Source organism: Typha latifolia, chromosome 1, assembly GCF_019914945.1.
Source record: "Typha latifolia isolate L0001 chromosome 1, TyphaL0001v2, whole genome shotgun sequence".
NCBI lineage: Eukaryota > Viridiplantae > Streptophyta > Magnoliopsida > Poales > Typhaceae > Typha > Typha latifolia.
Window position 1 is genome coordinate 14566844 of NC_133086.1, and position 72089 is coordinate 14638932.

Here is a 72089-nt window from a genome sequence, read left to right on the forward strand (position 1 = left end):
TTACTGTTGCTGCAGCCAACTAGCTATAGTCGGCTAGCTAGGGCAAGCCCCACCGCCAGCGTAGCTGCTGCCATCCTCTATCTCCTACCACTCTCCCTCTCTATGTCTCTCTCTCAAACTCTCTCTCTCTCTCTCTCTCTCTCTCTCTCTCTCTCTCTTTTCTTTTCTCTCTTGAACTCTCTCTCTCTCTTGCTAATACCATTCTTAGAGTCATCATCGCCACCTCCGCCACCGAGCAACACCGGTGATCCTGCTCCCTCCTCTCCCTTCTTCTATTCTCTTCTCTCACTCTATCTCCTTCTCTCTCTCTTCTTAGGCTTGGGATCATCATAGCCGAGCTACTAGTGAGAGGCCAACTGTTGGCTGGCTAGCAACTGCCAGTACCCTCCGTATCGGCCTAGATCCGCCCTCCCCCTTCCCCCTCTTTTCCTTATCTTTCTTCTCCTTCCCTTCTCCTTCTTCTTCTTCCTTTCCTTCTCTCTACATTCTCCTCTCTCTTTGCTGCTAACTATAGTGCTGGGCCGAGCCCAACACTGTCTCTGCCTAGCACTGGGCAGAGACAAGCATACTATTTAATTACTTTAAATAATATATAAGCACAAACACAATTATTAGTAAAGTATGATAAGCATAATAGTTAATTACTTGTAATTTTTATATTTATAACTTATAATAGGTAAAAACCTTATTAATAATAAACAAACTAATACATATTTATATTCATGTCCATATATACCTATATATATACATAATGTATTTCTAGCACCTTATTGTTAAATATGATTTTGTATAAAAATGAATATTAAGCTTTGATAACTATTTCTTATATGATCGGATAATGATTATTATTATTATTATTTTTTTGATAAAGATCCAAAGATCTATTCATTCAGATAAGGGAAGGTTACAATAGAAATCACAAGGTGGGTTCAACCAGACCTTGCTAACCCGATTTGCTAGTGCAAACCTAGCTAAACTATGGGCCACAAAGTTGTTTTTTCTACTTGTGTAGCATATTCGTATTGATGGGAGCTCCTTCATACGTTCCAAGCATTCATTAACTATCGAAGCCAATTCCCAGGATATCGACTGATCTCTGTGTTCGTTTAGTATGTTAACTAGCACCTGGCAATCACTGAACAGCCAGACTTTGCTTGCCGGCGTCTTAAGGTAGACTTCCTCAATTAATAGACGCATAGCTAACATCTCACCATGTAAGCTGTTATGGCAGTTAGTAAGGAGAGTAGCTTTGCCCAAGTAGATATCTGCCGGGAACTCTAAAATAATTAGTCCTGCACCACCTTCATTTGAGCCCTTCCATGCTGCGTCTGTCCATCCCACCAGGTCACCATAGTGAATGTCAATCTCGGTTTTGTCGAGAGGAGTTAGCGAGACTGAAGAGACTGTTGGAGGTGAGGTGAGGGGAGGAGAATCCTTTCGAGAGAGTAAAAGCTTAGAGTAGGATAGTATTCTGTGTGGGCAAGGTTTTTCCCCTCCAAAAATTAGATTGTTTCTGGCTCTCCAGATACTCTAGAAAACATTGAAGCAAAGTGCAAGAGCTTTGTGATCCTTCAAATGATCAAAAGTTTTGAATATCCAGTCCTCCAAGTTGGTGCCATCTGCGTCAGATCTTATAGCAAGTTTGCACGAGAACCATACTACTCTGGCAAAGTTACATGTTAAAAGTAAATGCTCAATGGATTCCGGCTCAGAGGAACAAAACGGGCAGGTTGGGTCTATTTCCCTTCTTTTAAGGTGTAGAACTGATCTCACTAGTAAGGCACCCACCATCATTTTCCAAACAAAAAGCTTGACTCTAGGAATGCAGTATTTGTTCTGCCAAATCAGTTTCCAGGTGACTTTGGCTTGGGTCAAAGATGAGGAGCTTTGCCAGCTACCGTTGGAGAGAGAGCTGTAGGCTGATTTAGCAGTGAAGTTTCCTTTCGTCGTTGGTTTCCAAATGAGTGTGTCCTCTTTATCCCTGGAGCTACCATTAGGGTTTATTCTGCCGATAAGAATAGCTTCCTCATGGGTGAAAAGGTCATTGATTAGAGGCAGATTCCATTGTCTACCGACAAGAAGATCTTTGACAGTTAGCTCCCAGGGAATGGCGGGATGAAGCTGACAGTCAGGAAGAGGGAGCCAAGGGTCTGTCTTGGGGTGGATGGAGTCACCTCTACTGATCCTCCATATGACATTTTTCCTGAACTCAGCTCGCAGATTGATGATGGCGGACCAGGACCAAGAACAGCGCGACATTTTCTTTGCTTCCCAGAATGAGCAGTGAGGGAAATATTTGGCTTTGAGCGTTTGTGCCCATAGAGTGTTAGGATCAGATAGGAGTCTCCATGTAAGTTTAAGTATGAGGCTTTTGTTGATTAGGTCTAGTCTTCTGAAGCCTAAGCCACCTAGCAAAGTAGGGCGGCATAACAGGTCTCATCTTCTTAGGTGGAAAGTCTTTGATTCTTTGCCATGCGACCACCAGAAGATTTTTATTTCAGATGTGATTTTGTTTAAAAGACCTTTTGGGAATAAGGTGGTTGCCATGAAGTAGGTTGGGATGGCCGATAATACAGATTTAACTAGAACAGTTCTTCCCGCTTGCGAAAGGAACTTGGATTTCCAGCCAGCTAGCTTTGATTGAACCTTTTGAAGCACAAAGTTTAGAGCTAGATTCTTAGATCTTTGGGTCTAGAGCCGATTCCCTAGGTGTTTGTCGCCCATGAGGAGGGACCGAGCACTTAACTTATGAAGAACTAGGGCACGGTTTGAACTTGAAGTCTTTTGGCTAAACATGATTGCAGATTTGTCAATATTTAACTCTTGGCCAGAAACAGCTCCATATCTCTTAATGATATTACTAAGCACTTCAGCCTCCCCCGAGGTCGCTCTACTGAACAATAGTAGATCATCGGCAAACAGCAAATGGGTAAGAGTAGGTGCACCACGAGCTGGTTTGATACCCTTATAAAAGTTCTTGCTGAGGGCTTCGGAGAGGAGAGAGGATAGTACGTTAGATCCAATAACAAATAGGAAAGGAGAGAGGGGGCATCCTTGTCTAAGCCCACGCTCAGGAAAGAATTTTGCACTGGAGTTTCCATTGAGAATAACTTCATATGATACCGAAGAGATGCAGACCATAATAAGGTGAATGAAGTGAGAAGGAAATCCATGTAATGTAAGGCATTTCTCGATGAAGCACCATTCCATCTTGTCGAAAGCTTTGGATAGATCTGCTTTGAGGAGGAAAGACCCTACTTTGCTTTTTGAAGTTTTTAGAAAAATGATGACTTCTTGAGCTAGAATATGGTTGTCCACAATTTGTCTTCCGGGCACAAATGCTGTTTGAGTATGAGCTATAATATCAGGAAGCAGAATTTTGATCCTACCTGCAAGAATCTTAGCAATAGTCTTATAAATAAAGTTGCAGAGACTAATAGGCCGGTAGTCTCCAATTGCTGATGCATCCGGTTTCTTAGCAATGAGAACTATGGAAGTATGATTAATGCCATGCTCCATGATACCTGAGGTGAAAAAGTTTTAACCAGAATTGCAGAATGAAGGCTTAAGGACTTCCCAGAAAGCCTGAAAAAACCTTGCATTAAATCCATCCGGGCCCGGGGCTTTATCCGGTCCAAAGCTTTTGACAACAGATTCAATTTCCTCCTCAGAGGGGCATGAAGATAGAAATTTAGCACTGGATGTAGGGATTTTTTTTGTAAGAGCTAGAAGAGAGTCAATGGCAATAGTTAGGTCCAAAGGGTTAGAAGAAGAGAAGATAGTTTTAAAATGCTCAACAAATGCCAAAGATATACTGTCAGGGTTGTGAATCCTATGCCCAGAGGCCAGTTTGAGACCAAAGATAGAGTTCCTGCGATGTTTGGAGGAGGCAGAAGCATGGAAGAATTTTGTGTTACGGTCACCGCTTGTGAGCCAGTCATTCCTGGCTCTTTGCTTCCAATATATTTCCTCCTTAAGGTAGAGGTCCTCAAGACTAGATCTGAGACAGTTTTCCTCGATGAGAGATTCTTCAGTGGGAGCACCAGCCTGAAGAGCTAGGAGCTTCTTCTCTAGTCTTTTGATGTTAAGGGATAGACCAGTTGCTTCTTCTTTTTTCCAGCAGCTTATACTGCTGGCAAGATTGCTGAGATTTGCTGAGAAGGAGCAATTAGGGTTATAAGAGTTATCCCAGGAAGTACGACAGAAACCACGAAAGGAATTTACCAAGAACCACCAATTCTCCGTTCTGAATTTCCTGCTGTGTTTTTTTGTAAGAGGAGATGTATCCAGTAATAACGGGTTGTGGTCAGAGGAAATTGCCGGTAGATGAAGGACCCAAGAGGAAGGAAAAAGATTAGACCACGCCGGGGAGGCCAGTGCCCTGTCCAAACGTTCTCGGATAAGTTCATTTCTAGTTCTTCTATTGGACCATGTAAAGGCAGGACTGGAGAAACCTAAGTCGAGGAGACCTGCATTGGCTATATGGTCAACGAAGCTTCTTTGCTTGGCACTGAAGTTGACTGCACCTCCTTCTTTTTCTAATGGATTGCAAATACAATTATAGTCGCCAATACAACAAAGAGGAAGATTGCTAATTGAAAAGAGGCCTATTTTGTGCCATAGTAAGGCGTTGTCTTTGCTGTAAGGGTTGCCATAGACGCAGCCCAGGATCCAGTTTGAGGCAGGATAGTGACCTTTGATAAGTGCAAAGATGAAGGAACTGAACTCCTCGATGATTTCCAAAGAGATATTTTCGTCCCATAAGAGCCATAAGCCTCCTGCTCTATTCTGGGAGCTAATGATGACATGATTTTTGAGGGGGAGGGAGGAGATGATATTTTTTTTTTGCTTTAGCCTCTCTACATTTAGTCTCCGAGAGGAAAGCAATGGAAGCATGGGTGGCATGGAGGATGGCAGTGAGATTTCGGACTGTTGAGGAGCCTCCACACCCTCGACAGTTCCAGGCAAGAAGCTTCATGATTGTTGCCGCGGCGAGTCATGCTCAGCCACGGCAGACGAAGAAGAGGAGGGAGTGGTAGGGTTGATGGGGCCATCGAAAATCCGAGGGCTAGGCAGGAGAGGGGAGGAGTGAATTCTTTTGGTGGCTGGGAGTTTTAGTTGGGCATCTGTGATTTTCCTTTTCCCTTGGGGTAGGGGGTAGGGTTTTGGCGATATACTGGAGTCTATTTTGAAGGGAGGTGAGGAAGGGAAAGGTGAATATGAGATGGTGTCAGATTGGGTGGAGGTGGAGATATCCGGCGGGTTGATGTGAAGGTTGACTGGTAGTGATGGGTTAATGTGAAGCTCGATCGGGACAGATACCATACCTTCATACTCTCTGCACAACTCAGCAGTGTTGGCGTGAACTTTTGGAGAAGCTATAGTGGTTGCAGAGGGGGTAGCCAATCCTTGGGCGACACCAGAGTCCAGCTGAATTGATGAATAGACGCTTTTCAAATGGATACTCGACACGTTTTGTCTGGCTGACGAGGCTTTCTCAGGGAAGGAGAGAGACGGACTAGGGACGGCAGGATGAGAGCTTTCCCTCCCCGTCGAGATTGCCGCCTCGTGCCAATTTTGCACCGGCACCCTCCGGGGAGCCAGCTTGGGGATTGTTTCACCACTAATGGAGAGAGGATCGAGAGTTCTTTGCACGACATTGAGCTCAGTGAACTTTGGCTGGAGAAGGTCGATGAGTTTGTGCTTGAGGTGAGGGGGGTAGTCCTTCTTTATTTTTCCTTCTAGCGAGCTACGATGGATGCAGGCTGGACTCTCGTGATCGATCGTGCCACAGGAAAAACAATGACGAGGCAGTCTTTCATACCTTACTTTTATCTCAAAACAACCTCCATATGGTATCGAGATAGAAAGAGAGCTGGTCAGAGGTTTCAGGATGCTGATCAAGACTCTCGTTCGGATGAATTTTGTCCATTTCGTTGGGTCCGTTGCGCTTGATTCAACTGGTTCACCTATCTTTTCCGCCAAGAGAGCAGTAGTTTTCCTTGACATAAATTGAAATGGGATGCCATGGAACTGAACCCATATCTCAGACTTGGAGAAGTCCCAAGCTGCAACCGGGAGGTTTGGCTGGTAGGGTGTAATGATGAATAGATCCCTATTGAACGACCATGGAGTGCCAAACCAGACCTTCCACTTGTCAATCTCGAGCTCAAAGGAGAGAAAGAAAGGTGTTCTTTCCCACCTCAATAAATTCCAAAGAACCTTCCATATACCAAGCTTTGATGAGAGTATTCTTCAGTCCTATCAAACTGAATGACCTTTCAGTTAGGAGTTTGCCAATCAAGCACAGCGATGGCTTCCTATGGATGGTGCAGTCTTCAGGGAGAGGGATAGTGTCCTCCATCCTATTGTCTGAGAGGAGGGAAGCAAACTGCTTCAAGAGATCCTCATCTTCAGAGGCCATGGAGGGTACAATAGATGGAGTAGAGAGTAAAGAGTATAGAGGAGGAGGAGATCCTGCAGGGAGACCTAAAGAGGTAACCTTAGCAGAGAGAGAACTAGAGATGACTCCAGGAGAAAAATCTTGGGTAGATGGTAGTTGGAACTTCTTTCTCCCAAACCTGGGGGTATAAAATGAGAGGGATAATTACATCTAAGACATTTCTGAACTGTTGATCGGATATACGTATGATATTGAATAGTTAAGTAAGAGTAGAATCACAAAAGTTAACTATAATTAGATTTTCTCTACACTTATATTTTTATTTATAACTATATATATTTAGGTTTTATCTTTCTAATATAAAAAGAGAACAAATATATTTATCCTTATTTTCTAACTCACATTTTATAATAATAATAATATATTTATAATATCAGGATTATATATATATTGAGCTATTTAATAAAAATAAAAAAGAAGTAATTCTAAATCTAATGAACCATCATATTTTACACAAATAGATTTTAATTGGATAAACCACTAACTTCATACTGTGTAAATATTTTCAGATCCCGAAATCCTTATTTGAGACCTCGTTGACCCTACTAGAGATGAGTTGACGCTTAGTAGATGGACACGAGGGATACATGCTTTATGCATTCTAATCAGACTATGAGTAGTCTTCTTCCTAAAGAGCTTTCTCACATTAGGAGATACTACATATTATTTATACGCATTATGTTTTGGTTTCTAGCATGATTATATGATCTTATATAGAGATGATTACAATCGAGCATATTTTATTATTCATTTGATTAGACTGACCTTGGATATGAATACATTGTTGATATCTAGGCGAAGATGACTATACTGTTATGGCTTTATGTCGAGATAATATCTAGCATGAGTATGTATGTGATACATGTATGATTGGAGATTATATCGCATCATACTTCTTTTGACTTTCTTATCACCTAAATTTCTGAGATTACATAATTTATTATAATACTGAATAAATGCATATGATTTGTCATTTGCAAGGAAAGAATAAAAATAGGATAGTTGATAGAAAGCGTAAGAATACCTAAATGGGCACAAGGGTTAGGATACGCTTGGTGGATGATTGATCGCTCGATATATGCGTGATCATATGACCTTACATCTGAGGTCGTTAGTCCGTGTGCACAGCAAATATTCAAATGCATGCTGTTCGCTAGGACATATGTGGCGAGTTATCATCATATAATTTCTATTAGCTAGAAGGGATGCTCGATCTGGATGGGTGTTGATATACCCTTTGCGGATGGCAGGGTATGATTGTGACTGAGATACATTTAATGGATAACTGGGTATGCTTTGAGCCTTTAGGCATGATGATAAGACTGAGTACCAGATGTTGATTGTGCACAATGGTCTAGTATGATGATGATATTACTCAGAGCTAATATTGATGGCTAATATATTGAGAAATGCATATGATTTCATTATCATCTGATATACCTGATTATCAAGTAGTCATCATGCATCATATGTGGTTGAATTTGATATCATAGCATGGTCATAGTTGTTATGAACCAGATCTAGATCGGTTTGAAAGTAAGAAATTATGGAAAGTTAAGTGGTGGTAGCCTCATGAATTAGGGTTCTAATGGCTCTAGTTTTACATAAATCAGAGATTAAGATGAAAAGATATAAATAAAAGAGTGGAGCAAGGTCAAAATAGTAAATATTCGACGTTGTGGTGATCGTCGGAGGTGGCGGACGTCTAAGGGTGGTGGTGAACGACCGTAAGATAAGGCGGCTACTATAGAAAGATGGTGGCTAAGGTTTGAGTGCTTGAAGATGAATCTAGGGTTACAATCTACTCCTTCATGTGTACTACCAGAATCAACAATAAAGTTAGTATAAAAGAGAGAGGAGATGAAAGCTACATAATTCTCTTGCTCTTTCTCAGAATCATTATCCGACTCATTTAAGTCATCCCAAGTGAACTTCATACCTTTATCCTTCCTCTTGTGCCGATTCGGACATTTCTGTACAATGTGTCCAAAACCAGAGCATACAAAACAATGAATTTTACTATCATGATTTTTGGTTTTCTATTTAAAATTGTTGTTACCCACCCTAATATTTACACTAGCAGGATTCTTTTTTTTTTCAAGCTTCTCAACATTGAACTTGTTTGACTTCTTAAATAATTTAGTAAACTTTTTGACAAACGAAGCCAACATCTCAGCATCTAATTCGCTGTCATCATCTGACTCCTCTAAATTTTCTTCAATAGTTGTTAAGGTTGATCTTTGGAATTCATAGGTTCAGAAAGAGTGGACTCAAACGACTATAGATTACCTACCAATTGTTCAACCTTCATTGTATCGATATCCTTACTTTCCTTAATAGCAGTGACTTTAGCTTGAAACCTTTTTGGCAGAGACCTAAGGATCTTACGAACAATTCTGTTCTTAGGAATTTTTTCTCCTATGTTGAAAATGGAATTAACTATGTTACTTAGTTTTACATAGAATTCATCAAAGGTCTCATTCTCCTCCATATGGAGAGTTTCAAAACTAGTAGTCAATCTTTGAACTTTCGAAAGCTTAATAGCTACGGTTCCTTTATAAGTAGTTTCTAAGATCGTCTAAGCATCTTTAACTATCTCATATGTAGATATTCTTCTAAATTCATTCGAGGAAACATAACTGAAAATAACATTAATTGCTTTGCTATTCCAGCCAACTTTTTCATAATCCAACCTATCCCAAGACTGAGGAGGTTTCTCAACTAATTTATCATTCACCAAGTGCATCGGTGCACTCGAACCGTTCACAACGGCAAGCCAAACACACTCATCTATAGATTTCATAAAAGCTCTCATCCTAGCTTTCCAATATCCATAGTTTGATCCATCAAGAATAGGAGGTCTAATAGAAGATTATCCATCTCTATGAAAATCCGTGGCTAGTCAATCTCTCACTAAGGTAAGAGAGTCTGCTCTGCTACCAATTAAAAAAACCTAGACACGCGTATGTATCTAAACCCTATGCAATAATTTCAACCCTTTGCTTATGTAAATATGCAGAATAAAAATCAAAGAGTAAAGCAAAAATGAACGTCAAGATTTTTACGTGGAAAAACGGGAAAAATCCACGGATTTGAACTCAAATCAAAATCAATCACTAAATTTATAGCAATTACAAGACTGACTTACAAAACAACCTGCCAATCCCCACGACTTTATTTTCTTCAATCTTGATCGCTAGAGCTCACGATTCACTGCTTCCTATGATTGATCTTCAATCTCAGAAACCCTCGAGATTGATCCTTCGTCTAGATGGCCCTTAAGACGAAAGCTTGGTGCATTATAGAAGAGACGGACCTTATTGGTAGAAGAATGTTGTAGCTCCAAGAAATCCTTTTTAAAAGCAATCACCCACCTCCTTAGTGTTAGAGTATCCCAACTCTTATATAGATTAAGAAGATAAGGCCAAATCTAAGTCAAAATAGAATTCTTGGAAGTCCAAAAATTTGCATGTTACGTGGGTGCGTTCGAACGCGGCCCGAGTGCGTTCGAACACCCAAAACGCATTCTCTGTATGTGCGAACGCCTAATTTCGCGTTCGAACACGCTGTAGGTGCGTTCAAACGTGGCCTGAGTGCGTTCGAATGCCCTGTTCAAATAGCATACTAGATAGTTAAACGCAGAGTGCTTGTTTCTGTGCCTTTACGTAAAATTTTATTTTCTTCAACTATCATGACACCGTTTAATCATTTCAATCATGATTCTAAAATTATTTCGAATACTTTGTCTTCAAAATTAATTTTCCACTTTAATATTCTTCATCAAATATTTTATTACTTGTCATAACTTATGCATATGCTTATATATAAAATCTAGACACATTACATAAATAAAATTATATTTTAAAATATAATTTGTCAATTATATTAGTACAAATAAAACCTAACACATAACTTAGGTGCTTTTTAAAAAATGTCTTCTATTTCACAAGAATGGTTAATATCATGGATTGCATTCGAGAGGTTATCTAAACATTTAGGATTGAAACTTGATCATCACAAACCAAAAGATTTAAATCAAATTGTCTACATCAAAATCTACCACCAACAATGCAAGGATTGAGAGTTGATCCATAACTCGAGCACTTACCAAAAAGAAACTTTCTATTTTACAAGAATAGTTTATCATGCATATCACATTCAAAATGAAACTTAAATACTCAATTGTTTTGTTGAATATATTAATTTTGGATGGGTGTGATTTTTCTCTCTAGATGAGAGATTTTTCACATTAAAGAATTGTATCATTGTGTTCCTTGTATTTTTACTTTTCCTATTCTTACTAGACATTTTTTCCCTACTCAGTTTCGATTTTCCAAAAGCAAATCGATTTTGGTTTTTGGCTTTGACTTTGAATTTCTATATCTTATGAACCTAATCAAACTAGGAAACATCTCTCTCATCTTTGCCTAAAATTATAAAACTCTACCTATTTAAATTTAATCTACTTCCTGGGCTCATCAAAATATTCTAGCCTAGAAGTACCATTATCTAATAGTTTAAGTTTTTAAAATAATTGGTGAGTTAAATGATTAATATCGTCAATAGTTACTTCCCTTTGTTCCTTCTCCCAATAATGGAGTCTTCTCTGTTTTTCAGTTGTAGCCTTGCTACATGCAGCTCTGTCTTTCTCCAAAATATCTCAAAGAAGGTCTACATGATAAATTTCGAATGACTTTCAAATTTTAAGCTTGATCTTTTCATGAGTATATTTATTACATTTCATAAATTTTGAATATAAGCAAATAAAAGGTAATAAAACCTTAACCAGATCATCTCACACTTTTGGAGAAGCTTCAACAATCCTCTACATTTCTCCTTGGAATTGATCATCATCCACTGAACATATTATCAAATTGATTAGGATCTGATTCATATTCGAATATATTATTAAACATGTTTGATTTATATTTGTATTCGTTTAAAATCTGATTTATATCCGATCTGTATTCGAAACTTATTCACATCAATTTAGTTTAGTTATGGTTATAAATTTTGCTATCCATTCAATATGCATATCTGAACGAAAAATATGAATCCCGGTAAGAGTTAATCACTATATAATCCATATTTTATCCATAGTCAGCCCTAGTAACACCCCCCATTTTTTAGGTATTTATATTTTTTAATCGGACCCGAAAAAATTGGGGCTATAATTTTCATATCACAACCTAGGTTAACTTCTATTAGGTTATATGGTTTAAAATTTAAATTTCCTAAAATACTTTTGTCGGGTAATTTGCTAATAAAAAGACTTTTAGTTTTCTAGTTGGCAGAAATATGCCCCTCATTTGTCGAATTGTAAATTCAGGCTTTTAATCTCGATGTGCATATTGTTAAAAATTATAGCGTACCTTTTATATAAGCGATAAGTATAAATTAGATAAGTGATGCGTGACATTTTTTTTGAAATCTCGATGCATAAATCATTGAAAATTATAGCGTACATTTTACATAGACCATGCATATATATTACATAGGTGATGTATAACGTTTTTTTTTTAAATTAGAGCATACCTTTTGTATAGGCGATGCATATAAATTATATAAGTGATGTGTAATTTTTTTTTAATCTCGATACACATTTTTAAAAAAATTAGAGCGTATATTTTGCATAGTCAATGCGTATAAATTACATAGGTGATACGTGATGCTTTTAGGATACGACAGTCTTTTTGAGATTTGTTAGAGCTAAATCAATAAAAAAAGATCAAAATTGCAATTTGATGGGGTGCCTATTTCTACCAATTAAAAAATTGAAGAGTTTCTTTTGCTGTAAATTGCCCTACTTTTGTCTTTCCTTCGTTATTTTTCCTTTTAACTTCCAAAGTACTCTTGCCTAAAGTATTATCCTAAGCCTTTCCAACCACCTTTTCTTTTTCTTCTCAATGGCATTTTGATGAAGTTGATTAATATGGAGTTTGATTAGAAACTCTCTCGGGGTGTTTTTTGTAATTTTAATTGTGCAGTTAGTCAAGTAAGTCAATATAAAGAAATTACAGGGACCCATTACATTAGTCTATCAAAGAATAGTCAACTTAGATAATCCTTTCTAGTTTGAGTCAACGGATTCCTTAGATAGTCAATATAAAAACTCCTATATATATCGAGACCAACAACTATCCTACTAATTTCTCTACGTTGACTTTGAGTCAATAAATGAAAAGACTATTTAACTATCCTACTAATTTCTCTACATTGACTTTGAGTCAATAAATGAAAAGACTATCTAACTATCCTACTAATTTCTCAACATTGACTTTGAGTCAATAAATGAAAAGACTATTTAACTATCCTACTAATTTCTCTACATTGACTTTGAGTCAATAAATGATAAGACTATTTAACTATCCTAGTAGTCATGGTTGTCTTGAATATTGAAGTCTTTTTTTTTGGCTCTTGTTCTCTATCATTTAATATTAATTCTTTAATTTTTCTCTTCTATTAGTGACAATTTGAAGCCTTTTTAGTGAGGTTAGGTTTAGTGGGCTTTTTGCTGAGGGTGGTTTAGTTTAATTATTATACTCTAATAAAAAAGAGACTCTCTCTCAACTCTCTCAAGTTAAAAAGCCATTCACTTCTATCTCTCACCAACAACCACCTAGTGTGACTCAACCATCATTGACATGGCAATGACTCGGACCTAACAACGTCGCTGCCCAACCGTCATCAAACCATTAACTAATGTGGCTGCTTGACTGACGACAATGCCTTCAATACTCTACGACCTAACCACTATCTATCATCAGATCGACATTGACTCATCTAAATCAATCAATGCTCAATGTTGAACCACCGCCTATCATCTATCCGATGCCATCAGCCTAACCCCATCACCTCTCATAAAGCCCAACCGCCATTCTCGCATAATTCAGCCTAACACTGATGTTTGTTAAGATCAGAAGAAGATCAGAAGAAAATCAAAAGAAGATCAGAAGGAGAAGGAGACAGACTTTTCCCCTTTATCTAGCCGGCATAGCTATGAGAGTTGAGAGTGAGGAGGCTAGCATGGCAGAGAAAACCTATAGAAAAAACCCTAGCTGACATAAAGAGGAAAAAGAAAACGAAGAGGTGGCCACACACTATCAGAGTTACTCGTTTGCATACTTTAATCATGCATATTACTTTGTACATATATAGAAGCAAATTTGTTCATATCTAATTATTCCTTATCCATAAGTCTCCTGAATCGATCAAGCTCAATATGTAAGAGAAACTATCTAGTACCAAGAAAGTAATCCAACATGGAGAAGATTACTTAATTGGAATCGATTGATACAGGGATACCGAGTCAAAGCCAAACGTTTGGCTTTTAAATTTCTTAGTTACAAGCAAAGGAATTAAATATTTCCATCCACCTACTATCATTTTTTAATTATATAAAATAAAAAACCTAATAGCAGTTATCTGGTCATCCTTAGATGTGGAACAACTATCACCAGAAATTTTTTCTCAAAAAAATAAACAAATATCACCACAAATTCCACCCCAATACATGTATAAATAGCGGTTCAAGCTACTCAATTTTGGTCATGACCCTGAAGAAGCAGAGCTAGGAAAGGATATTTTCATTCATCTACAAGTTATCTGATCATTACTGTGCCAATTATAATAAGAGGTATCCTACCATCTTTCTTTTTTTTAATTTTTTTTTTAATTTTCCTAGATCCTATTTTCCTTCAAATTCAAATGTATATTCCACGTACGTTTGGCTGATTCAATTTCTTGCAAGCTCATTTATCTCTCGCTATCTATTATTACTTGGTTTTGGAAGGACAAATTGAAAAATTAATTTGGGGTAATTTGGTGGTGTGGTCTTTTTATGATCCCGCATCAACATATGTTTGAATACAATATTTTGATTATGGATCATCTTTAATAGAGCTTTTATATACTAATCTAAGCTAATAAGTTTTATATTGGCATTCACTCAATTAAAGTGAAAATTAAAACACAGCTTTTCCACCTTTAATAAGAGATACCCTCAATCCTGAGAAATTTCTTAAGTGTCCATTTAATTATTATTATTACATTTTATTTTAAGAGTCGATTTAGATATTTCTTTTAGTTCAGAGATTCTATGTTAATAATAAAAAAATTAAAAGTATATATATATATATATATGAAGAACTATGATACTTCAGGAAGGCTAATTATAATTATCTTATATTATACTTGTCACTGTGTTAACTCAACTACCATGGTTGCCACTGGAATATACTCTTTTAGAATTGTCGTTATGGGTAATTTTAATATAACATTTATAAAATATTCTAAAGAGATGGTTCTTAAAGTTAATAAATATATGTAAATGACTAAAATATGATTCTTTCTAAAAAATTAGAGTGTCAATTATTTATCATTGATTTTGTCTTGTATATAGAAAATTTTTTTTCTTTTGCACTGATGATATCAAACAATATCTGATAGCTTTTGAACTATTTTAGGCAATTTATATAAGGGTAAAATTGTCTTTGTAAATCTAAGTTCAGTTTTAATCATCATTGATTAGATTTAACTGATAGAATAATATTTTTGAAGGAGTTTGTTGGTGACAAAAATATTTTGAAGTGGAGAGGCAATTAGAATAGTATCTTATATGAAGCACTCTATCTTAAGATATTACTAAATGATTATAAATAATAGGTCTTATTATTCCTATTCCTACATATTTTCGTCAAACTGTTTACGTAATTATCTGGGTTTAGTTTAGGTTTTCACATTTAATTCATAAGATTTCATATTAGCTAGTCGTTCTAATACTGTTTTTTAACATACACGTTGTATTATCCACGTACACCTCCAAAACCAAGAGAAATATTCGTATATATTTTTTTAATTAAAAATAAATAAGTAAATATACAGACTTCTAAATTAAAAAGAAAAATAATTCAGAAAGTGTATATGTGGTTAAAAATATTGTAAAAATGTATATAAAAAACAGTGATAATTTCTCAATGACCATCATAATTTTCAAGTGGGTGTGTGACAATTTCAATGGACTTCAGGTAGGTTATATTAACTAATGACAAATAAAGAGAATCTCGCTTTTAAAAGGTTTACTCACACCTAGACGTGATGATCGGGCAGACTGCGCTAAGTTCAAGTCGAGCATTTTTGGCCAACCGAGCTTAAATATTTGTTCACAGTCCGACCTACCAATTACTTGGGTTAAACCAGGTTCGAGCCGAGCTAGAATATTCTAGCCTATTACTGCCCACTAGCCTATTAGATATTGGGCTTGAGTTGAATATAATAGATATAACATAATGGGTTAAATATAAAAAATATTATATTTTATTAGGCCGAGTTTAATGGGTTTATATGAAGACAGTTTCATTATCTTTCATAAGAACATACTTATATATTAATATATAATTTACTAAATATTCAATGTGGGACTAAAAAAATTATAGAAATATGTATGCATTATGGTTAGGCCATAGATGGCCGAGTGGGTAAAGGCTTAGTTCATGCCACTCGCTACCATCTCGAGTTAGGGTTGGGCCGGGCCTAAATTGGGCTTGGGCCGGACTTAGCCTGATTAAAACTAAAGGGGTTTGGGCTGGATTTTGGGCGGGTCGAACCTAATGATCATGTATACTCACACCTTAGTCTATGAGCAAACCCCTAAACTACTCGTTATTATCCTCACCTTTATTCTCTTCTTATTTTTTTGGAAAATGCAGTATCCATTACTAAACTTAAGTAGGTATAATCAATGACATCCATATAAGGGTAGCAAAAGTTTACCCAACCCGATAACCAACACGGTACTCGACTTTTAAAATGGGTTTAGGTTTAGTCTAATCGAATTTGAGTCATAATTGGGTCAATCTGTTTAATCTAATTATTAAGCAGATTGTATTCGTGTTTATTACATCAACTCGATTAACCTGATTAACCCGATTAACCCATTTATGACTCGACCTATCATCCCATTTATGGCCCACCAATCGATTTATGACACGATAACTCGTTTATGGCCCGATTAACCCTTTATGGCCCACTAGCATGTTTATGACCTGATTAACCCATTTATAACATGAAAAAAATTCATTTAATTCGAATAAACTTGTTTAGAACCCAAATAAATTTGTTTATACCTCAAATAATTTGTCAAAATTTGAATATTTTGTGCCACCTAATAACTCATGTAACCTGTTTAATAAACGAGCCATGTTTGTGCTTAAAAATTTTGAACCATTTAATAAGTGGATCATATTCATGTTTGCATTATTATGACCCGACCTAAACTCGGCTAATACCACCTACATCCTTATGCACCTTAATAGTCTTTATAAAATAACACCCATAGCTGTCGAGAAAAAAACCTACTAATAAGAGGAAAAATAGGATGTCTCGACCATGAAGAGCCAACTATTGAGCAGACTTTTTAGCGTCTATCGGGGGGCATGTATAAAAGAGATAAAGGAGAAGAAGGGGATCTCTAAGGTAATGTCCTATAAAATATGATGAGATTGCTCTGGGAGGGTCTGCGGAGCCGGAGTTTAAATTAAAATAATGGAGTTGATCTTGATGATGACCTAGCATAGGTTTTCCTACTGGGCAAAATAGATAGCTCATAGGGTCCCTCAGCTTTAATCATAAGCCATGGGCAAAGGGAGGTGTAGGGCTCGGCCGAAGAGTTTTGTACCATAGTCACCATGGAGAATGAATCCGTCACCTATCGTCGGAGGATCAGAGGCAGATGAGCCATCTACATAGTTGTAACAAAAAGGGGCGTAGCGAAGGATCCACTTAGCATCGGATGATTTGGGCAACAATTCGAGGAAGAGAAAGTGAGGCAAGGTGAGCAGGAAGTAGGCTTTTTTTTTTCTTTCAAGTGTTATTGCTTCATATTGGATATAGTTTAGTTGAAATTTGGTCTAGGTAAAGATGATTTTGAAATATCAAATAAAATTTGAAAAAAAAATGAGTAGAAAATGATGTTCAAATAAAAATAGTCAAGTAAAAGCAAAATATAATATACAAACTAACACACAAACAAGTAATATCTTACGTTAAAAAACTTTTAATGCGAGGGTGAAAACTACAAATACTATCCGGGATCAAATTGCTACACTATAATCTCTTATAGGTATAAGATATACTTCTAACCTATTCCACCTCTCAACACCATAGCTAATAAATGTAGTTCTGTTTGCTCCGTAACACTATGATTAGCTACATCTTGTGCAACAACCCGCCTAACTCTGCTAGAACCCAAAGAGTTGAAACTCCCATGTCTTAGTACTCTCAAGTTGCTAATGCAGATGGATAGATACAAAACCTCAAAAATCTTCAAGTTATAGCTCCAGTGATAAAGTATATCTTGGACAAAAATTCTCTCACATTTTTTATAAAGCTCTTAAGGTTTTGATGTCCTGCTAAATGAAATAATTAAGCCTTTACTTTCATTATATTGGTGATAAAAGCCACTTTCAAACGGAGTAGAAAACTCTTGAATCTCTTTAAATCTTTTTTCAGATATGGCTTAAAAGTTTTCAGAATTGTTTGAGCATTTGAATGGATTCGTCAAGTGAATATTTAGAACAAGCACTCTTCATAAATTTGAACATTACTATTCATAGGATATTCATCATATTGTTCATCCATCACTATTCATTATACTGTTCATCTAGTATTATTCATCTGTTTGAATTCATTAATAAATTTAGCTTCATTTTACATCCACTTTTTATCCAATATTGTGCCATAACTCATCTATGATTAACTAGAAACAACTTTGTTTGATAATAAAATTCGTTAATTGCAAAACCTAACATCAAATCATATCTAGTGATATAATAAATATGTACCTCTTTATTAGATGTACCTTTGCAAAATCTATAGATATGAAAATAAAGCTGATTAATTTGATTTAGCAGAAGAAAGAGAGCAAGAGCAAGAATCCCAGAATCAGAAAGTTCATATCAGTATTAATTAACAAGAATAGATCAAAAGAAGCAAACATGGCAGAGGCTGCAATTTTTCTAACTCTTAAAAAGATTAGTGTTGCTTTGGGACGAGAAGTGCTAAACTCGACTACATCTTTACTAGCATCAGAGGTTTCATTACAGGTAGAACTTCCAAGTAGCATGAGTCGCATACAGTGTGAACTTCTTATCATGCAGAGCTTCCTAAGCCATGAAAGGGACCGCAACCATCAAGTCCTACAAGTTTGGCTTGGGCAGGTGCGAAAGCTGGCATCCTATATTGAGGACATCCTAGATGAGTATCTCTATTTTGTAGCTCGGCAGCAAGGGAGTGAATCAAATGGTTATGTGGAAAAGATGCATAAGAGGCCGCGAACTTTGGCTGCATTTCATGGCATTGCTGATAAGCTGAAGGATGTGGAAACCAATCTTGTGCACCTCTCACAAATGAAAGATCGATGGATCCATATGGCACCAAATGAGGAGCTTGGTAACACTTGTAATTGTACTAGTAGTGAGAATCACTCGGCAATATCCGCTCATTTCATTGATGAAGAAGAGCTTGTGGGAATCGATAAAGACAAAAGAGTATTGACACAATTATTAGAATCGAAGGAATCTGCACTCGTTGTACTATCATTATGGGGTATGGGGGGGCTAGGCAAAACTACTCTGATCACCAATATATACAAAAGGGAGAGACAACACTTTGATTGTCATGCATGGATTTCTGTCTCGCAATCGTATAATATTGACGATATATTAAGAAAATTGATAATAAGATTATATGGGAAAAGGAGAGTTCCCGTTGGCACCCAAAGCATGGACACTAGAAACTTAAAGGAGAAATTGAGGGGATTTCTTGGAGAGAAGAGATACCTAATTGTATTGGACGATGTATGGAGCCCAACAGTATTTTACAACCTAACTGATACCTTTGTAGATAATGACAAAAGAAGCCGAATAGTCATCACGACTCGAATTCAAGATGTGGCATCGCTAGCGCATAACGGATGTAAGCTGGAACTTAAACCTTTAGCTGAAGATGACGCCTGGGATCTGTTCCGCAGAAGAGCCTTTAGGAAGAATAGGAAGGGGCAGAATATATGTCCTCCAGAGCTTGAAAAGTGTGGTAAAAATATTATCAACAAATGTCAAGGGTTGCCATTAGCGATTGTGTCGATTGGAAGCTTGCTCTCGTTGAGACAACAAAGAGAGTCAGAATGGAGACGACTCTATGACCAACTTAACTGGGAGTTGGAACACAATCCTAATCTCGATCATGTGAAAAACATTTTAAACCTAAGCTACAATGATTTGCCAATCTATCTCAAGAATTGCTTCTTATATTGTAGCATGTTTCCGGAAGACTATGTGCTAAAAAGGAAGAGGCTTATCAGGCTATGGATAGCGGAGGGGTTTGTAGAAGAAAGGGGAGCCAAGACAACATTGGAGGAAGTTGCGAAGGACTATCTCAACGAGCTAATCCATAGGAGCCTGCTGCAATTCGAAGAAAGCAACTCTTTTGGCAGGATAAAGGGTTATTCTATGCATGACCTTGTCCGTGAGTTGGCTCTCTCTCTATCAAGAAAGGAAAATTTCCTTGTGGTGTACAACAATCATGAATCTCCAATGACAGGTAATGCTCGTCGTCTATCAATACTCAATTGCAGCACCACTAATGAATTATCCAACATAGATCTGCCAAGACTCCGAACCTTAATTGCATTCGACACCACTATGCCCTCATCCTGGATACTCCCTTCCGTGTCATCCAAATCTAGATATATTACAGTGCTAGATTTATATGGATTATCAATTACGATTATACCTGATGCAATTGGGGACTTGTTTAATTTACGATGCTTGCATCTTAGAGACTCAAAAGTAAAATCGCTTCCAGAATCTATTTGTAAGCTGTCTAACCTTCAGACACTAGACCTTCATAGAACTGAGATGACAAAATTGCCACTTGGGATAGTAAAATTGAACAAGTTGCGGCACTTACATGCTTCCAAGGTGATTGATGGCACAGCCAGAATCTTCAAATGCTTTACTGCCGTGCAAGCACCAGAAGGTTTTTGGAGTCTGAAGGAGTTGCAAACGGTCAAGTCAGTGGAAGCCAATGAGGATTTGGTGAGACGATTAAAGGACATGACTCAACTAAGAACCTTCTCTATCTACAGCTTGAAAGGCGTCCATTGTGAACAACTATGTTCCTCTGTATCAAAGATGCACTTCATCTCGCGCTTAACTTTTCACGCATACAATGAAAACGAGGTTCTCCAACTAGAGGGATTGAATCCCCAATCTCTACATCTCTATAGAATTACTCTAAGAGGGCGTCTGTCAAAAGGGACGTTGGATTCCCCCTTATTTCGTGGTGATCAGCGAAACGACAACAACCACCACCTTAGGGAGTTAAGCCTAGTATGGTGTCAGCTAGAGGAAGATCCAATCCCATCACTCTCTCGGTTATCAAACCTAACAAGACTTTTCCTTCGAAATGTGTACAAAGGGAAGCAGTTGTTGTTTCGTGCTGGATGGTTTCCCAACCTTGGGTATCTTGCCATTAAAGACTTGCCGCATGTTAATCATGTGGAGATAGAGAATGGAGCCATGGTAAAGCTGAGAACCTTGGAACTCGACAACTTCAAAGAGCTAAGAGATGTCCCACTTGGCATTCAGTTCCTCACATCCCTCCACCATTTGTCCTTCCGTGAGCCACACCCTGAGTTGAGAGTGAAGTTGCTAGAAATTGATGAGAAGTGCAAGTTTCAACACTTCGACAAGATTCATATCCAGTAAATATAGCATACTATACGAAAATGAAAGTGTCAAGAGTTTCCAACTTCGAATCATGCCAAAAGCATTTGCATATGATCATATTAGTTTTTCTTGATTATGGACCTCATTGTATTAATTTTAATTTCCTCACTTCCTTTAATCACGTTAGAAGATGATGAAAAGGATTAATTAATTAATTTATTTTTTGATAAGAAAGGGGTATTTTAGCATGTCTAACAAATTTAAAACATATTTTGATCATTTAGATGGAGTTATATTAATTGAGATGAAAACTCTAATAGGTACATTTTAGTCATAAGTAGAAAGAGTGAAGTAAGTTATATGAGAGATAAAGTGATTTTATGTATGGTTCCCAAAATCAATTGATCTTGAATCAGATTGGCTGATCCGGATTGGAATTAGCCATAGTCGGTTTTAATCCTGACATAAAACTAGCCTTCGATCTAGGATCAGCTAATTTCAACCGTATCAACCAAAATTCAGCCAAAATGAACTTTTTTGAAAATAGTCAGGTCGAATTTAAAATAGATCCGACATAAAATAAATTAATAATTGATATCCTTAACTGTCTACTTTTCAAGTTTTTAATTTTCACTCTCTATCTCTCACACACACTCTCCTCCCAACCCTCGCACTTCACTAAACTCACTTGGCGATCGATCCGGTGATCTCTTCTAACCACTTTGCACTATGGTGAACTAGATAGAGCGTCTTCATCACACTTCTGCAACTATAATTTATAAGCATGAAAATTTATCAAATTTAGCTCAGAATTCCATCATAGTTTTGAGTGAGTTTTTTTTAAAAGAATTTAGGCTTCATATGGGAGTAGTTTTTTATTTATTTTTCTAAATTTTAGTAATTTTTTTATTTTAAATTATATTTAAAATAATCTATTATTAAAAAATAGTTCAATCCGATACAAGCGATATAACTAATACAATTAATAGTGTAGGCTAATCATAATCCCAGAGTTTCAAAATTTTAATTTTATGCATAGGTACAAAGAGACGAGGGATCCACCACAAAATATAACTATCCTAGCAGTCATGTTCCTCTTAAATATTAAATTCTAGGGGTCCACCAAGTTTTCTTCTCTTTCTCTTGAATATTAAACTTAATTTTATATCAACAAAAACTAATATTAGTTTAGTTTAGTTTGGATTCTTAACTTGTCTATTATGCCAAAGGGCAAATCAACAATGATTATTATGACAACCAAATTTCTCCACGATCTACTGGTCAATATATTATTCGGGCTGCAATTCTGGAACGAATTATAGAAAAGAAAGATATTTAAATAAGGCATTATATATTATCATCCTATGATCCAAAATCTAAACCTCCTCAACCACCCTTTCTCCAATTTGATTAATGTGGACTTTGATTAGAAATTCTACCGAGTTATTTAAGTAATTTTAATCACGGAATTAAATAAACCATAATCTAGAGATAAGGAATGACCAGTCAAGTCAGCCAATATAAAAATATTAGTAAAATCACAATATTGGTAAGGGAGAGATTGTAAGTGCCATACTTTTGCAACGACAAATTCATGGATAAAATTACTTATCATTGAGTTATACAATGATTCAAATGGTATGATCAAGTCACAAAGCTTATGGAATAACATAACAAGAAAAAAATAACATGCAGGTTTTAGGGCCTCGTCGTGAGACCGGAGAGAGTTCAGACGACACAAAGTAGCAAAAGACAAGTTTAGATTCTGAATCGGATTTGAAGTTTCCTTTGGAGATTTTTCATAGCATGAATCATAGATATTCTCCACCTTGATTTAAGAGACTAAGAGCCAAAGATTGAGTAACTGATCAAAGGGAGAGTATTATAAATTTTTATTCTCATCTTAAAAGAATTCTCTAAATTTTATCATAGAGTCACATGCCTATCTAGTATAAGGAGAGCTACATTACATATCTAATTGCTTATAGTGCAGTTGAGGATGTTCCATATGCATCGGAGGAGCTAAAATGTTCATCCACATCTACCACTATTGGTACAATTGTGTTAGAGAATTGATCTATCATGTAATATTATAACCAAGTTGTTCATTTAGTTTGGTCTTCTTCCATTTCTTGGATCATTGTTTTTATATGGAAGTAGATTCCACAACTTGAAGGTCAACATCATTATCCTCATCATCAGTGCTTTTAATTTGTTTATCTGAAAATAACATCTCATAAGAATAGTCATTAAATAACATGAAAATAATAAAGGCAATATATTTATCCTTTTCAGAATAAGATCTAATTTTGACTAAATCACCCCAATTATCATCATTATCAACTAACACAATATGATCCCTAATAAAACTCACAAACAAGGTAAACATATGATGGAAAAATGAAGGTAATAATGCTCCCAAATTCTATATCAAATAAATCAATTGCTCTTAAAAAAAGAAACCCGCCCTAATACCAATTTAAAGTATTCGAGGGAGATATAGGAATCTTAGACTAATTAGGCATGGAAGATATGAAAAACCAAACCCAGAATCGAAGAGAAAGTTAAACAATCAAATCAAAATTAAACTAGAGAGGCCTAATCCTTTTATGTTTACAAAACTGATTTTGAATCGAACTTTGAAAACCAAAGCTATGTAAGAAAAGTATACTCAGAAACCCAGTCAGATTAAAAATCTAAATGACTATGAAAATATGAATATTAAATATTGCTCAAACTAAGAAAATAAATTGAATTCAAGTAGGAAAGTGAAAACCAAGTAATAGTAGGAATTAAAAAAAATCGATAAGGAATAGGAAAAGTAAAAGAACGGCAAACACACACCAAAATATTTTTAACATGAAAAACCTTTCTCATATGGAGAGGAAAAAATTATAAATACCTCTCATATCATTTATTTTCTTATACTTCTCGCTTTCATAAACTACTTGGTGAATATAAACTAGTATTGTCCTTGACTTGAAGTGGATCAAATTCTCAAATTCCTCGTGTCAGTGTAGGTATCAATATTGATGACATTCATTCAACTCCTCAAATTTCTCACATTTTGGTAGAAAATATATTCTGTAAAGGAATTTAACTCATAAATGATGAATTTGAAGCTCCTTAAGTTCTCTTTGTACGGATATCCTCCTTCTAAACTCTGGTTAAGCTCCTCCAAAGTGCTATTAGTTATAAATGATATATGACTAGCACTCAACTTTAAATAAGTGTGAATGAACCCTCTGGAATTCATAATAGGAAAATCACTGAAGGTAACACCAAAGTTGAATAGGTTTCAAAACTTCTCTTTGCTATTTTGCGCAAATGGTACAATTCGACCTCAAATCAGTTTGAAATTTTCTTTCCATTGTTCGAACCAATCAGGATTCGAGTTTTCTTTTACTAAATGATTTCAATTTTCAATATATGATTCCAAATCAGTTTTCCAAACCCAGTAATTAAGATTAGGCTTTTTTTATTTTGATTTGAATTTGACCGTTTGATTTTTTTTACTTTAATTCGGGATTTGATTTTGCCATATTTTATCTGTCTAGTTAGTATAGGTTTCCTATATTTCCCTAGAAACTTTAATTCATTTATATAGTAAAATTATCCATAATACAACCCTTGGCTGCTAGCCAGTCAGCTGCTCTTATTAACTTTAAAAAAAAAACACAACTATTGAAGAGTAAAAACAAAGAATATCAAACAAGGTGATATTTCATACTGATTCTATCTTTGACTTTGTCCTAGTAGAGAAATCTTAATCACAATGGATGATAAAATAACTCAACATTACTTACACAGTATACCTACATTCCTTTGCACCAAATTTATTGTTAAGGTAAAAAATCAGATAGAAAGAAAAAGAGGGAAACAAAAGGTGAATATAAACATAGAATCAGACTGCATCAAAATAATCAATCAACAATGTGACGCAGAGTGTTAAACGCAAATTGTCGTAAATTCCGGGATGCATCAGCTGAATCCTACAATTTGATAATCAAACAGAGAGCAATATATAACTCCAATGAATCCACTGATTGATTGATTGATTGAGCACATAAAACTTCATTCTGAAACCCTAATCTGATGCATGATTCAATGAATGTATTAAGTTTCCTATTTAGGGATTTGTCTGAGGGAATATATCTTATCCCACATTTGAATTGGTACCTATGAAGCACAATTAAATATCTTGTTCTGATGTTTGTCTATCACCACCATTCATTCTTAAAATGCCAGAGCTACTAGTATAAACAATTTTGTTATTAAATCTACCAACACCAATATTCAAATTACACTATAAATATATTCAATCTTCATTGAACACTTATGTCCTACACAACTTTGGATATTCAACAGGAAAGAGTGATGAAAATCAAAGTCATCACTCTATCTCATTAAATGCATATAAATGATTTATCAAACTAGTATGCAATATTGATACACATAAACACAAAGACAAATGATAAAATTTAGTCTCTGTTAATAGATTTTCCTGTATAATAAGACATACAAAAGTAATCTTGACAAACAATTCATTTGATTCCAACCAAGCACAATTTTATGACCAGCAAGCAATAAACTGTAACTGCCCCTTTTGCAGAGTTGACTGTACTTGACTATTCTTTACAACAATCAATCATTTGTTCCTTTCTTAGCTTCTAAGCAAGAAGACTAACTCAAAAGAATTTGCAAAAGAAATATTAAGATGTGAGAATGAATTGGGCTCCGAACCGTACCTCCAAAAAAAAATTTTCCCACTAAAAATTAAATTTTCAATTACTAAACTGTGGTGAAATTTACAATGAAATCTTGAGGTAAATATGAAGTAAAATTCTTGAGGTAAAAATACGGCAACAATGGCCGTGGTTCATAAATACAATTACCAAAGAAAGAATGATCCGTAAAAGATCGTACGACAAAATCTGTCATGGCTCCCTTATACTGTATATATTTAATTAAAAATGATAAAAAGGAGAATTCCCCTGCAGTTTCTATGCTCTCTTTGACGAGTAATATTTGCACCAGTTGACCTATTTCGCTATAAAATATCAAGCCAGCAGCAGACTTACTCGATCGGAGACAAAGTGAAAGATAACAGAAAGTACAGGTTACAGCAACACTTCATTGTCTTTGTTTCTTGCTAACAGATTCATCTCCAAGAACAATCCCAGCTTCTAGAGCTCTCTGAATCCAGGCATCTTCGCTGGAGTCATCCACCGGAGACATGTGCTTGCTAACTTCTCTGTGCTTTTTCCTCTTCCTTATCAACTCCTTGATTCTGACCATATCTACTTTAGCAGGCTTATCACCCACTTGATCAGGCTTTGTGCTTGTCTCTTTCACATGTTGCTTAGATCTCCTATCTGCAGCAGTACTTGTGGAATTTTCACTGTCTCTTGGTTGGCACTCAAGTCCTGAAGTGTCATCTTCACAGAGGTGCTTGCCATCATCCTTCCAGCTGCTAGCAAAGTTCATTTCGGAGTCCACAGGCCCACGAATCCTAGCGTCTACATCAAGATCCTGGCTTGAGCTGCTTTGCAGAGAGTCAGGCCTACTCAGAACAGAGTCCGGACTGCCAGATGTCTGTTGTTTTGCTTCCGAAGGAGCTTGGATTGGCTTACCAAGAGGATGAGCAAACACGGTTTTTCTTTTAAAACCAAGTAGCTCTGTCATTTGCTGGATTGCAGCTGCAGTAGTAAATGAATCATGAATCTCAATGAGAGATGATGATTGTATTCATTAAGCTTTATTCAAATTGCAGAAAAACAACTTCAAGAATTTACAAAAAGAAAGAAAAGGAAAAAGTGCTTACCTTGTAACTGTTGAGGACTAACATCAAATTCATGCCACCAAACATATCCCCTCTCAGAAGGAAGTCTGATATTATGGAGCTTGGCAGCAAGGAAAAGGGACCCAGCAGCAATGTAATGGGGTTTATATTGCAGGCACAATGAAGTCCGAAGCCTTAATATACAAGCACAACAGTACTACTTAAAAGTACAACAGAACAGAAAACTGTATCACAAGGGAGAAAAAGAAGTGAAGGCAAGGCACATATGGCATACCAATCATTCACAAAATTCCATGCTACTTGTCTCACATCCTTTTGAGTAATCCCAAGTTTCTTTAAAGCACCAAAAAGTGGCTTGTAAGGGTGCTGAACTTTGACATCAAATCGAATGGTGGTTAGAAGTAATCTCTCCCCAATCAAAATTAGGGCTTTCTGCTTCTGAAAAACATCCTGTTCATTGAACCAATGTAATCAGTAACAAGAAAATGATGACTACAATAAAAAAGCTGAACAATGACAAGTTTGTACCTTCTGATAAATTCTCCGAGTGGCAACAGGATCCTTTTTGTAAATGGTTTCATAGGCCACTCTAACAACATAATCTAAACCACAGGGGGTGTCTTCAACCTTGGAAGCTAGAAATACGCATACTGTTGCAATAGTCTGGGGAAAAAAGAGACTGTTAAATAAAACTACCAAATATAAAGAAACAAGAACTTTAACTCTTGTGTATAGACACTAAAATATCTCATAAGTGACATCCTAACATGACTATATTAGGGTGATCACATCCCTAAATAAGTAGTATCTCTGAAAAGATTAAAGAAATAGAAAACTTGTATTAAACTGGTAAGAAAAATGAGGAAGCAACTCATTCAAAAATGTGCATCCAATACATGGCTCAACATTTAGTATTCACTGGGAAGTTAGCTTTAAAAGGTAAAGCAGAAAAAAAAATTATGGGACTTTGTAGGACCACTACATTCCATGAATATCATAGAGAAAAGAAAAAAGTTAATGATAAAGGACAGAATACATCATGGTACTTACTGAATAGAGTATTAATAACAGATGGCTCCATCAGAATTGTAATATTCGATTTAAGGTAAGCTTGCATCCCAGATCCATGATTGCAATTTAGAAAGTACCCTTCAAGCGCAAATCCCAAATGAACTTGAACTCCACACAACATAGTGGATGTACGGTAGCATATATTTTCACTATCCTGATATCTGCCAAACCTCTTCAGACATAACACTACACAATCCTTGACTAACCAAAACTTGGTATATAGTCAGGGAAAAGGGTCAATATCTGACAGGAGAAAAGAAAGGATAAACCCCTCAGGAGAATCTCAAAAAATTTCAAAGAACATTCTTTAACAAAAGTGGGATCCTATGGTGTAGAGTTGTCTGCACACTCACCTATGCAATTTTCATTAATAAAAGATTCTTTCGCAAGAGTTTTTGTTCTGGTCGGCAGAGTGCATGCTGCATGACATGTCTCATGCAGATAAGTTGCTAACATGAGAATGCTACGAGATTGACTGTACGTATTTCTATAGACAATTATATCTGGCCGCTGTCAATACCATCTATCTGCACTAGATTCCACCTCTCTGTGTTGATTCCAGACTCTGCCACTTCCCTTCAATACCCACAACATCCCATCACACCATTGCAATAGAACTTGAGATTCAAAAGGTCTAAATTATGTCTTTCAAAGTAGTAGCATTATAGCAGTCTAGATACAGATTTTCACCAATCCCAGATCAGATCCAAAATCTAATCCCAAATGCATGTCTTACTTACCCCGCTCATGGCGGCCCCTTCCTTCCCCCCTTCACCACAGAGGTAACAAATGCTGCTAGAGGCAAATACCATTTTCTTTAAACATTCCCCTACCTTGTAAATCTATAAAATGTGATGGATGCCTCTAACAGAAGGTCAACAAGAAAACCTTGTAATTGACAGTCTCATCCTACATTTTCGGCATCTTCATTATCTTTGTTTCCTTTCTGGAGGAAGGTTGGTGGGATTTCAATTACCATTTGGTGTGTATGCATAAGTACTAGGATAATATATAACAACTATCCAACCACCGAAAAAATAAAAGCAGCATTTCAAATACTGAAGAGAAAAGAACATAAAGAAAGGAGTGGCTAAGTCTATGAGTCAACACCTTATAGGTAGAATGAAAGCTCCTGAACAGAAAAGGGCTAGATTTCTCTAGAGAGAGAGAAAGAGAAGAATGGTGCTCCATACCTGCCAATCATTCTTTGCATGAGACTGATGGAGATAAAATCGATGGCAAAACATTACTGCTGTTGCAATTGTTACCTGAGGTCTGCAAACATAATTTAACAATTAAAATTCTCACCGAAAAATAAATGGCATGGTTGCTTACACAAAAGAAAGAAGTATGATATAAGAGATGAAAAATATGCACTAAAATATCTCCTAAAATATACATCATACATATCAACCTCCAGAAACTGAATAAATTTATATCCAACAAGAATGCATGCAACAAAATGTTTATTATCAGGAGAAAAGATGACAGACCAACAAAGCCAATGTGCCACAATGTAAAAGAGGTTGCATAGGCCAAGCACAAAATGGAATGAAGAGCTAAAAGTAGTGCCAAATCAGAAATAAAGAATTTAGTTGAGACTTCTATGCATATACAGAAAACAGGCAAATCACAACAAGATGCACAATGAACCAATCTCTAGGTATAACATCCCATGATAAATCTCCATGATTCTCTTTGAAATTAAAGAAGTATTAAAAAAAAGGTAAAATAGGGTCTATTCAAAATACTGTGTAATGAAGCAGTTTGAGGTAAAAGGTTTTCCTCAGAGATCAATTTTGAAGGACCAAGAAACTGACAAAGTCCTTAATCCTCTATGCTTCCACATAACCTAGCTAGCAATTAGGATACACATAATGTCTAAGCACAGAAAGCAAGTAAACCTATAGATCTTGTGCAAATGATCCGAAAGAAACCATATTTGCTAAAAATTAAATGATTAAATAATCAAAATTTTGGATCCCTGCAACAACATATGGTAGATTCATATAATACAACAGTCATGACAGTGGAAAAAATATCACTAGCTCATGCATATGAAACAAAGACAAGGAAAGTACATACAATCTAAGCCTCATGCCAACATCTCGAATGAATAAACAGTATAACAGACGAAGTTCTGACTCTTTCTTTAGATCAATGCCATCCTTCCTGGAAGGGGATTTATTCTCAATATCTTCTTGACTAAAATACCAAGACCGCATGTTCTCACTAAACAGCTCATCTGCTATCCTGGTATCTTCATCCTTAACCATTCTTTGATAAAAAAAGGAGGCCCTAAATGGTTCTGTGAGTGCTGTTATTTGTGCTCCCAGCTGAACAACACACTATAGATATGTTTTCTTCTTTGGTGATCAGAAGTACATTCTTTCACTTGCTTTTTGAGGTTGCAGCCAACTTCCTGCAGATGAACAAAAGACAGTTTGATTGGCAAGAAGTTAACAACGCAGTATATTATGAATAATAGTTATAATGATAACATGAACTGGGCAACACAAATACATGATTATTCAAAATAAGAAAATGGATATATTATACATAAATACATGCTCAACTCCCCATCTCACATCCGTAGATCATGAAAGTCCCATTATAGGACACACTATTAACATGCTTTCTGCAATATATACATTCAAAAACATGCGCATACACATGCATATGTACATACTTACATAAAAAAAATTAATATATATGTATATGTAAATATATATTGCCAAACTCCTCATTTTTCACATCTTTGAAGGTCGGATATTGGAAGCCTCATTATAGAACACCAAGTTTCATACTTGTTTATCACTCAGCAAAAACTGACAACAAAGAATCTTATAGCGACCAACAAAAGAAAAGATCATACAATTGAACAACAAATGTTTCCATGTTATGTGATATAACAACATGACTAAACTGTTAGCACTGAACCGCAGAAATTGGAAGAAAAATTAACAGTTCCGTGATGTCTAAAATTTATATCAGTTGGAGAGATATTTGAATTCCAGATGACCAATAAAATTGTATGAAAAAAGAACGAATCTACCCATAATGCTCAAGAAGTTAGAAGTAAGAAATCTCAATTTTTACAAACAGAAACTTTAAGCATGTGAAAATCAAGACACCAAACCGTGCAGGATTCTCTCTAAGAAACCAAATACAAACGATTATCCAAGAAAAAAAACTTTTTTCTTGATTTATTGGTAAACTTCACAGCTTAGTAACACAGAGAACCATAAAAGATGGATTTCATAATCACGTGAACAATGCAAACATATTACTAAGGATCACCGCCAAGCATCTCCAAGAGATGGAAGCATCAGGACCACATGACCTTCAATTAAAGAGAAAAAAGAAAAAGCAATCTTGGTAGCAAAATCAAAATATCCTAACCGAATTTCCCACAAACAAAAGATTATAAATAATATGAGCTACTTCTCGCGCTGGATTCATATAAAAGAAAGAAATCAGAAAAAGAATTGCCCTAATTTTTAGGTGAAACCAAGAAACCACCCGCTCACGAATTCAACAAGAAAAATAAACAAAATACGTGAGAGAAATATCGAGAATAGAAAGCGAATAGATTACCTGAGGTAATCGATAAATTTGACGAGGCCTCCTCTTTTGCAAGCTATGAAGAGCGCCAAGGTTGGAGTAGAGCAGAGAAACCCTAGCAAACTTCGGGGGCGAAAGATATGAAGGGTAGGGAATATAAAATGAAAATATATATCTCTAGTTATAAATATCAGTAAACATATCGTCTTTTCCGAGTCGGATAGGCAGGGAAATTTAAAAAGAAAAATAAAACCCATATATTAACTTGAGAATTTTGCCTCGGTAGACCTAAAAATAGGTTTTATATGGAAAGAGCATTTAATGTCACTTTGTCCTTTTTTTCAAAAACCAAATAATATTTTTTTTCCGGAGAAATCGATACATTTTGGGTGATTTGCAACAAAAATAATTATGAATTTCTTTTTTGCGCTGCTACCTAGTTTAGTTTACTCCTTACATTTTGACAATTTTATGTATAGGATGACTACAATACCCTTATATACTTTTATAAGGATAACCATGCTCACCTTCACTGTGGCATTAATTGTTGGTTTTGTCTTTGAAGAGAAACTACTAAATAGTACTTAGATTTTTTTATTCATTTTTTTCTGCAGCAATAAACAATAATTACACAGTGAGATGCTTATTTTTAGATGAGATTGAGGATTCTTTATGATTTTGGATAAAATATTAATTAGATCATTTACATAGTGGATTGCAGCACTTTTTTTTTCGGAGTATGAGAATTAATTGAAAAGTTTTATACTAATGATATTTGTATAAGATGATATAGCTAGGCTTTATGTAGAAATTATATCAAAAATTATTATTGATAAAGTTGAAAGAAAAAATAAGCATAATAAGATACCAAGAAAAGAAGAGAATCTAAGTGAAGCCATAATTGCTCCAGCAATGAAGTTGCATTTGGAATAATTTGAATGTTATTTTATTAACTATCTGTGTACAATAGTAGTTTATTTATTGAAATATTTGTACACTAATAATAATTTATATTGTCTGAATTATTTGTATACAACAATAAATAATATACCCTTTAATGGCTAGATAGATGCTAGGTTAGATTCCTAGTGTGAAAGGGGAGAAGTTGTTATAGAAGAGAGGGATTAGGAGTTAGAGGAAACCGACCAAAGACTTGGGGAGTGAAAGGATGGAGGTAGAAAAAGGTGCTAATGGCTAGAGACAGTTGAGAAAGACATAAAGGCACAATGCCAATTTCAATTATCCGATTATATTTCAATTAAGATTTTCTCCACATATTTATAGAGGCTCACCCTTTTGACCTAAACAACTAGATTAAAAACCCAAACAAACCAACAACTTTCGCTGCGGTGCGTTCGAACACGTCTAGTCGTGTTCCAATGCACAAATAGCATTCTTTGTTGTTGCGAATGCGTGCTATCATTCGAACGCGGTCCTTGGCGTTCGAACGCCCCATTAGCAAAAGGTCTTATTCTCTCAAGCAAACATAAAACTAGATAAATAGAGTCATCCCAATGAACCCAATGTCGCGAGTGGATCCAGTCTGACCGATTCGTATCATTCCACCACGCTTCCGACCACCTTGTCCTCAACGTGTCCATGGTGATTTCCAAGCCTTATGAAGTTGCTTCATCGATTGTGCATCCTTTTCGATTTGTCCATGCTCTTCCCGTGATTGGTCCTCTATGTCGCCCTCTAGATCATCCTTGATCATCTCCTCCATGAACGTAATGACAGCGGACTATTTGGTGCATCTATGGCTCAGTACAAAGCGCTCGTCGCAATAGAAGCATAGGCCCTTTGAGCACCGATCTTCAATGCTAGATGGTAGGAAGCGTCAACCTATCAACCTCAACTGGTCCTTAGTGTAACAACATGTCCAAAAGAAAAGAAAATTTTGGGCACGACATGGCCGACCATAGTGTGGCCGGCCTCGTGCCCATGCAAATTGCATGAGCAGCTTGCGTGGGAGGGGTGCCACGTGCCCCAGCTGTCGTTGGCGAGGCCCCCGCCGCTGTTGCCTGTCTTCGCCGCTGCCTCTCTCTCTTTATCTATTTCTCTCTCATTCTCTCTCTCTCTCCCTCTCAAATGCTCTCTCTCTCGTTCTTCTCTCTTAAGCTTCCCCATCTCGGTATGCCGATGCCGACCACTTCGGACCATTGCCGTCGCTTCCACCGCCGTGCTACCGACGCCGGTGAGCCTCCTCTTCCTTCCTCATCTTCCTTCTTATCTCTCTTTCTCTTTCTCTCTATTTCTCTCCCTCTCTTTTTCTCTCTACTACTGTCGTCTTCGACCACCTGACCCATCCCCGAGAAGCGACTGGTGCTCTCTCATCCCCTCCCTTCTCTTCTCTCTCTCTCTCTCTCTCTCTCTCTCTCTCTCTCTCTCTCTCTCTCTCTCTCTCTCTCTCGGGTTCGTCTGAAAAGAGCCGTCGGCCCCTCCTCGCCGTCCGGTCCCCTCCTCTCTTTCTTCTCTTCTTCTCTACTTTTCTTCTTCTTTCTTCTTTCTTCTCTTCTTCTCTACTTTTCTTCGTCTTTCTTCTTTCTTCTTCTTACTCAGCTGCTTATTCTCTTTTTTCTTTTTTTCTGCAACAGTGCTGGGCTCGACCCAGCACTATAGCAAGCCAGTGCTGGGCTAAGCCCAACACTAGTGCTAATAATCCTTATTTTTATTTTATTATTTATTTATTTAGGTATTTCTTTCTTAATTAATAAATAGATTTAGATATTAATTATTTTAATAATAAAATATATTTATCAATATGATTATTATTAATTATAATTAATTAATGATTAATTAGGTTATAAACTATTATACATAAATATAGGTAATACTTATATTTATTTATTTATTTACTTATATGTCTATTAGATTAATAGATAGATTTGTAAATTATAATTATTAGATTTATATTCTAATATTCTTATGATATACATTTTAAGTAATTCTATTAATTTATTATACATTATTATTCTGCAACAAATAAAATACTAAGCTTATTTAGTTATTTATTTATTATCTTATCGAGTAAAGACTGCATAGTCCCTAATTAATCAAGATAGAGTATGAATTATAAAATTAATTATAATTAGACCTTGTCTATACTTATAGTTATTTAGCCTTTTATTTTATTTTATTTTGTAATTATATATTTAGAAGTATTCTTATATAAAAGGAAATAGACATGTTCTCATTATACTATAATTAGCATTTTATGATAATAGTATAATTATAGTATTTGAATCATATCTATAATATAGATCTAGTTATGTAGTCAAAAATAAAAAGAAGTGATTCTAAACCTAATAAACATTTATATTTTACTTGAATTAATTCTAATTAGATAAATGACTAACCTCATGCTACTTAAATATTTTCAGATCCTGAACCCTTTTATTTGAGACCTCGTGGACCTTGCTAGCGATGAACGTCACTCGGTTGATTGGCGGATGTAAGGGATACGTGGTTTGTGTCTTCTGATCAGAGTGAGTAGTATTATCCCTTAGATGCCTTTATCAAATTATGTTATATTATATATTATATACATGCATGTTTTGGCCTCCGGCATGATTATATGACTTTATCTAGAAATGATTACATTCGAACATATTTTATCATACATGTAATTAGGCTGATCTTGGATACGAGTATGATGATGATATATAGAGATGATTAGAGATGACCATACTGTTATAATTTTATGTCCAGTTGATCTGTGATAGGCTCTAATACTAAATTGATAAGCTCTAATACAAAATTGTTAAGCTATAATACCAAATCGTTAAGCTCTGATACCAATTGATAGGTACTCGAACTAAAGATAGGCTACGCAACGATTCCTTCAAAATCTAAATGTATTACAGGAATCAGTCCGCACAACTGTGGAAAAATATTCGTTAGATATTCTCCGGTATTCATAAAATTATACGAAACTAATTGAGTTAGATCCGTAACTTCTTGATCTACAACTTTAGTATTTATGCCCTTCACAGATTTGAACTGTAGCAGGGACAAAAACACAGAATAACATGGGTGATGGTGGTGGTGATGGGTGGAGTGGATGTTAGGGTTATGGATGGATATGGAGATAAAAGTGGATTGTGGATGTGATTTATAGACATAGATGAAGGGAACGAAATGGTCGAGATCCCAAAGAAGAGGGGTGACTCGACAGTCGAGGGAGATTAGAATTGAGAGAAATCTTGCCAATAGTAGAGATGGAAGGATAGTGAAGAGGGAGGAGGAAGATTAGGGTAGATAGATGATAGAGAGGCAAGAAATCAATATTCTAATAACATAATGAAGTTGGCTGCCATCCACATATATATAGAGGCTAGCCAAGAATTCCTAAAATAATATGAAACCCTAATTATAGAGGATTCTCGTCGATCGTGTTCGAATGCGCCTAATCGCATTCGAACGCACTCAAAAAACTCCATCTTTGGATGTGCGAATGCAATATAGGCATTTGAACGTGGGCGTTTGAACACGCCCGACTGCGTTTGAACGCACAATATGTGTTCTCTGTATTTGCGAACCTGATGCAGGCGTTCGCAAAGGCGTTTGAACGCGATCCCTCCTACGTTCAAACACGACCTACAAGAATTTTATTTTAATAAAAATAAACTCTTAATACAATAAGAAAAGATCTTAACTAAGTGTATCAGCCCATCACGCTTCCCCCACCTTGCCTTAAGGTGGAAAGTCGGAGAAATGCTCCAAGATATCAGTCTCCAACTCTTATGTCGCCTCATCAGATGGCTTGCCAAGCCATACCAAGCCACTCAACTAGAATCTCCATCTCCAATCCGGTACCATGTTGACATCAGCGTCTAGCAAGTATTCGAACTGGCTATACGATCTCTATCTCCTCCAATGGCTTCGGTAGAACTGATCCAACGACCTCATGATCTCCAATCTGCTCCCTCAACAATGAAACATGGAAGACAGGATGCACTCTCGACCTCTTTGGTAGCTCCAAACGGTATGCAACCGGACCAATACGCTCCAACACCCGAAACAAACCAAAGTAGCGATGTGCTAACTTTTGCTTTCTCATCGGACGTAAGGTCACCTGTCGATATGGTTGCACCCTCACAAACACCCAACTGTCGATGTCAAACTCTAGCTCCCTATGGCTATGATCATAACTTGCTTCATGCGATTTTGAGTAAGTTTAAGATGAGCACACAACCTTCTCAATGTGGTGTCTCTATCCATCAAAGCTAAGTCCACCTCCGTACGATTTGTAGATACCACTGGATCATAAGCGCGTAACGTCGGAGCCATGCGTCTATACACCACCTCAAATGGAGTCATGCTAATGCTATTATGGTAGGCGGTGTTATAAGACCACTCCCCCAATGGTAAGAACTCCAACCATCGTCTCAGCATCTCTCCAACAAAGCACATCAAAAACTGTTCAATACCTCGATTGACCACCTCGGTTTAGTTGTCCGTCTGTGGATGATAGGCTGAATTTTGAAGTTCAATTGAGTCCTCTACAATCTAAAAAACTCAGTCCAAAAGTCACTCATAAATACATGATCACGATTTGAGACAATCGTGCGTGGCATGCCGTGTAACTGAGCAACATCTCTAACAAAAATTTCAGCCACTGACTTGGCTGAAAATAGATGTGACAATGCTGAAAATTGCGCATACTTGCTCAATCTGTCAACCACCACAAAGATAATGGAATGACCACTTACCAGCGGAAGACCCTCTATAAACTCCATAGAAATATCTTCCCAAACACGATTCGGTATAGGTAAAGGCTAAAGTAATCCGGCCAGTTTCAATGTGGTTGCCTTAGCCCTTTGACAGACTTCACAAGCACGGACAAAACTCCTCACATCCCGCCTCAATCCTGGCCATGTGCAACTCTGGAATATCCTCCTATAAGTCCTCAAGACACCCTCATGACCAGCCTTTGGAGTTTGGTGGAAGTGCTCCAACAATTTCTACCGCAATCTATCATTTGCGGGCACCCGAATGCATCCGTAGTCCAGCAACAAACTGCCTCGATTCTCCAACTCTGGATGGCGCTTCGGATCATCCATCACCTCCTACAACAATCTCAAAATATCTTAAAAAACCCCTAGACACAAGTATGTATCTAAATACTAGGCAATGATATCACTCGTTCGCTTAAGTAAAAGTCCGTAGAAATATTAAAAACGAAAGCAGAGATGAACGCCAAGATTTTAACGTGAAAAAACTCAAATAGGAAAAAAAACCGCGGATCCAAACTCGAATCAAAACCAATCACTAGAATAGTAGCAGTTAACAAAACGACTCACAAAACAACCCGTCGATCTAAACGACTTTGTTCCTCTCAGTCTTGCTCGCTAAAACCCACGATTCACTGCTTCTCATGATTGAAGTCCAACTAAGTAATTTAAAGTCCCAAAAAGAACTTCAACTCACCCATCATGCTCATCTCAAAATGACTATGCATAAGATCTACAAACTCCTTAGCTAATAATTAACTCATTGCCCTGAAGAAAATGTCATCCACATATATTTGTGCCACAACTAAACTCTTGTTCGACCATCTAATGAACAATGTCTTGTCCACACCCCCTCGAGTGAACCCCGCATCCACTAAAAAAGTGGTCAACTTCTCATACCAAGCACTTGGAGCTTGTTTTAGCCCGTAGAGGGCCTTTTTTAGTTTAAACACATGAGAAGGAAATTTTTTATCTTCAAACCCTTTCGGTTGTTCCACATAAATATCTTTATTCAGAGTACCATTCAAGAAAGCACTTTTCACATCCATTTGAAACAATTTAAATTTTAAATGACAAGCAATAGCAAGCAGTATACGAATAAAATCTAATCTAGCAATAGGAGTAAATGTTTCATCAAAATCTATACCCTCAACTTGAGTATATCCTTGTGCTACTAGTCTAGCTTTATTTCGAACTGTATTGCCATGTTCATCACTTTTATTCTTGTAAATCCATTTTGTTCTAATGACGTTCACATTCTTAGGTCTAGGAACTAAATACCAAACATCATTTCTAGAAAATTGCTCTAATTCCTCATGCATAGCATTAACCCAAGAATCGTCTAACAATGCTTCCTTTACATTTTTAGGTTCAAAAGAAGATGTATGACAAGTAAATGATACCTCACTTTGAATTTGTCATCTTGTCTTAATTGGTTCATTCACGTCTCCAATCACTTGTGACAGTGGATGATTTGATTTCACTCTGGCAGATGGTTCCGGTACATTGCGGTCATCTTTGTTCATTTCAACTTTGTCCTCGTCCTGATTCTCAATTTTCAGATCAAGCTCCTTTCCTATTTCTTTGTCATATATATTTGTAGAAACAGAAATAGGAGTAACATTAGTTAAATCAGTCATGGATTCATCTATCATAACATTAGCAGATACCATAACAGTAGAAGTATCATAACATTATTCGAATACCCTAAGAAGATGCCTTCACTACTTCTAGTGTCAAATTTAGTCAAATATTCTCAATCACGCAAAATATAACATTTACTACCAAAAACTCAAAAATATTTAACACTAGGTTTTTTACATTTCCAAATTTCATAAGCAGTCATTTTTGTACCTGGTCTTAGATAAACACGATTTATCGCATGTACCACTGTATTGACCGCCTCTATCCAAAACCTTTGAGTAACCTTTTTAGCGTGAAGCATAACCCTAGCCATTTCCTACATAACTCGGTTCTTTCTTTCAACAATCCCGTTCTGTTGTGGAGTTATAAGAGCTAAAAACTCATGTTGAATACCAAGAGAATCGCAAAATATAGACAAATTTTTATTTTCAAATTCTCTACCACGATCAGAATGAATCCTAACTAGGGTTGTAGATTTTTCATTCTGCAATTTTAAGCATAGTGATTTAAAAACTTCAAAGGTTTCAGACTTCTCACGTAGAAAAGCAACCTAGGTATATCTAGATTAATCATCGACCATTAAGAATATATAACATTTACCTCCAAGACTTTCCATTTTTGTTGGACCTATCAAGTCCATGTGAACTAATTGAAGGACACGATCGGTGGTAGCTGCATTTACCTTCTTGTGTGAGATCCGAATTTGTTTTCCAATTTGACACGAACAGCACACTCTTTTTGACATTTCTTTCATCTTATGTATTCCTCTTACCACTTCTTGTTTGGACAGAGTAAATAATTCTTTGTGATTCACATGTCCAAGACATTGATGCCAAAGATCTGCAATATCGAAAGAGGCACTGTTACATTTCAGTTTATGTGGCGTTTCAACAACATATCAATTATCAGATATTCTATATCCATAACATATAACATTACCACCATGATCTAGAATAGTACAATCATTTTTGGAGAATTTTACCTCATAATCTTCATCACAAAATTGACTGATGCTCAGAAGATTTGCTTTCAAGCCCTTAACATAAAGAACATTTTCAAGAATAGAAACCCCCGGAGAACTTACTTTTCCTTTACCTATTATCTTGGATGAATTACCATCTCCGAATATCACAACTCTCCTTTCATGTTTTTCAAGATTAGAAAATAACGACTTGTCACCCGACATACGTCTTGAACAGCCACTGTTTAAATACCACAAATCAGAATTTAAATCTTTCAAGGTTGTATGCACAACATAACATTTCAAATCACTTTTCTTGACCCATATGGCATTTGTTTTCATTCCATAAATGAAAGCAGTTCTAGGTTTTTGCAAAAATTTGCAATGAGGTCAAATATGTCCTAGAATGCCGCAATAATAGCATGTCGGAACAAACCATTTTCTACTCACCTTTTGTCGAGGAGTGTGACTAAAGTTTATCTTTGGTGCCGCTGACGGTTCACCAGTTTTTAGATTCACCTTCAGTTTAGAAGCATTCATCCAGGATTGCTTTGTAAATGTGGTTGATGACTTCAGATATTCTTCCTTTTGTATACCTGCAGAAACGAAGACAGTTTTATTATTATTTGAATTACTAGTATATCCAACACCATACCTGTCTTTTCTAGAGATCTGAGCATGTAGAATCTCGTCAAGTTTTTTCTTCCCTTTTAGAAATGCCGCTTCCTTATTCAGTCGCTCTGGTTCAATTTCATCATCCTTCATTTTATTTTTTGCATTGTTAAGTTGTTTAGAAAGGTCTTTGACACGTTCAAGTTCCAATTTGTACTTCTCCTCAAATTGAATTCTTTCTAGTTCGATTACCTTAAGTCGTTAAAGTAGTCTAAGATTGCTTTTCTTGAGTTTAAACGACTCTAGGTACATGTCATTATATGCCTTTTGAATTTCAGATTCATCTTCCTCAGTTGGTAACATATCCTAATCATTTGTACTATCAGTATTAACAACAGAATCGATATTAAGTAGAGAAGAGGCAAAAGCTACAAAGTTTTCTTCGTCTTTTCCAGAATCATCATCAGATTCATCTAAGTCATCCCAAGTAACTTTCATAACTTTACGCATCTTCTTAAGGCGATTAGGGCATTCTTGTGCTATGTGTCCAAAACCAGAACATTCAAAACATCGAACTTTATTCTCAGAATTCTTATTTTTTTTGTTTGACACTGTTGTTGCTCACACCTATATTTGAACTCGCAGTATTGTTCTTTTTTACAAAGGCTTTGCTTTTCTCAAGTTTTTCAGCATTCAACTTGTTTGGCTTTCGAAAGAATTTATTAAACTTTTTGACGAACATGGCCAATATTTCAACATCTAAATCAACTTCATCATCAGACTCCTCTATATTTTGTTCAACTGTGGATAGAGCAATCCCTTTGGACTTCCTCGGTTTTGAAAGACTGGACTCAAATGTTTGTAGATTTCGTACCAATTGTTTAACTTTCATAGAATCGATGTCCTTACTTTTCTCAATAGGTGTAACTTTCGCCTGAAACCTCTCTGGAAGAGACCTAAGGATCTTACGGACAATTCTGTTTTCAAGAATTTTCTCTCCTAGATTGAAACTGGAGTTGACTATATCACTCAGCTTTGCTTAGAACTCATCAAATGTCTTATTCTCCTCCATACGTAGAGTTTCAAAACTAGTAGTCAACCTCTGAAGTTTAGAAAGTTTTACAGCCATAGTTCCTTCGTGAGTAGTTTCTAAGATCGTCAAAACTTCTTTTGCTATCTCACAAGTAGAAAATCTTCTAAATTCTTCTAAATTCTTCCGATGAAATAAAACTAAAACTTGCATTTATTGCCTTGCTATTTCATCCAACTTTTTCATAGTCTGACCTATCCCATGACTCTATCGGTTTATCAGCAAGTTTATCATCCACCATGTACATTGGTGGACTCCAACCGTTCACAACGACAAACCATACTCGTTCATCTATAGACTTCAAGTAAGCTCTCATCCTAGCTTTCCAATATCCATAATTTGATCCATCTAGGATATGAGGTCTAATAGATGATGGTCCATCTCTATGAAAATCCATGCCTATCTGATCTCTCTTAAAGAGTGAGAGAACCCGCTCTGATACTAATTGAAAAACCCCTAGACACAAGTATGTATTTAAATACTAGGCAATGATATCACTCGTTCGCTTAAGTAAAAGTCCGTAGAAATATTAAGAACGAAAGCAAAGATGAACGCCAAGATTTTAACATGAAAAAATCCAAACGGGAAAAAACCACGGATCCAAACTCGGATCAAAACCAATCACTAGAATAGTAGCAGTTACAAGACTGACTCACAAAATAACCCGTCGATCCAAACGACTTTGTTCTTCTCAGTCTTGCTCACTAGAACCCACGATTCACTGCTTCTCATGATTGAAGTCCAACTTTTGTAACCCTCGAGATTGATATTTCGTCTAGATAGCCCTTCAGACGAAAGATTAACTTTGGTTGATGAGTGGAATCTTGTTAGTTGAAGAACCGATGTAGCCTCAAGAAGTCTTGTTCAATAATGCTTCTTCAACCACCCTAGAGATAGGGCATCACAATCCTTATATATGATCTCCAAGATAGAGCCAAATCCAAGTCTTATCCATACTCACGAAAGTCCAATTTTATCAAACTTCGTTGGTGCGTTCGAACGCGGCCCAAGTGCGTTCGAATGGCATGACTTGATCCCAAGTGCGTTCGAACGGGCCCGAGTGCGTTCGAACGCAACAACTTGAAGAAGGCGTTTGTGAATACAACTTCGGTCTGTGTGAACGCAGTACCCATGTTCGAACGCGTTTGTGAACGCGGCTCTCTATTTGTGTGAACGCGTACCCGCGTTCGAACGCGTTTGTGAACACGGCTCTCTGTCTGTGTGAACGCAGATTCCGCGTTTGAATGCGTTCGTGAACGCGGTGTGAACTCAACGGCTTTTCTCCAATAATTTTGCAATTCTTCAAACCAGAGCATTCTAGACTTGTGTAAAGCTCGTATATATAAAAATATACACTTAGAATATTTTGTACACAATTGCCAACAAATAAAAACCTAACACTAGCAATTTTGTAAACCATCACCATTGTGCCGGTGTGTATATACGCTGTCTTATAAAGTATGGAAGGCTCCTTTGATCGGTTTAGATAATGAATCATCTACCGATCAAATAAGGCATCCACTTTGTCACCGTATGCAGAATTGCCAACATCTCTCTCTCATAAGTCGATAATTGCTAAGATTTTTGTGACAAAGTCTTACTAAGAAAGGCTATGGGACATCCTCCTTGCATTAGTACAGCTTCTATGCCAACACTTTGTCCAGTAGCACTAAAACGGGTGCCGTCATCATTGCTGGTTTTAATTTTTCAAAGGCTGAAGTGGCTTCATCCGTCCATCTAAAAGAGTCCTTCTTCAACAAAGAAGTGACAAAAGCGACGATCTTGCCATATTCGGCGATGAAGCATTGATAATATCCGGTCAGCCCCCAAAATCCTCTCAATCTGGTGGTAATAGTAGGAATAGGCCAAGCTGCCATATATGCAACCTTTTAAGGATCTGCTGCTATACCATCTGCTGAAATGATGTAGCCTAAATACTCCACTTATCGTGCTCCCCATAAGCACTTGGACTTCTTAATCTTCAATTGGTTTTACTTCAACAAATTCAGCACATCCTCCAAATGCGGCCAATGCTCCAATTCAGTCCTGCTATACACCAAAATGTCATAAAAAATACCAAGACATACCTTCACAAGAGAGGCTAAAATATATCATTCATGAGGCCTTGAAAGATAGCTGGAGTATTGGTGAGACCAAAAGGCATCACCCGGAACTCATAATGCCCGTCCGGAATCCGAAATGCAGTTTTGTACACATCCGCCGGGTGAACTCTAATTTGACGATACCCGGCTCATAAGTCAAGCTTACTAAATATAGTCATCCCTGCAAACTTGTCCAGCAACTCCATGTCCCATCCTTGATGGTAATAGCGTTTAGTGCCTCCTCCAACATCGGAAGAAGGTATTAAAGGTGGTCGTGGTCTAGTACTCGTAATTGCTGTTTTTGAAACTGGAGAATTTCCAGCCGGCGTTTTAGGTGTAAACCGCCCATCTCGGTTGCCCTAATTGGTTTTCGCTGCCATCTTTAGAGCCTTATATTTTTTCTCTATCCTCATGTCCTTCTCAAAGGCCTCCTCAAGAGTAGTAGGACATAGAGCATGAACATCTACTTGTATCTCATCTCGTAGCCCTAAAATAAATATACTCATCAATGTCCGTTCGGGCCACGGTGGCTCACAATGACTACTAAATATTTCAAACTTAGCTTGGTACTCAGTACGGTTGTCCTCTGAACCATCTTGCTTAATGTGGTAGTAAAATCTTTATATGCCACTGTCCCAAATCTGCGTGTAATCCTCTTAGAAAAATTAGCCCTTCCGGTAAATTCACTACCACGAATAACCGATCTATACCAATGCAATGCCGTTCATTGGAGGTGAAAGCTTGCAATTTGGACTTTTGCATCTTCCGCTGTATCTTGACAATCAAAATATTATTAAACTTGAAACACCCAATCTATTGGATCGCCACCTTAGAAATTTAGAAAGTCCAAGCGTGTAGTTCTCCCCCGAATAGCATAATCCGGTTCGCGAAAGATCCTTTGTTCAGGTCTAAACCTTTGTGCAAGTTGATCACTCCCCTCTAAATCCTTGAGCACAACCATCACCATCTCCATAGGGATCAACCTCATCCTCATAGTGCCAATCATTCTCATCGATGAAGCGCACTAATGCCGCACGCCCCTCGGTTTCCACCATCGTCGGTCTTGGGTTTTGCAATGGAGGTGGGGAATGATGTGTGGGCATAGGTAACGTGAGTGATGGTGGTGGTGACGGGTGAAGTAGATGCTAGGTTTTTGGATGGATTTAGAGATGAAGGTGGATTGTGGATGTGATTTAGGGATATAGACGAAGGGAACGAAGTGGTCAAGATCCCAAAGAAGAGGGGTGACTCGACAGTCGAGGGAGATTAGAAGTTGGGAGAAACCTTGCCAACGGTAGAGGTGGAAGGATGGTGAAGAGAGAGGAGATTAGGGTAGATAGATGATAGAGAGGTAAGAAATCAATATTCTAATAGCATAATGAAGTTGACTGTAGGCTAGCTAAGAAGTCCTAAAACAATATGAAATGCTAATTCTAAAAGATTCCCGTTGATTGCGTTCGAACGCGCCGGACCGCGTTTGAATGCACATTATGTGATTTCTGTATTTGCGAACCTGATGCAGGCGTTCGCAAAGGCGTTTGTACGCGATCCCTCCTGCATTCGAACGCGACATATAGGAATTTTATTTTAATAAAAATAAACTCCTAATATAATAAGAAAATATCGTAACTAAGTGTATCAATCTATAGCATGAGTATGCATGTTGTGATAGATTAGCATGAGTATGCATATGTCGACTACATGATTGGAGACTACATTATATTATTTTTCACTTGATTCCTATTCTACCAAAATTTTTATTATGCATTGACTTGTTATCGTATTGGATATATGCATATGATATGTTATTTAGAAGAAAAACATAAAATCTGATTGATATGATAGTTGATAGAAAACGTTAGGATACCCGAGTGGGCGCGAGGGTTAGGATACGCTTGGTGGATGATTGATCGCTCGACATAGTCACAATCATGTTGATTTACGTCCGAGGTTGTTAGTCTGTGTGCGCAGTAGACGTTCGAATACATGCCGTTCGCTAGGGCATATGTGGCGAGTTATCTCTACGAGATTTCTATCAACTAGAAGGGTGCCCGGTCTGGATGAATGTTGATACTCTTAGTTGATGGCAGGGTATGGTTATATTTGAGATACTCTTTGCGGATGGCAGAGTATGCTCTGAGCCTTTAGGCATGATATTGAGACTAGATACCGGGTGTTGACTGTGCATAGTGGTCTAGTATGATGATATACAGAGATGACATTGATGACTGAGATGTTGAGAAATGCATATGATTTCATTTTTATCTAATTATCTAATTCTCTGATTATCAAGTTGTCAATATACATCATATATGGTTGCATTTGATATCATAGCATGGTCGTAGTCGGCATGCATCATGTGTCATATTTGAGAGAGAGTTATGATGATAGTATGACATGAAGATTTGTTTATTCATTATTAAGGATTATATGATACGATCTCTGCTCTGATACCAGCTTAATACAATCTCCCCTTTAGGCCAAGGCTCGATCTATTTTGATTTTCAGATCTGGACAGGATTTGAAACTGAATTTTGGAAATAGATCATGAAAGATTGTGCCGTCGAATCGACATGAAATTTGGATATGTTGTAGCCCCAGAAAAGAGCTTTTAACAAATCAAGTTTCAAGCGAATCGGATGTCAGAATCTCGAGATATCATCCGATTAGTGGATGAATGTCAGGTAGTCTGTCTTAGAATCCGTGGATGGAGGCACGAGATCCTAAGGATTATGGCAAGTGATTGATAGATTGGAAGAAGGGGGAGGAGAGGGCCGCCCCTAAGGGACTAGGGTGATTGGCCGGTCGAGGGAGGTTAGAAGCGGCGTCGCTAGGGAACGAGAGAACGAGAGAGAAGAAGACGAAGGAGGCAGGGCAAAAACTCAATTCGTCAATAATGATTCCATAGTTGCCATCCACACCTTTAGAAGCTAACCAAACAATTCAAAATTGGCAATTATTAACCCTAAAATAGTAGATTTTCGTCGACCGCGTTCGAACACGCCCATATCGCGTTTGAACGCACATTTTGCTTTCTCTATATGTGCGAATGTAATGCAAGCGAAATACATAAAACTTATCTTTTAAGACTTAAACACTAAAACAAGAAATAAAAACATCCCTAAAGTGTATCCATGCTCGAGATGACATCGGTGAAGTCTGAATCGTATCAATCCACCACGCTTCCGCAACTTTGTCCTCAAGGTTTGAAATTAGAGAAGCGATCTTTGAACCCTGACTCAAGCTCCTCCATGATTTGATCCTCTGCATTGGTTCCCCACATATCTAAAAATAGAGGAAGGGTTGGTGCTGAAAAGGATGCGAGCTCACTTGTGTCCGGTTGGTGCGAAAGGGCATTGACCGCTCGGTTCTCGATCCCCTTTTTGTAGACTAGTTCGTAGTCATACCCCAGGAGTTTTGTGACCCACCGTTGCTATGCTGGGGTGTGCACACATTGCTCCATGAAGTAGGGTAAGCTACGGGCGGATAGTAAACCGTTGGCCAATCAAGTAGGGTTGCCATTTGGTGACGACGTGAAGAATTGCTAGCATTTCGCACTCGTAGGTGGATAGCTATCGCGATCAATTTGATAATGCCTTGGTCATATATGCCACGGGCCTGCCCTCTTGCATCAAAACAGCTCCAATGCCCTCACCCAAAGCATTGCATTCCACCACAAAGGGCTTGCTAAAATTCGATAGTGCTAGAACCGGTGCAATAGACATGGCTGTCTTTAATGCTTCGAAGGCCTCTGTCGCCTTTCCCATCCATTGAAACACTCCTTTTCTGAGTAAAGAGGCCAGCGGAGCAGCAATCTTGCCGTAGTTGGCAACGAATTGCCGGTAGTATCCCATCAACCAAAGGAATCCCCTAAATTCCTGCTGATTAGTGGGAATCAGCCAGTCCACCATATTATTGATCTTACTTGGATCGACTTTCACTTCTCTTGCTGAGATTATATGTCCCAAGTACTCCACTGGTTGCTCTCCCCAAAGGCACTTGCTCATCTTGACTTTTAACTGGTTTTGTTGCAAGATATTCAACACCTCACGCACATGCCGTAAGATGAGCACGTACCGACGCAAGAGCGGGTGTAAAAGGTCATTCATTAGCCCTTGGAAGGTGGCCGATGCATTGGTGAGCCCAAACGGCATGACTCGGAACTCATAGTGGCCATCGTGAGTTCGGAACGCCGTTTTGTACACATCTTCCAAGTCGACGCGGATTTGATGGTACCCCACTCTTAAGTCAAGTTTGCTAAAGTAAGCCAACCCTGTGAGTTCATCCAGCAACTCCTCGATCACCGATATTGGATACCAGTCTTTGACGGTGATCGCATTCAAGGCTCAGTAGTCAACGCAAAATAGCCAACTCCCGCCTTTCTTCCGAACCAGCCGCACCGGTGATGAGTAGGCACTCCTACTCGATTGAATAATCTGTTGCTCGAGCATTTCCACCACTAATTTGCTGATCTCTTCCTTCTAGACATGCGGGTACTAATAGGGCCGAACATTTGCTGGTTCAGTCCCTAGAATGATCTGGATGTGATGGTCGTGCCGTCGGGTCGGCTTGCGTCCTTGGGGTTCCTCAAAGAGATCCTTGAATTCCTGCAATAGCTCTTGCATGTCAGCGGCTATTTCCCTTGGTAGTGGATGTTCTGGTTCAGTAATAGCCATTTGCAATAGTAGAGCTCAGGTCCCCGCATAAGGAAGGCCCAAAAGTGGTTGCAACGTCGGCCCTTGCCGTAGTTTGTTTCCATTTAGTAGCACCCTTCGACCATTCCTTCGAAATGTCAGTGTGAGGTTTGAAAACTCAAATATTATGGGCCACAAGATTTGAAGCCATTAGGTCCCCAAGATAATGTTGGTACCTCTCAAGGCTAATAGATAAATATCCAATGTGAAAGTTTGGCCTTGTACCTTCAATTCCACACCTCCACAAATAAAATATGTCCTTAATGTGGTGCTATCTCCAATCGTCATATCGAACCCTTCCGTGGGTTTTGACTCGAACCCAATCTTCCTAAGGAGCCTCTTATCAATGAGGTTATGGGTGGACCCGATGTCGATCAAGATTCTCACTGTGATTTTCTTAACTACACCGTTCACCTACAAAGTCTTTATTGTTACTGTCCTGGAATAGGCATGGAGGTAGATCTCGGCCATCATGTCCTCTACAAGTTGCTCCTCAGCTACTCCTCCTCACTATCCTGCCACACCCTCATCTTCATCTGCAATCTCATCCTCAGCCTCCTCCAATCCATTGATGATCCCATTGGTTTAGCACAACGATGCTCAGGTACAAACTTCTCATCACAACGAAAGCATAGGCCTTTGACTCTTCGTTCCTCTACTTGAGCAGGTGTGCGTGCTCGTCCCAGACCTCTAGGTGCATACTTCACATCTTGGGATGGCTTCAGGAGTGTTCGAGGAGGCACCATTGCAGCAGCGATTGTTGGTACTCCGGTAACATTTCCTGTCGCTATGATTGGTTGAGCTTGATTGCGGCTTCCTTGGCTCGACCAGGTCTATTTTAGATGTAACTTCATGGCTCAATGTTTGTCTTCCATGAGCACCGCATCTTTGAAGGCCTCCTTTAAGGTTATAGGCCTTAAAGCCCTCACGTCAGCTTGTATGTCTCCCCGCAGCCCAGAGATGAAGGTGCTACGAAGTTGCTAATCCGTCCATGGGGGTTGGCATCGACTACTTATCCTCTCAAACACTTCTTGGTATGCCCCAACCGTAGTCTTTTGCACCATATTTGAGAGGAGAGCATCGAAATCTTCATACCCCGACGCTCTAAATTGTCGCGTGATATCGGCGCAAAAGTTAGCCCAAGTTTCGATAGCCTCATTGGCATTGGCTGCTCGAAACCAATGAAGTGCCACATCTTCAAGGTGAAAGCTCACAAGAGTCACCTTATATTCTTCCACCGTACCCTAGTATGCGAAGAATTGCTCCGCAATATACAACCAAGTGATCGGATCACCACACTTAAACTTGGGGAATTCGAGACGCACGATTTTGCCACGGATGCCATTGTCTCGATTCGGATCATGTCCAAGTCTTTGTCTAACCGAAGGAGGATGCACCATGAATGGTTGATGATCCCTCCTTCGATTTTGATTAACTCGCCGTTATTCCAGTTCGTATTGCCCCGTCCACGGATCTAGATCTCCAAGGTGATGTCCATAGTGGTTCGCTTGTCGGATGGGTTCACCTGCAACTGGGCCTGGTGGAACCAGCCTTGCTTGTCTCTACCCATAGGGTGGTGGCAGTAGCGGCTCTTGTGGTTGTAAATTCTGAACCAGTGGCGGCGGGTTCATGGGAGTGCACTCGCGTCGTGAGGTTGAAACTACATTCCCGTTCGCCATGGCTTCCCTTGTCGCCCATAATTCTCGCATCATGACCATCATCATCTGGTTGTTGATGGCCATTTGTTCGAAAAGAGATCCCAACATAGCTTGAACACTAGGCTCTTCTATATTCTGATTTGGTTGGGCAGTTCCGCGGGTGGAAGTCCTCGCAACCGTTTCCTCATCCTCTATTGGGAGAATCTCTTCTTCCTCATCTCGTCGTGCAGCCATGGCTCTGATTGTTGTCATAGAAAGTGTGTGTCCAAGGAATAATGGCTCTGATACTAGCTTGATACGATCTTTGCTCTAATACCAGCTTGATACGATCTCCCCTTTAGGCCAAGACTCAATTTATTCCGATTTTTGGATCTGGAACAGATCTGATATGGAAATTTAGAAATAGATCCCGAAATATGCCGCCATTGGATCGATGTGAGATTTTTATATATTATAGCCCTGGAAAAGAGCTTTCCAACATATTAATTTTCAGAAAAAATTGAATATTGGGATCTCGAGATATCATCCGATTAGTAGACCAAGGTTGGGTAGTCTATCTTAGGATCCGTGGATGGAGGCACGAGATCCTAGATGATGGTGGATGGTGGTGGACCGACGTTAATAGGGTCGCATCGGTGAGTTAGTGGTGGTGGAAGGGTTATGGTGATGGAAGGATTAGGGCAAGTGATGGATAGATTGGAAGAATGGGGAGGAGAGGGCCGCCCCTAAGGGACTAGAGTGATTGGCCGGTCGAGGGAGGTTAAAAGCAGCATCGTCGGGGAACGAGAGAATGGGAGAGAAGAGGACGAAGGAGGCAGGGTAAACTCAATTCATCAATAATGATTCCATGGTTGCCATCCACACCCTTAGAGGCTAACCAAATAATTCAAAATTGACAATTATTAACCCTAAAATAGTACATTTTCGTCGACCGCATTCGAACACGCCCATATCGCGTTCGAACGCACATTTTGCGTTCTCTGTATTTGCGAACGCGATGCAGGCATTTGCAGGCGCATTTGAACGCGGTATTCGAACGTAGATTTTGAACTCTCTAGATGTGCGAACTTGATACAGGCATTCAAAAGCGCATTCGAACGCACTCCACCCGTGTTCAAACACGAAATACAGAAAACTTATTTTTTATGACTTAAACACTAAAACAAGAAACAAAAACATCCCTAAAGTGTCTCATACTCGAGACGACATCGGTGAAGTCTGAATCATATCATTATATATTTTTATCAGTTATAACATATTATTTACCTTTCATTTATGTATTATTGAGGACACATTCATATACTCATTCATGACATGATGCTCTTTCTAATTCATATTATTCAATACATGATTTACTCTCTGTTTAGCATCACTTATTTGGAATAAGGTCTATTCACTAAGCTTTTTGCTCATGACTCTCTTTATTTTTTTTCTAACCATATTAGATATGTGGTACGTGATAGCGACTTGAGATATCCTGAGAAGATATTTTAGATTGATGAGGTGAGCTATAGGTGCGGGATGGTATAGATGATAGTTTATATAGAAATTGAGTTGTACCAATATTTTATATTTGTACTCTTTTATATTGGAGGATGATTTGTATAATATAGGTCGAATCGTAGTGTACTCTTGTATTAGTTATTTTAGTTATATCTTGATGGTTTGTCGTTGCCTGTGTGGGTTCTACCAGATTATGTAGTGGTCTAGTGTATATTATTGTGGACTTGGATATTTATATATTAACATATTTATTTGGTTAATAATATGATTTATTTAGTGATAGATTATGTGATCATTGATAGGTTAGCAGATTTTATTTGATGATGTCATGATTATATATGCATAGGAGTGTATCTATGCGTGACGGACCCCGCCCGACCTATCCCGTGCGCCGCGCTTGCCGTGTGGGCGCGTGGGAGTGCACATGTCTGTGTCAGGCAGGGGCATTACATTAATGACACCCAAACCCTAAACACGTGCATGGCACGAGCCCATACGGCACGTGCGTAGCACCAGACCATTTGGTTGGATACTAACAATCAAATAAACCTGTAGCAACATCATAATTTTATCCATAATATCTAGACCGAGAATAACTCAAGTCTAACTGTCAACATCATACAGATAACCCTACCTGGGCCCCACACAGGCCACAACACATCATCAAGAGCTTTTCACAACTGCATATACACAACAGAGGTATATGCATAATTATACAAGTACAAAGTCACCTGCTAAAATATAAGACAAGGATACAGATACACTTTGGAGAATGTCTACTGATACATTAGATAAGATAACTTATCTGGCATATAACACTAATCACACTCTACTCCTCACTCACCGGCAAGACCTCTAAGGGAGAATCCTGCTCCTCTCATTCACCTGGGTTTTTGGGAAAGGAGAAAACAAAGAGAGTCATGAGCTGAAGGCTCAGTGAATAGACCTTACCCCGAATCAGTGATGCCAAACAGAGAGTAAATCAAGTACTGGATAATATGAATCAGAAAGAGTATCATATCATGAATGAGTAAATAAATGTGTCCTCAATAATACATAAATGAAATATATATAACATGTCATAACTGATAAAAATACATAATTCTCGACAATAAATAAACATGTCACCACGTCATATGATCATCATAACTCTCTTTCTAATATAACACATGATGCATGCCGACTATGACCACGTTATGATATCAAATGCAAGCATATATGATGTATATTGACCACTCGATAATCAGGTATGTCAGATAATAATGAAATCATATGCATTTCTTAACATCACGATCATCACCGACATCCCGGTATAATATCATCATACTAGACCACTGTGCACAGTCAACACCCGGTACCCGGTCTCAACATCATGCCCGAAGGCTCCGAGCATACTTTGTCATCGGCAAGGAGTATCTCAAATATAATCGTACCCTACCATCCGCTAAGGGTATCAACCTTCATCCAGATCGGGCACCCCACATAGTTGATAGAAATCTCTTGAGGATAACTCGCCACATATGTCCTGACGAACAGCATGTGTCCGATTGTCTGTGCGCACAGACTCAACTAACCTCGGACATGGGCCACGAGATATCGCATATCAGCGACCATAATCATCACTCTAGGCACCCCTAACCCTGGCGCCTACTCGGGTATCCTCATACTTTCTATCGGCTATCCTATCAATCACATTTCATGCTTTCCTTCTAAATGTCAGATCAAATGCATATATCCAGTACGATAACAAGTCAATGCATAATAGGAATTTAGGTGGAATAGGAATCAAGAGAAAATGATGCAATGTAGTCTCCAACTGTATCGTCAACATATGCATACTCATGCTAATCTATTACATGCATACTCATGCTATAGATCAACTCGGTATACAATTATAACAGTAGAATCATCTCTAATCATCTCTATTTATATCACCAATGTACTCATATTCCAAATCAGCATAATCGAATGCATGATAAAATATGCTCGACTGTAATCATCTCTAGATAAAATCATATAATCATGCTAGAGGCCAAAACATGCAGGTACATAAATATATAATATAACCTAATTTGAGAAAGGCGTCTAAGGGATAAGACTACTCACCACCACTACAAATACCAAACAACCACTTGTTCACGTTGCTACGATAACGATCAAACCTCGATAGTTAAGTCCACGAGGTCTTGAACAGGGCGGTCGGGAGCTGAAATTATTTATAACAAATATGTCAGTTTTTCTATTAATTAAAATTAACTCGACAAAAAGATCGTTTCTTGTTGTAATTATGTACTCTTCATTTATATAATTGTTTTGCTATTTATTAACCATAATTATGTTATCTAATAGTGTATTTAAAACATAATTATCTACCTATTATTCTCCTTGATAATTAAGAAAATAAGAATTAAGTTACTACAAATAATTACGTAAGAATATACGTACATAATCCTAATAATTACTATTACCTACCTAGGATAATAATAGTAATGTATATTGCAGGTGTTTTGCTAAACATGGTATATTTAGAATTATTTACTAACTATGATATAATTATATTTAATTTGTATAACCTAAATACATTAAATTAACTAAGCTAAATTAATTGTGCATATATGTATGTATATATATATATATATATATAGTGCTGGGCTCAGCCCAGCACCTGGCGCTGCAAGGGCGCTGGGCCAAGCTCAGCACCCCTTGCACGGTGCAGCCAAAGAGACAAGGGAAGAAGAGGAGGAGAGGAAGAAGAAAGAGAAGAAGAAGAAGAAGAAGAAGAAGAAGGAGAAGAAGAAGAAAGAAGAAGAAGAAGAAGATTAGGCCATGGGGGAGGGGTGCGGCCGCTGGTGGCCACTCAGCGGCAGGCCTATCGCCGACGGCTCAATCTTCTGGCGGTCCCAGAGAAAGCCGACAAAGAGAGAAAGAGAGATAGAGAGAGAGGTAGAGAGAGAGAGAGAGAAAGAGAGAAAGAGAGAGAAGCTCACCGGCATTAGTGGAGGTGGCGGCGGTAGCGGGTAGAGTGAGAGATAAGGAGTGTTTGAGAGAGAAAGAGAGAGAAAGAGAGGGAGATGAAAATGAATCCAAGAGAGAGAGAGAAAGAGAGAGAGAGAGAGAGAGAGAGAGAAGCAGTGGGGAGGGGGCTGCGGCGGCGACGGCAGGGGCCCACCGCGCTAGTTGGCTCGGCTAGGTTGGCCGCCCGACGCTTGGGGCGCGTGGCGCCCATCTCTGCTGCCACTGCATGGCACGAGCTGTCGTGCCATGCAGTGCAATTTTTTTTTTTACTTGGGCTTGGGTTATTACACTTAGGGTTTGGCCCAGCTCGAGGTGGGGCTGGCCTGCTTGGATTTGGCCGAGCCTGTTAGGAATATGGCACACCTGAGGCTGGTGGTCTCAGGTTGCTCAATGGCGTTTGATCCATGGTTGTCAACTCCAATGTGGTCCACTTTGGTTGGTGTATAGACTTCAACTCCTTTATCTTCTCTTCCATCATTTGAGCCACTAAGAAGGCTTTCAACATGATAGTAGGATGAGTCGCCTTGACTTCCACTTAAATATCACGACGAAGCTCAAAGAGTTGAGTCTGACCACCTATGGACTCGATTGCTAATTCTTTCAAACTCCTCTTGATAGGCTCTTATAGAGATCTTTTGAGTTAGCTTCGTCAAGGTGGCTTGGAAGTCCTCATAGTCGAAAGGTCCGAAATGCACACAAAATGCATCAGCGAACTCCTCCCAAGTGGCGAAGGCACGAGCGCGAGGTGCTATTTGAAACTATCTCACCGCTATGTCATCAAGGTGAATGAGGCCAGAAGCACCTTTTGGTGATCAGGTATCCCTTGATAAGTAAAGAATTGCTCCACCCTATAAATCCAATCCAATGGGTCACCACCGCTGAATTTAGGAAAATTGAATTGAATGGTGCAGGGTTGTAGCATTTGGTCGCGTCCATACTCACGTCCTCGGTGAAGCGATTCTTGTTGCTGGACCCTTGGTTGATATGGGGGCTCCTCCCACTCATCTGATATGATCTGGAACCAAAGATAAGCTACACAACTATTCCTTCAAGATCTGAATGTATTATAGGAATTAGTCCGTGCAACCATGGGAAAATATTTGTCCGATATTCTCCTATAATCAGAAAATTATGAAACCAATTGGGTTAGATCCTTAACTTCCTGATCTACAACTTTTGTATTTATGCCCTTCGCATATTAGAACTGTAGCAGGGATAAAAATATGGAATAATGTGGGTAATGATGGTGGTGACGGGTGGAGTGGATGTTAAGGTTATGGATGGATATGGAGATGAAGGTGGATGGTGGATGTGATTAAGGAAAGTAGAAAAAGGGAATGAAGTGGTCGAGATCCCAAAGAAGAGGGGTGGCTCGATAGTCGAGGGAGATTAGAAGTTAGGAGAAACCTTTTCAACTGTAGAGGTGGAATGATGGTGAAGAGGGAGGAGGGAGAAGTCTAAAGAGAAGATAGGAGGTAAAAAATCAATAATCCAATTGCATAATAAAGTTGGCTGCCATCCACATATTTATATAGGCTAGCAACAAGTCCTAAAAAAATATGAAACCCTAATTCTAGAGGATTCCCGTCGATCGCGTTTGAATGCGCCCGATCGTGTTTGAACGCACTAAAAGACGTTCTCTATATGTGCGAACGCATTGCAGGCGTTCGAACGCTGGCGTTCAAACTTGCCCGACCGCGTTCGAACGTACAATATGCATTCTATGTATTTGCGAATCTAATGTAGGTGTTCGTAAGGGCGTTCGAACACGACCCCTCTTACGTTCAAATGCGACCTAAAGAAATTTTATTTTAATGAAAATAAACACCTAGTGCAATAAAAAAAGATCATAACTAAGTGTATCATAATCCCAAGGCTCCTCCTCTAGATGCGGGGCCATAGGTGCCCTCGGGTGCAAGGGTAGTAAGTCGGTGCGGCGCCCGTGCGGTTCGTCGCGTTGTTGCAATGGTGCCTCCAGGATCAGTCCTCGTTAGTTCCCCTCTCTTGATAAAGGACGATCTTCATATTTTTGATGACACTCAGGGGTACACCTTGGAGGATAATTGTTCATGTCAGCAAGGGTTGCATTGATCTGCAACAACGTTTGCGCCATGAACGCCATAGTTTGTGCAAGATCGGGAGGGCCCTCTATCCGTCCTCATGAGCTTTGTGGGGATGGAGATCTTGACGGAGCCATGTGGTCGGTCTCCAAGCCTTGATCACTTGTTTGCTTTGCTGCTTTCGATCTAGTGGTGGCCATTACAGTCCAAGGAACATTTGCTCTGATACCAGTTGTCACGAACTGACCTGATCCAATCTGAAACAATTCTAGATTCGATTAGGCTCGTAATTTTGGATATGTTGTCGCTCTTAGAAAGAGCTTTCCAAAAAAATCTAAGATCACAGGATTTGGATGGTTAGATATGGAGATATCGACTGAATAGTGGTCAAAGGTTAATTAAACCGTAGCTTGATAGCCCTTCAATAGCTAAATAGATGCTATGTTAAATCCTTGGTGTGAAGGGGGAGAAGTTGTTGTAGAAGAGAGGGATTAGGATTAGGAGTTAGAGGATGCCGACCAAACACTTGGGCAGTGGAAGGATGGAGGTGGGAGAGGGCGCCAATAGCTAAAGATAGTTGAGAAGGAGATAAAGACACAATGCCAATTTTAATTATCCGATTATATTTTAATTAGGGTTTTCTTCACATATTTATAAAGGCTCACCTTTATGACCCAAATAAGTAGATTAAAATCCTAAAATACCGTTCTCTGTCATTGCGAATGCATGCAGGTGTTCGAACGCGGCCCTTGGCATTCAAACATTATTCTGTCAAGCAAACATAAACTAGAGAAATAGACTCATCCCAATGAACCCAATGCCGCGAGTGGATCCAATTCGACAGATTCATATCAATCTTCTTTTTCTTCTTCATCTTCTACTTCATATGTTGCTGCTAATTCTTCTTCTTCTTCTTCATCATCATCTTCTTCTTCTAGTGCTTTTTTTCTATCTCTTAATCCTTTCTTTTTTTATACAAGTCTCTAATCGCTCTTTAATTAACAAATAATAGACTAATTAGAGAGTTGGTTGAAAAGTGAATTTTTGTCCTAATTTCATACTTAAACTATGAATTTCGTACTTAAAACTATGAATTCTTCATTCCGTAGTAAATATGTTTCGAATATGAAATAACTTCGAATAATAATGTTATAGATCATGATGTCATAGATTTTATTCAATTAGTTTTATAAATTTTAGACTTCAAATAATTATCTTGTGAATATTTTTTAAAACTATGCACAGTTAAAATTTCATAGTTTAAGTATGGAATTTATATTTAAAGTATGAATTTCATACTTAGACTACAAAATTCTAATTCTGCATAATTTTAGTAAAATATTCAATAGATATGCATCTAACATCTAAAAAATATGAAACTAATTGGAAAATATCAATGACATCATGATCTAGAACTTTTGTATATAGAGTTTATTCATATTTAAACTTTATCTGTAGTGAAACAAAGAATTTGATAAGAAATTCGTAGTTTAAATATGAAATTCTAATAATAATTCATAGTTTAAAATCTCTAATTAGTCTCTTACTACATTAATTAAAAAGTGATTAGAGAGTCTTGTATAGAAAAGATATCTCTAATTAGTTACTTCCGTAAATATAATAACAACTTTCATTAATTTTTAATAACTTTCATTATTTATTTTTACTTTGCAGAATTTATATATTTCACAATTACAATTTACATATAAATAAATTAGAGATAGTTTAAATAAATAAAAACTCCTTAATCAATATTTCAAAAATATAACTTAATCTAATATTACAAGTAAATTACAATATATAATTAAAAAACTTTGAATTATTGTCAGAATTTCATACTTAAACTATGAATTTCATATTTAAATTATGAATTTTTCATTTCGCTGTAGATATATTTCCAATCTAAAGAAACTCTTGACTAAAAAAGTTCTAGATCATGATGTCATAGATTTTATCCAATTAGTTTCATAATTATTAAATTTCAAATGATTATCTTATGAATATTTTTTCAAAACTGTGCACAACTGAAATTTCGTAGTTCAAGTATGAAATTTGTACTTAAAGTATAAATTTCATACTTAAACTATGAAATTCTAATTCTACATAATTTAGAAAAATATACAAAAAATATGCGTTTGACATCTAAAAAATATGAAACTAATTGAATAAAATTCGTGACATCATGATCTGTGAACAAAAGTTAATTACCTAATTTATTTAAAAAATACTCTTAATAGATGAAATTATAAATTAAGGACTAAGTAAATTTTATAACTCATAATAATAATAATAATAATAATAATAGGAGCTTATATAAGAAATATACCAGTAAAAGTGTGAATAAAAGTTAATTACGATATTTAGTAATGCATTACTTAAGTGATCATTATTTTGCACTTATCTTTCGGACATGAGTTCTAATCAATTTTACTTTATACATGTCAGAAAGTTGTTTCAGTCCGTTATAATTTCATCCTATAAATTTGACCATTTCAGCAGTTTAAAATCGTTTGAAAGATGGTAGCTTACAACAATAAATTCTAATAATTTTAAGCTATCATTTTCCAATGAATTTTAAGCACACTAAATAATCAAATTTAAAAATATTTTTAATAAAGTTGTAGAGAACTAAATAAATTTTTTAATGCAAATTGAAATAATACAAACACAGCTCATACATAAGAAAGATACGGGCAAAAACGGTGAACAAAAGTTAATTACATTATTTAGTAATGCATACATAAGTGATTACTATTTTACTCGTGTATTTCTCATATTATTCAATTCTACAACTTTATTTTTCACGAGTATTTTCCAATTCGACCGTTTAGGGAGCTTATAATTCATCGAAAAGCTTACATCTTTCTCATATGAATTTTAATAAATAATTATTTTTAAAATGTCATCTTCCAAAGAATTTTAAACCTCTCGAAATAATCAAATTTAAAGATACTTGTGAGAGCTAAAATGACATCCACACACACAAAAAGAGGAAAAATGATGGCTTTGCACTGTAGCCACAATACCGAGCCGGAGAGAGGAGTTAGTGTTGCATGCAATACTTTTTTGATTGATGCATCTTATGATATAGATTGCTAATACATGTATGCATTAGATGAATATGATGGGTATGTGGTACTCATGCATTGATTATAATCATGATAAATATTTATGTTTATTTATTATTGCATCTTTATTCATATTACTTTTCGACTGTAGAAATGGATACTTACTTGTTGGTTTTTATGCTCACCACCTTTTGGTGAAAATATTTTTAGATTAGTAGATGAGCCTGAGTTTGTCGGGAGCTAGCGAAGATTTGTTTTATAATTTTCATGTTTATTTACTTTTATAAATTAAGTTAGTTAGTTTGTAGTCCCTGCGTAAGCATTTGTATCTGTTGGTGAATATGTATTTTGGGGCTTGTTATGACCTATGATGTTATGGGCTTTATTTTGTCTGTATTATTTGTGAAAATTTTAGGTTTTTATTTTGTATATTGTGTTGAAACACTAACAAACATATCACGTGGAAATTATGTGAGTTCCACCCACATAAGAGGAATGTGTATTTGGTGGCGGGTGATACAGATGAAGTTATAGAGGATTGAATAAAGTTTCTAATTCATATTAAATAGTATCAAAGTTCTTCTGATAGATATTTGCAAAATAATGAATGAAAGTTAATATGTAAGTGATCAATGACATTCGTTAAGACAAATTACAATATTATTTTAAGCTGCCATCTGCCAATAAATTTTAAGCCTCCTAATGGTCAAATTACTTATAATTGATGAATTTGTATATAACCGAATAAGTTTTTCAATACATATAAAATAATATCAATCAGATTTTATATTAGAAAGATATAAGTAGTAAACAAATGTTAATTACATTATTTAGTAACAAATTACATCAATGGTTTACGTTGTTATTTTAAGCTGCCGTCATTTTTCAATGAATTTTAAGGCTCCTAAGTGATGGAGTTTGAAGATATTGATAAGATAAAATTGTAGAGCATTAAATAAGATTTCTAACACAAATAAATTAATATTGATCGGAGTTTATATGAGAAAATAACAAAAAAAGAGTGAATAAAAGTTAATCATATTATTTAGTAATGCATTCTATACGTGATTATTTTACATGTGTCAAAAATCTTATTCGGTCATCTATAAACATAAATAAATAAATACATATATAATTATAAAAATACTAGTAGAAACAAAATTTACTTATAATTAATTTCTGATTCCTATTCTTGCTTGCTTGACTAATTAGGAACTACATATAAAATAGTATTTACTTAATTATATAAAATAATAAATAAATAAGCCTATTATCTCATTCTATACACAATAGTATATAATAAAGTATTAGAATTATATATATGTGTGTGTGTGCGCGCGTGCAAATATTTATAATTATACTAATTACACTTAGATAATCATATTAGTGAGTATATATTATTAAAATAATTAACTGTCTAAATAAATTAATTTAACTTAACTAAAGAAAATAAAATACATGGCTAATAGAAGTTAAAACGAGGGAAAATCCCTCTGCTATAGTGATGGGCTTGACCGAGCACTATTTACTACTTTTTTGGGTTGAGCCCAGCATGATTGTAGCAGAGGAGAAGAGAAACTAAGGAAGAAGAAGAAGAAAAGGAGAAGAAATAAAATAAGAAGAAGAGATAAGGAAAGAGAAGGGGAGAGAAGGAGAGCTAAGCTAGCGAGGAGAGGATTGGTTGCTATTGGCCAGCTAGCATCGACCTCCCCTTGGTTGCTTGGTTCTGACGAATTCGAGCCAAAAGGAAAGAAAAGAAAACAGAGGATAAGAGAGATGTGTCATCGGTAATGCAACTTAGCAATGACGGCAACAACAATTTGAGGTGGTCAGCAGCGTTAATTTGAGAGACATAGAGAAAGGTTGAAATGGAGGTGGAGAAAGAGAGAGGGGAGGGAGAGAGAGATATTTACAAAGGGAGGTGGGTTTGTGTTGGCGGCGATGCCCGCAGTGACTCTTGGCCTGACCCGATTGGCTAGGCCTTCTATTGGGTGCGTATCGCCACCACACACTTCCAGGACAAGGTTAGTAGGTGAGCTGCTCACATGCCATTTAACTTGGGCGTGAGGCCGGTCATAATGTGGTTGTTACATAAACCCAACCTTGTCATTTTACACTAACCATTTTATCTCGAAACCTCTCTCCTCAATCCTCTCTCACTTTATCAAGTCTTCCTTCCTCACGACCACAAGCTTCTCGACAACCATAGACAATGACCACAAACTTCCCAGTGAGCTATTATGATCCGACCACATAGGTTAAGTCGAGTCAAGTCGAGTCGAGTCTTTTTATCTTTTAATTATTTCATAATGTAAGCCTTTTAGGCAAGTCTAGTTTAATCATGTGAGCTATTAAGGCAAGCCGAAATAAGTCATGACAGCCCTTAAAACAAGTCTAGTTAAGGCAAGTCCAAATAAGTCACAACAGCCCTTAAGGCAAGTCTAGTTAAGTCAAGTAAGCTTTTAAGATAAGTCTAATTAAGTCATGTAAGCTTTTAAGACAAGTCCTAATTTGAGTCGTGTTAACCTTTAGGGCTATTCCTAGTGGGACTCATTGTAACTGACTTCTATATATAGAGGGGTTGGACTCCTTTATTAAGCATTCAAGAATCCAAGCATTGATAATTAATTGAGTTCAGTTATTTTCTTATTATCATATTTATCATTTTATTGTAATCGTTAGATCGTCTTTATCTTTCTAGGAGTAGATCATAGCCATAGAACCTCCAAAGCTTCCAAACCCTAGCCACCTCCCACCTCCAGCAGCCACCCTACAATTCGGCCATCCATCACTACCCTTGTCCATCCGCCACCCTCGGATGATCGTCGCAACGTTGGATATTAATCGTTATGCCCTATTCTGACCTATCTCTACTCTTTTATTTTTAACTTTTCATCCCGACCTCCTATTTAAGTGAAACAAAATCCATTAGAACCCTACCTCAAGAGACTACAACCACTTAAATTTTTATAATTTTCTTACCTCCGAATCATTCCAGATCTGATTGTAACATTGGTATCAGAGCCTCCTCGGACAATGATGAACACGTGAATCAAATCTAACCGAGGGTGATTGCGGCCATTCAGGACCAAGAACTTGTGTCCATCTATGCGGTGGTTTCCTCAGCACCACTAGCAACTACTAGTGATGAGCCACTGGCATGGGCGAAGACGATATTTAAAGAATTTTTGGCCGAATCAAAGAAGAGCTCCAAAAGGATCGAGAAGGCTCTCCTAGCCTTGACGGTAGCTATCCTAGCTCAATACCATCCACCTGCATTGCCGGCCATCACGGAACATGTGCCACCTCCACCTTCAAGCACTAATAATGATAAAACCGTGGAGACCATCCAAACCGCGGCAACCTGATACGATTCGGACTTCACCGACGTCGTCTCGAGCATGGATTCACTTTAGGAGTATTTTTATTTCATATTTTAGTGTTTAATTTCCATTAAAATAAGTTTTCTGTAAGTCGCGTTCGAACGCGGGTGGAGTGAGTTCGAACGCGGTTTGTGAACAGGGTTGTGAACGTGGTGAAGAGAATGTACTGTGCGTTCGAACGCACTGTGAACGCCTGCATCGCGTTCACAAATACCGACAGGCGCGTTCGATCGCGCGTTCGAACGCCTGCATCGCGTTTGCAAATCCAGAAGAGTGAACTCGGTGCATTCGAACGCGGTCGGACGAGTTCGAAGGCGGTCGACGAAAATTGTGTTTTTAGGGTTAATTTGAGTTGTTGGTTAGCCTATAAAAGGATGTGGTAGGCAACCAAATTGATTATTGATTATTGAGATTGAGTTTTGTCTTGCCTCCTTCGTCTTCTTCGCTCCCATTCTCTCAATCCCCGGCGACGCCGCTTCTAACCTCCCTCGTCCGGCTAATCACCCTAGTCCCTTAGGGTGGCCCTCTTCTCCCCCTTCGTCCAATCTATCCAACACTTGCCCTAATCCTTCCATCAACCACAACCCTTCCACCATCACTTTTCACCGGTGCCACCACATTAACGCCGGTCCACCATCCACCATTACCTAGGATCTTGTGCCTCCATCCACGGATCCAAAATAGAGCATCCTAATGTTCGTCCACTAAACGAACGATATCTCGAGATCCCCAACTCCGATTCACCTGAAACTAGATTTTTTGGAAAGCTCTTTTCTGGAGCTACAACATATCAAAGTTTCACATCGATCCGACGGCGGCATATTTCGGGATCTTATTTCAAAGTTCCGTGCCAGATCTAGTCCAGATCAAGAATTGGAAGAGATCGACCCTTCACCAAAAAGGCGTGATCGTATCAAGCTGGTATCAGAGCTCCATAGCCAGAGGCGTGATCGTATCACAACCATCCCTCCTCCGGTTGAGGTGGAGCACCCTCCATCCTTGCAGATTAAGCCCTCCACAGTAGCAACACTGGAGCAGCCCCCAACAACGGTCACAATGTTGTCTTCCCCACCCGTGATGGAAGCTAGGGCCAAAAACTCTTGCTTTCAACCGACGGCAATGCAGGTGCTCCTAGTCCAAGCCACCACATCCAATCACTTCCTCGGACCATCCGCACCCAAGTCATGGCCTAAACTGTATGCACTAAGACCCAGGCTCGAACCACCCATGGCTAGGATTTGGTCTGAGCCAACTGTGACTAGGATAGACTATGGCTCGAACAAGTGGGCCCTAGAGCAGAACCAACCATAGGCCCCTCCTCTACGCTACGTCATAGACGAGATCCATACGAAGATCGAGGACATAAAGTTTGAGAGCGGACGAAGGTTTGGAAACCACCATGGACACCTTAAGGACAAGGTGGTCGAAAGCGTGGTGGATTGTTACGATTCGACCACGTGGATTTGGTCGGAAGGGTGGTCGAATCTATTTATCTTTTGATTATTTTATGATGTAAGCCTTTTAGGCAAATCTAGTTTAGTCATGTGAGTCATTAAGGCAAGCCAAAATAAGTCATGATAGTCCTTAAGGCAAATCTAATTAAGACAAGTCTAAATAAGTCACGACAGCCCTTTAGGCAAGTCTAGTTAAGGCAAGTCTAAATAAGTCACGATAGCCCTTTAGGCAAGTCTAGTTCAGTCAAGTAAGTATTTAAGACAACTCCTAATTCGAGTCTTATCAGCCTTTAGGGCTAGTCCTAGTGGGACTCATTGTAACCGACCTATATATATAGAAGGGTTGGGCTCCTTTATTAAGCATCCAAGAATCTAAACATTGGAAATTAATTGAGTTTAGTTATTTTCTTATTACCATATTTACCATTTATTATAGTCGTTAGATTGTCTTTATCTTTCTAGGAGTAGATCATAGGCGTAGAACCTCCAAAGCTTCCAAACCCTAGCTACCTTCTACCTCCAGCAGCCACCCTACAACACGACCATCCATCACCACCACCTTTGGCCGTTCGCCGTCCTCCGACGACCGCTGCAACGTCGAATATTTACCGTTCTGCCCTATTATGACCTATCTTTACTATTTTACTTTTAACTTTTCATCCCGAACTCTGATTTAGGTGAAACTAGAACCATTAGAACCTAACTCATGAGGCTACCACCATCTAAATTTTTATAATTTTCTTACATCTATATCATTCCAGATCTGGTTCGTGACATGAGCGTCCACAAGCTTCCTGTGACCACAATCTTATTTTTCCAGCGATCTCCTAGCTTTGACTAAACCTTCTTCCTAATGATAGACCTCTCTCTTCTACGTGAAAGACCTCCCAATCAGTAGCCTTACTCTTAATAAGCCTCTCTCTGATTTTAATTTCTGTTTTGTTTTGATTAGTAGTGAGATTTCCACAAGCTTCATGTGACTCCATAATTTGGAAATGTCTGATCCGAAAAGGAAGAGAAAGCGAACAAGCAGCATTTATACTGAAGAAGATTGTACATTCTTTTTGGTGCAAATCATAGAATTAACTCTTATTTAGTTACATTCTTTTAATAAAACTCATAAATAAATAAGGAAAAGGAAAAAGGTTATTTACACCAAAAACCCACTTAGTTTTTGATTTAGCAAGGCATGATCATTTTCGGTTTCCCTTGCACTTGAGGTTTTTCCTTATTTTTCTTTCAGCTTTGCCCTTTTTGTACTCGAGTCTCTCATTAAATGCCGCAAATAGAGAAAGCAATATTTTTTACGTGATGGTGATTGACTAGACGTTGTAGGAAGGGATTGAGCTGTTTCTTCTTCTTCCTCTTCCAATTTGTGCATTTGTGAACTTATCTTCATCAGCTTGTCTCGCCCTTGTTCATTCATTATATTCATAAGAATGGAACACCGATCTAACCGTAATGTGAGGGTTTTATTTCACTATAATAGTGCTATTATCTTGGAAGAGAAGAAAATATTTTTGCATTATGAGGGCGGTTGTATCATTCACAGAAGTATAAGTAGGCAATGAAGTTTGTTAGATTTGAAGTTGTAATTCTCCGAAGTAATGCGAATCCCTCTAGGTGAGTTTGAAGTTAATTTGAAGTACATATTCCCTTCGGACAACTACGATAGATTTGTCGATATCTTTGAAGATAGTGATATTGTAGAGATATATGATCTATCACCGTTATTCTATCGAGCTATACCAATTTTTGGAACGAGGAAAGAGAAGGATTTATCCGGGTGAGTTAACATTTTATGTTCGTGATTACATTGAACATATGCAGCAAAATTAATTTTTGCTTACTTTAATGATGACATTGAATATAAAAGTCGTTACTGATTAACATATGTCATACTTTAATGACGAAATTCATAATTTAGCTACGAATTTCGTAATTGGACTATGAATTTAGTTATGGATTTCAAAATTAAACTATGAATTTAACTATGAATTTTGTAATTGAACTATCAATTAGCTACAAATTTTGTAATTGAACTACAAATATAGTAGCTAAGTTCGTAATTGAATTACGAATTGAATGACGAATTTAGTTACGAAATTCATAGTTGAACTACGAATTTAGCTACGAATATTGTAATTTTGCAATGAATTTCTTTAATATTTGACATCGTCATGTTATTAATGTTATTTTAGGACCAATCTATATGAATAATTCCATGAATGAGCAGTTGCTTATTGTTTCAAATGCTTCAAATCCTAGCAATATTAACTTGAATACTTTAGGGGTAGAAGGATCATCTCTTCTCCATTATCCTACTAATCAGCCCTTTGACTTAAATGGACAGTATGTACTCGACAATGATGTTGATTCTCCTATATGTAATCCTCGTAAAATTATCATAGCAAATGTTATTGATTCCCATAACGATAATGAGAATCTTTGCAAAGAATTTTCTATTATTGATTGTATCAATATGTCTTTAAATGAGGAAACAGATTATAATCTTCAAGTAGAATTTCCTATCTTTAATTTTATTGATCCATTTCTAATAGATGAAGGTATTGCGCCGACAAAGTTGTGCATCCAACCTTATGATAATAATGAACATATTTCAAGTACTGTTGATTATATAAAATCTTATGTACAACATTTAGAAACCCCTAAAGCTGAAGTGCCACAATATATCATATCAGATGATCTATTTATAGGACAGATGTTTTGAAACTCATAAGAGTTTGCAAAAGCTGAAATCATTTTCTATCAAGCGTAGATTTAAATTAAAGCTTATTAAAACCAACTCTTAGAAGATTATTGTCTAATGTAGTTCAAAGGAATATTTACATAGATAAAGGCTATAAAGATAGCAGGTGTTGATACATTATGGATAAAGTATCTTATTGGACAACATGTATGTAATAGAGGTATATCTAGGAGGGATCATAAGTAATGTACAAGTTTATTCATACGCGATGAAGTGTGTGAGCAGGTGCTGAAGAGTATTGAAGCATACACATCGAAGATGATTTAAATTGAAATGCAAAAAAATTTGGTGTTTTAGTAGGTTACTATAAGATATATCATACTAAACGGAAGACCATAAAAGAGGTCTGTGGTATTTATGAGAAATCTTATAGGTGGTTGCAAGACTACCTTTGTGAGGTTAAACATATAGATCATGATATAGTAACTAAACTTTAATGGGCTAACTGTGGACATTTTAAGAGTGTATTTTAGGCTTTTGGTGTATGCTTATGTTCATTTAAGTCATATTTGTAGCTATTTCTCGGTATCGACACTACTTTCTTAACTAACAAGTATAGAGATTGCTTGTTATAACAAGTTTGGATGGCAATAATCAAATCCTACCAATAGCATTTTGTGTTGTCGAAGTTGAAAACACTGAATCATAGACCTATTTTTTAATATTATCTTTGAGTATTAATTGAAACATTCGAGCGAATGACGATATTATTAGATAGGCAAAAGGGGATGACTCATGTAGTGGATAATGCATTTCGTGAAGCTTGCCATGGATATTGTATGGTGCACATCTCCCGAAACCTTTCAAATGCTCAAAAGGCTTCTCCTCAATACAATAAGTTTTGCGCAGCAGCATAAGCTTATAGGGAGACAAAGTTCAATTACCTCATGGAGTAGATGAAATAAGAGTTTCCTCAACAGTATGCTTACATAAGTAAAATTCCTATAAGTACGTAGGCTAATTATTATTTTTCGGGTAGAAGATATTCTACACTAACAACTAACATATCTGAAAGCCTAAACAATATTATTTGTCAATCGAAGGCTACGCCTATACAGTATTTGATAGAGACTATAAGAAAAAAGAAAGCTGAATTCTATTTTAATCAAATAACACTTGCCGAAAAATACAGTACTCATGTGGTTAAAAATATTGAAGATGCTCTAGACATTTCTCGTGAAAATGTTCATTTGTCAAAGTCATTTCTTCCTTTTTTTCTGAATTACAGATCAACAACTTTGATGAAAGTTATGTTGTGAACATTAGAAAAAAGAACTTGTAGTTGCCGTGCGGGGGATATCCTTAGAATTCCATGCACACATGGTCTTGTTGCTCTAAGCTTTAGGCATCTTGATCCTTCTAAATTCTACGATAGATATTTCACAAAATAAATATATTTAGCTACATATTCAGACTCAATTCCACCTACTGCATTAAGAGAATTTTGGCCATAGGGTCCCTCGAATGAGATTGAAATGCTACATCCCTTAGCGAGACTTCAACCTAGTCAGAAGCAAAAGAAAAGGAAATCGTCGCAAGGTTAAAACTAAGGAGTACAGATGAAGAAGTGCTCGAACTATAAAGAACTGGGACACAACTCTAGGTCTTGCACGAATCCTTAGGCAATTTGTAGTGGAAGAATATTTTACAAATTATTAGCCTTGAGAAGAGCTGAAAAATATTTAAAATGAACACAATATTTACAAATATGACCGACTAATCTTGTAAACGTGAACCAATTCATGGTATAGCTTCTCTCTCTTTTGGATGAAATTCGTCGACACATTCTTCGTCTTCATCTCCCTCCTTTCTGTTCGTCCGTTCATCTTCCTCTTTTGATGAAACCACCCTAAACCCTAAACATATTTATTAAATGAATTTGTTAGTGAATTATTATCACTTGCCAACTACCTTATTTATTTTTCATCTACCAACCAACTTATTTACTTTTCACCTGCCAACCACCTTATTAACAGGTTTCATGCTTAAATGACGATTCTCGTTATATATAACATGTTTCATTATTAAATGATGATTTGATATAAGAGATTATTATAATTATTATCTTTCTTCTATAGTTGTCGAGGTAATAGGAATGAATTTTATCTACCAACCAACTTATTAAAATTGAATACCATCTATAGTTGTTTTTAACGAGTTTCGTTCTTAAATGACGATTCTCGTTACAATAGAAAGAAATACTAAAGTAATTTATAGTATATTGTAAGAACAATTCTTAAATACTCTATTTACATTTAATACTAAAGATACAATAGTTAGTGTTTAAGGATGAATTGTTTTACTAGTGATGAAGATACTTCAAACATATTATGGAATTTCATAATTTAAGAACGAATGTAATTAGGAGAAGTACAAAATTTCACTAGTTTTATCTGTAGTTTAAGAAGAAAGACACTTATCATTAAGCATGACAATAAGAAAAAAATATTGAGATAATAGTAGTCATGAGAGGAAGAGCCAAGAACCACATTGAACATGTATTTCTTGGTTGGGATTTGAAGATGTGCAAAATGTCCAAAGAAATTCACCTGGCTAAGAACCATACAGAACATAGCATATGCTACTTCACACATAGCATAGCTTCGGTGGGCCCACCGACGTCGCAGCCGTAGCACCGACATCCCCACCGCCTTCTCTCTCTCTCTCTCTCTCTCTCTCTTGGTCACCCTCTCACTCTACTCTCTCTCACACTCTCTCTCCTCATTGTCGGCACCGGTCTACCGCCACCTCCTCTGGAACTACCGACGCTAATGAGCTCTCTATCCTTCTCTCTCTTCTTTTCTCTCTCTCTTTCCTCCTCCTTAGCTCGGTTTCACCGGAGCTAAGCCGCCGGCGAGTGGCCTGCCGTTGGCTGGCCAGCAGCGGCCGACGCCCTCCCTACCGGCTCGGGCCTGCGCCCTCCTTCCTTCTCCTTCTTCTCTTCTTTTTCTTTCTTCTTTCTTCTTTCTTCTTCTTCCTCAGCTTCTTCTCCATCTCTTTTTGCACAGTGCTAGGCCGAGCCCAGCACTGGTGGCACCACCAGTGTTTTATTTATTTATTTTATTTTATTTATTCTGTTTTATTTTATATGCTATTTATTTAGGTATTTCCTTCTTAATTAATGCAACTAGATTATTTAGACATTAATTATTTTAATAGTAATATATATATTCTTCAATATAATTAATGATTAATTAGGTATAAATATAGGTAATACTTATTAATTATTAGATTAAATAGATTAATAAATTATAATTATTAGATTTATATACTAATATTCTTATGAGATACATTTTAAGTAATTCTAATTGTTTATTATATATTATTATTTTGTAACAAATAAAATACTAGGCTTATTTATTTATTATTTTATAAAGTAATGACTACATAGTCCCTAATGAATCAAGATAGAGTGAGAACCACAATTTAATTATAATTAGGTTTTTATCTATATTTTTATTTTTATTTATAATTAAAAATCTAGCTAGTTATAAAGATAAGTAGAAATTCTAAAACCTAATAAATCATCATATTTTACATGAACGGATTTTAGTTAGATGAACGGCTAACTTCTTGCTACTTAAATATTTTCAGATCCTGAACCCTCTTATGTGAGACCTTGTGTACCCTATCGATGAGTTGATGTTTGATTGACGGATGTGAGAGATACGTGATTTGTGTCTTCTGATCGGATTGTGAGTAAGCTTATCTCCTAGACGCCTTTCTCAAATTAGGTTATATTATATATTTTGTATATGGATGTTTTGTCCTCCAGCATAATTATATGACTTTATCTAGAGATAATTATAGTCAAGCATATTTTAGCATGCATGTAATTAGGCTGATCTTGGATATGAGTATGATGATGATATATAGAGATGATTGGAGATGACTATACTGTTATAATTTTATGTCTAGTTGATCTGTAGTATGAGTATGCATGTGATAGATTAGTATGGGTATGCATGTGTTGACTACATGGTTGGAGATTATATTGTATCATTTTTCTCTTGATTCCTGTTCCACCTAAATTCCTGTTATACATTGACATGTTATTATACTAGATATATGCATATGATCTGTCACTTAGAAGGAAAGCATGAAATGTGATTGATAGGATAGTTAATAGAAAGCGTGAGGATATCCGAGTGGCGCGAGGGTTAGGATGCGCTTGGTGGATGATTGATTGCTCGACATAGTCGTGATCCTATGGCCTTACATCCGAGGTCGTTAGTTTGTGTGCGCAGCAGACATTTAGACACATGCTATTCGCAAGGGCATATATGGTGAGTTATCCTCACGAGGTTTCTATCAGCTAGAAGGGTGCCCGGTCTAGATGGATGTTGATACCCTAGTGGGTAGTAGGGTATGGTTATATTTGAGATACTTCTTGTGGGTGACAGAGTATGCTTTAAGCCTTTGGGCATGACGTTGAGATTAAGCACTAGATGTTGACTCTGCATGGTGGTCTAGTATGATGATAATTTTTTTTTCAAAGATGACATTGAATATTGAGATGTTGAGAAATGCATATGATTTCATTATCATCTAATATACCTAATTATCGAGTAGTCATTATGTATCGTATGTGGTTGCATTGGATATCATAACATGATCATGGTCGACATGCATCATATGTGTCATATAGAGAGAGTTATGATAATGGTATGACATGGAGATATGTTTATACATTGTCATGGAGATATGTTTATACAT

The 72089-nt window shown here is 37.2% G+C and overlaps 4 protein-coding genes across 4 annotated transcripts; 1 reads left to right on the plus strand and 3 right to left on the minus strand.

Moving 5' to 3' along the window:
• Positions 1-885: 885 nt before the first annotated feature.
• On the minus strand, positions 886-2259 carry LOC140792223 (uncharacterized). Its single transcript, XM_073143096.1, has 2 exons — positions 1540-2259; positions 886-1434 (listed from the first exon to the last, which is right to left on the minus strand). Exons 1-2 carry the CDS (start codon positions 2257-2259, stop codon positions 886-888), a joined length of 1269 nt encoding a protein of 422 aa, XP_072999197.1.
• Positions 2260-3540: 1281 nt separating this feature from the next.
• Positions 3541-4896, minus strand: LOC140792342 (uncharacterized). Its single transcript, XM_073143334.1, has one exon. It carries the CDS (start codon positions 4894-4896, stop codon positions 3541-3543), a length of 1356 nt encoding a protein of 451 aa, XP_072999435.1.
• Positions 4897-18456: 13560 nt separating this feature from the next.
• On the plus strand, positions 18457-21228 carry LOC140792420 (disease resistance protein RPM1-like). Its single transcript, XM_073143456.1, has one exon. The coding sequence runs from the start codon at positions 18457-18459 to the stop codon at positions 21226-21228; it is 2772 nt and encodes a 923-aa protein (XP_072999557.1).
• Positions 21229-25950: 4722 nt separating this feature from the next.
• LOC140780565 (cyclin-T1-2-like) lies at positions 25951-31797 on the minus strand. Its single transcript, XM_073126202.1, has 7 exons — positions 31661-31797; positions 30149-30485; positions 29257-29338; positions 27521-27655; positions 27267-27442; positions 27014-27165; positions 25951-26888 (listed from the first exon to the last, which is right to left on the minus strand). The coding sequence occupies exons 2-7, from the start codon at positions 30337-30339 to the stop codon at positions 26323-26325; spliced, it is 1302 nt and encodes a 433-aa protein (XP_072982303.1). The 5' UTR covers positions 30340-30485; positions 31661-31797; the 3' UTR covers positions 25951-26322.
• Between the last annotated feature and the right edge of the window lie 40292 nt (positions 31798-72089).

Excerpts from the sequence above, each read along its gene's own strand:
- LOC140792223 (XM_073143096.1), bottom strand. The coding sequence starts at position 2,259 with ATGTCGCGCTGTTCTTGGTCCTGGTCCGCCATCATCAATCTGCGAGCT. Across the intron at positions 1,435-1,539 it reads CTCTTGCACTTTGCTTCAAT|GATTCTCCTCCCCTCACCTC; the intron begins GTTTTCTAGAGT and ends CTCTCTCGAAAG.
- LOC140792342 (XM_073143334.1), bottom strand. The coding sequence starts at position 4,896 with ATGCTTCCATTGCTTTCCTCTCGGAGACTAAATGTAGAGAGGCTAAAG.
- LOC140792420 (XM_073143456.1), top strand. The coding sequence starts at position 18,457 with ATGGCAGAGGCTGCAATTTTTCTAACTCTTAAAAAGATTAGTGTTGCT.
- LOC140780565 (XM_073126202.1), bottom strand. The coding sequence starts at position 30,339 with ATGGTTAAGGATGAAGATACCAGGATAGCAGATGAGCTGTTTAGTGAG. Across the intron at positions 27,656-29,256 it reads ATGCAAAGAATGATTGGCAG|ACTATTGCAACAGTATGCGT; the intron begins GTATGGAGCACC and ends TTTTTTCCCCAG. Across the intron at positions 27,166-27,266 it reads TGGAATTTTGTGAATGATTG|GCTTCGGACTTCATTGTGCC; the intron begins GTATGCCATATG and ends TTGTATATTAAG.